The 61,891-nt window shown below is 36.6% G+C and overlaps 2 protein-coding genes, 1 long non-coding RNA gene, 2 other non-coding genes and 1 pseudogene across 6 annotated transcripts; 5 read left to right on the forward strand and 1 right to left on the reverse strand.

Annotated features, from left to right (window-relative positions):
* The first annotated feature begins 6,629 nt into the window (after positions 1–6,629).
* On the forward strand, positions 6,630–14,322 carry Snurf (SNRPN upstream open reading frame). The gene is made up of 3 exons (XM_048329603.1): positions 6,630–6,739; positions 11,859–11,954; positions 14,185–14,322. The coding sequence occupies exons 1-3, from the start codon at positions 6,726–6,728 to the stop codon at positions 14,288–14,290; spliced, it is 216 nt and encodes a 71-aa protein (XP_048185560.1). The 5' UTR covers positions 6,630–6,725; the 3' UTR covers positions 14,291–14,322.
* Positions 14,262–23,091, forward strand: Snrpn (small nuclear ribonucleoprotein polypeptide N). Its single transcript, XM_048329601.1, has 8 exons — positions 14,262–14,334; positions 17,601–17,668; positions 19,424–19,575; positions 20,627–20,738; positions 20,972–21,124; positions 21,740–21,878; positions 22,374–22,499; positions 22,582–23,091. The coding sequence occupies exons 2-8, from the start codon at positions 17,666–17,668 to the stop codon at positions 22,617–22,619; spliced, it is 723 nt and encodes a 240-aa protein (XP_048185558.1). The 5' UTR covers positions 14,262–14,334; positions 17,601–17,665; the 3' UTR covers positions 22,620–23,091.
* A 3,253-nt stretch (positions 23,092–26,344) lies between these two features.
* LOC125339163 lies at positions 26,345–26,417 on the forward strand. Its single transcript, XR_007208451.1, has one exon. It is a non-coding gene; the product is annotated as a small nucleolar RNA SNORD107 (small nucleolar RNA).
* A 2,831-nt stretch (positions 26,418–29,248) lies between these two features.
* Positions 29,249–29,315, forward strand: LOC125339155. Its single transcript, XR_007208443.1, has one exon. It is a non-coding gene; the product is annotated as a small nucleolar RNA SNORD64 (small nucleolar RNA).
* Positions 29,316–30,145: 830 nt separating this feature from the next.
* On the reverse strand, positions 30,146–30,656 carry LOC125368215 (annotated as a pseudogene).
* Positions 30,657–40,111: 9,455 nt separating this feature from the next.
* LOC125368469 lies at positions 40,112–46,647 on the forward strand. 2 transcript variants are annotated; one of them, XR_007214237.1, is made up of 5 exons: positions 40,112–40,216; positions 42,013–42,186; positions 44,340–44,628; positions 45,516–45,628; positions 46,175–46,647. It is a non-coding gene; the product is annotated as an uncharacterized LOC125368469 (long non-coding RNA). The 2 variants fall into 2 exon arrangements; XR_007214236.1 differs by lacking the exon at positions 40,112–40,216 and having other exon boundaries at positions 41,672–42,186.
* Positions 46,648–61,891: the final 15,244 nt, after the last annotated feature.

Consider the following 61,891-nt stretch of genomic DNA (forward strand, 5'->3'; position numbering starts at 1 on the left):
TGGATCCATTCATCTGTGGAGGGGCATCTGGGTTGTTTCCATATTTTGGCTATTGTGAATTGTGCTGCGATAAACATGGAAGTACAAATGACAAGACCTCATTTTCCCTAGAATATCCTACCGGATGTATATACCATCAAACAATCTCAACCTTTATTTTAGGCAGCTGGAAGCTTGCCAGTCTGTCCTGTATGTTAGGAAAATGGAAGAGAACAGAAAAGGAATAGGCTAGACTCAATCATTAACAGGTGAGGATTATTTATTGAGAAACAGAGAGGGGCACAGAACTTCCCTGGGGTTTGGAGTTTGTACGAGGCGGTGACTTTGGTATCAGGCTTATATGGGGTCTGAGCAAGGAGACAGGTTAGTGAAAGTTGGGGCTTTCCCATTTGGACAAAGGAGTGTTTACAGCTGGGCCTAGGTGAATTGCCCTGCCTGCGTCTCAAAGCAAGTTCACAGACACCGGAGGTTTTGCCTGGTGTCTATATGCGCCTGAGGCAAGAGGGTGAGGGTCAGTCTTTCAATACACAGTGCTAGGTGAAGACCCAATATCTTTTGGGTTCACCTCCAGACGAAAGGCAGTCTGGTGAAAGTCTTTCGTCATCTTTAGAGACTTTGGTGTTCCTCTAAGTCTTTCAAGTGAGGCTCTCAGACATTGTGTGCAATCATCTGCTTTATTTAAATCTCATGATTTGTTAATTGTATTTAAAAAAAATAATGGCGTGGCATTATTCAGTTTGGTGTTTGACCAAATAAATATTTACCTTGGTGGACCCAGACTAACACATAAAGTGACTATAGCAGTCAAGTACCAGAAACATTTTAGCAGTGTGGGCAATATGATCTCCTTTTAATTTTTTTTGGTGTCTTATTGTAAAGGTTATATACAGAGGGGTTACAGTTACCTGAGTAAGGAAATGAGTACAGTTCTTGTCACACATTGTTACCCCCCCCCTCATTTTTTCCTGCTTACCCTCCCCCACTCCTTTACTTCTCTCCCTGCCTTGTTGTAAAGTTCTTTCTCAACATAGTGTCATGTGAGTATTGCTGTTGCATTCATTTACCCTTAGTCCTTTGTCTCACCACTTCCCAGTCCCAAGGATATCAAAATCAAAAACAGTAACAGTGGGATAAACCAAAGGAAAAACAGAAAGAAAAAAGAAATAACTGTAAACAAACAGTACACTAAGAAAAGTTTTTTAATTTTTAATTGTTATTATAAAGGTGATGTACAGAGGGCTTACAATTTCATAAGTCAGATAATGAATACATTTCTTTTTGGACAATGTCACCCCTTCCCTCGCTGTCTCTTAGTTTTTTCCTCTAGCCCCCATCCACAAGTTTGATGTCTGTTTTAACATCAACTATAAAGTTATAATTGAACACCATATCTAAACAAATGGCCCTTATCATAAATACTAAAATATGAGTGTCATGAAGCTTTTAGATGTAACAAAATAGGTTTTACATTTTATCTCTTCTCTAACCTTGCTTTTGGGTTATTTATTATTTTGCCAATCCTGGCACCTGAACTCAAGGCCTGAGCACTGTCCCTGGTTTCTTTTTGCTCAAGGCTAGCACCCTACCACTTGAGCCACAGTGTCCCTTCTGACTTTATATATATGTGGTGCTGAGGAACCAAACCCAGGGCTTCATGTATATAAGGCAAGCATTCTACCACTAGGCCATATTCCTAGCCTGCTTTAGGTTTTTTTGTTTTGTTTTGTTTTGTTTTGCCAGTGCTAGGGTTTGAACTCAGGGTCTGAATACTGTCCCTGGCTTCTTTTTGCTCAAGGCTTGCACTCCTACTTGAGACACAGTGCCACTTCTGGCTTTTTCTATATATGTGGTGCTGAGGAATCGAACCCAGGGCTTCAAGTATACCAAGTGAGCACTTTAGCACTAGGCCATATTCCCAGCCCCTTTCGGGTTTTTTAACAGTGTGATTTGAAGCAAAGATACTTATGCAACTGATAAAAGCAATTAAGCTCTTTTTGTTTGCTTCTATTTTAGATCTCATATTTAAGCAATCACTGCTAAATTCAAGATCCCAGAAGTACACATTCTGGATTGGTCTTTTCTGGTTGTTGTTCATGGGGTGTGAACTCACCTTCACTGACCTTTTGTGCTCAAGACTAGCATCCTACCATTTTGAAGCAGAGTTCCACTATCTGTTTTTTCGTGGGTGATTGGAGGTAAGAGTCTTGCATAGACTTTCCTGCCTGGGCTTGCTGTGGACCATCATCCTCAGATCTTAGCCTTCTGAGTGGCTAAGATTACAGTCATTAACCACCACTGACCAGCTTAGATTTCTATTTTATTTTTCCATCTGTGAGTCTTGAACTCAGTGCCTTGAGCTCTCCTTTGGTTTGATCATGGCTAATTATCTACCATTTGAGCCATATCTCCTGTTCAGCCTTTGCTTACTTATTGGGGTAGCATCTTGGACTTTCCAACCTTTGCTGGCTTCAAACTGCCATTCTAAGATCTCAACTGAGTAGAAAAGATTATAGGAGTAAACCATAAGTCCCTGGATTTTCTTTTTTTTTTTTTGCCAGTCCTGGGCCTTGAACTCAGGGCCTGAGCACTGTTGCAGGCTTCTTTTTGCTCAAGGCTAGCACTCTGCCACTTGAGCCACAGTGCCACCTCTGGCCATTATGTATATATGTGGTGCTGAGAAATTGAACCCAGGGCTTTATGTATATGAGGCAAGCACTCTTGCCACTAGGCCATATTCCCATCCCCCTCTATCTTCTTTTAAGGTTTTCTTCTAACATTTCAAACTCCTTAGGTATAATCCATTTTAAATTAAGTTTTGTTAATATCATTCGGGATATTGATAAGTTTCTTTCTGAAAAAAGTTTTTCTTGATCAGTACTATAATTGATATTTAATCCCAGATCTAGTGTCCTATACATTCATATCCTTGAGGTTTTCTTGGCGTGTGTAGGTGGAAAAATTTGGAAGTTTGGGAAGACATTTCAGAGTTTCAAAGCATAGTCACACAACATTTACTGACAAAATCTCCTTTGTTCTCTTTTTCACTCTCCAATTAAGAAACATGCTGAATTCAGTCCTAGTAATGGACAGATGATTGTTCTTAAGAAAAGGGAGCTGGAGGAAGGTTTTCATTGTAATGTATATAAGGCTCCCCAGGATGCCACTGCTATTGAAAGTCTAGGCCTATTTTCTTGTGCTCCTTCCTAACGCAGTATAACAAAGAAGAGATTATGAGGAGAGCAGTCACAGCTAGAAAAGGGAACCAAACACAAAGGTTAGAAGATAGACATATTCATTAGACATATTCATTAAGGTGGAAAACTAAATATAATTTTTTTGTAGTCCTTTTTTTTTAAATGTTGCAAAAGTAAACTCCAAATCACTGGAAACAAGTTTAATGTCGCAGGTTACTTGTGGCTCCTGCCTGTGATCCTGACTATTCAAGTGGCTGAGATTTGAGGATTGTGATTCAAAGCCCAGTTTGGTTAGTGAAGTTCAGGAGACTCTTATCTCCAATTAATCATCAAAAAGCCAGAAGTGGAAATGTGGCACAAGTGAAGAGCAAAAGCTCAGGGAAACATGCAAGCCCTGAGTTCAAGTCTCAGGACAAGCAAAGAAATAAAAATTAGAAAGCACTACTAAACATACTGAAGAAAAAAAAAACCCAATACCCTAAAATAGTCATATCTGTGAATGCCAAGAAGCATAATTGGGACTGTAATGTAGCTCAGTGACACAGTGCTTGCCAACAAATGTCCTGAGTTTGATCCCCAATACCAAAAAGAACAAACAACAACAAAATAGTAAAAACAAACCTACCAACCCACCCCCCCCAAAGAAAATCTTAAACAAAAAAGTCGTTGTTATGATTATGGCATGAAATGTATACTATTATACTTTGAAAATGTTTTGTTGTAACAAACTGAGGAAGTCTGAACAAGACATGTAATTAACAACAAGAAATAATGTACCCAAACTATACTCTCAGATAAATGTCCACTGAAATAACATTGTGTTATTTTAAGAGTCAACAGGAGACAATGCCTGTAGTCTGTTCTAAATATGTGTTAACTTTTTTCATTGTCAGACAATTGTAGGAAGTAAGCAAAACCTCCATCATTTACCAGGTAAGGAAAACTGTACACAATATAGAAAGAAGCCTACCCAAGGTAATATTTCTGTGGAATATCTGAGGTAGAATTTGAATCAAATATCTTAATTTCTAGAGACACAGCAGGTTATGGTATAGATTCTGTCTTAATTTTTTCACTTGCAAATAGATGTATTTAAATGAAGCATCTTTGTGTAGGTAGTTTTCCATTTTTAAAAAATTGTTCTGAAGACTAGTCAACTGTCTATATCACTTTGTACAAATATGTAACAATGGATTTGTAGAAATTATTATTAGTAGTAAATAATCCATGAAATATTGATTTATTTTGCATTTCTAGACATTAAGCCAGAACTTGTGCTAGTCAAGAGTTGTGTTATGGAGCCAAAATACTGACAACTTCTTATACTTTAGCCTAATAGGATATTATTTGTATCAGAAAGGTTATACTTTGGGCTGGGAATGTGGATTAGTGGTAGAACGTTTGCCTAGCATTCATGAAGCCCTGGATTCAATTCCTCAATAACACATAAACAGAAAAGGTCAGAAGTGGCACTGTTGCTCAGTGGTAGGGCATTAACCTTAAGCAAAAGAAGCTCAGGGACAGTGCCCAGGCCGAGTTCAAACTCCAGGACTGGCAAAAAAAAAAAAAAAAAAGTTTATACTTTATTTTTTTTTCTGTGTACCTGGATTAATTTATTTTTGGAGCTTCCGATACCTAGTTTGTTATGTTTAATGTCAGCACTTACATATACTTGCAAACTTGTTTGCACATAGTATTTTATGAAGCTTAGAATGGAGGAGGAAGAGAATTTTAGCTAAGAAATCCACATTGATCTATCACACTCCCAATTCCCTGATGGAAAAGAGAAAAGATAGATTCCTATTTTTAGCACTGGTTTTCCTCACCTATACAAATACCCACAGTTTTGGTTAACAATAAAAACAGCAATAAAGTCTACATCCTGTCCACATGTCGTATGTTATAAGGTTAAACATCATATTTTAGTGGGTTCTTCAATTTCTTTTGCCAGTCCTGGGGCTTGAACACAGCGCCTGAGCACTGTCCCTGGCTTCTTTTTGCTCAAGGCTAGCACTTTACCATTTGAGCCACAGCGCCACTTCCAGCTTTTTTTCTGTACATGTAGGGCTAAGGAATTGAACCCAGGGCTTTATGTTTGCAAGGAAAGCACTCTACCAGTAGAGGTTTAATGTTTTTTGAAAGTGCCCATTTTCGGGCTGGGGATATGGCCTAGTGGCAAAAGTGCTTGCCTCGAAAGTGCCCATTTTCCTTCCCCCAGCTAAGTCTAGTTATTATATATATAAAAATAGTTATTGATTTTATAGATAGCCAAGGTAATTTCTCATGTTTAAATTTTATCTAGGAATCTAAGTTTCTATGTAGAAATTTAAATTCCACCCTCAGTTAGGACAGGTAATTTTCCTAGTTGAATATTGTTCTTTCCAATCACTTTTCCCACTTTTAAATGTGAATTTATATTGTTCATTAATTTTGGGGGGTGGTGGTGTGCTTCTCTTTCTTGGTGCTCTAATAGTTAAAGCAGATATCTAATCTATTGCTAATTGTCCATGGTGACTTCAAACAGACATTTCCACATCTCAGCTCCATAACTAACTTGGATTTAGAGGCATGAGCAACTAGTGCCTGGGTTCAACATAGCATACCTAAGTTGTACAAAAAAAGTTTCATTGTGTTGTTTGAGTATATGTGTAAAACAAGCCCAATTGCATTCCCTGTTAAAGGGTTTAAATATACTATGGTTTGCAGAGAAGTTTTTCATGGGAAGCAGAATTGTAGCTCAAGTGGTAGAGTGCTACCCTTGAGCAAAATAGCTTTGGGACAGTGTCCAGCCCTTTAATTGAAGCATAAGCCCTAAAGAAAAAAAAGGATAACATTCATGGAGTTTGTGATATTTGCATGCACTACAATGTTGGCTGATTTAACTTTTCCTAGGCAGTTTTTTGGGGGGTTATTGTTGGCGGTGGGTGGGTCTTGAATTCAGGGCATAGGTGCTGTCCCCGAGCTCCTTTGCTCAAGGCAAGTGGTCTACCAGTTTGAACCACAGTGCCACTTCCAGTATTTTTGGTGGTAGATTGGAGATGAGAGTGTCACTGGGACTTTTCAACCCGTGCTAGCTTTGAACCGAGATGCCTTGGGAACACTGTAATTAAACCAGCTTTCCATACTGAATATACAAGAGCATATAAGGTGTTAGTAATGCAGGGTTATTTGGCCTATGTGTCCTGCCAGCAGTGTATGTTGGGTATGAAGTATTATTTCCTATTCTCCACATATTTAAAAATAGGTACGTAGTTTTGTTAATCCCGGGTTGACATCTTGCGCTCAGCGCACCATTGGGATGATTACGCAGCGTCTGGTAGCTCGGTCCAAACAGGTCGTGTCGGTCACTGCGCACGCCCCTGGCCCCCCGCAATGCGGCAAATTGCCGCGCATGTGCAGACCGGGGACTGCTCTTGTGCGCACGCGCAGGTGGCAGCGCGCTGTACCAGAGCTGCGGCAGCGGCTCCTGCGCCGGCAGCTTCGGCGTCCGGAGATGCCTGACGCTCGGCTCTGAGCGGCGGCAGCGACGCCATGGAGCGAGCCAGGTTAGCCGGGCCAGGCCCTCTCAGCCTGGAGAATCCTTGTTGTTCCTTGAGGGGTCCTCAGCGGCAGGGCTTGCGATGTGGGTGTAGACCTTGTGGATCCGTGGCCGAGGTCTTTGTTCTGGAGACCCCGGTGGCGCTCGCTCGCGGGGCTTCGGGACGCCGCGGCCGCTTCTGTGAAGCCCGGGCGCGGTGGTGCCGCAAGGCCGCACCGGCTCCCCACGAACCACCTGTTCGGTGGAGGTCGCTGGGCCTTGGGTGCGAGCGGACGCGTGGCGTGGTGGGGCTGTGAGAGGAGCGGCGATGCCGTGGGAGCCGAGATGCTCCCGTTTGCCGTGGATGCCGGGCGGGCGCAGGGTCCCGTGACGACTGCGGAGGACGCAGCGCGGGGGCTGCCCGGCCCGGGGCACGGTGGCGGGGATGGTGGTGGCGCGGCCGAGCGGAAGGGGGAACGATGTGGGGCGGCCAGCGTCTGCGGATAACCGGCCGGAGCGGGCTGCTCTTGAGTGTGGGGGAGGAGGCGGGTCGGGATTAAGGTCGGCCTCGGCGCGGGGTCTCAGAGCCACCGCGCGGGCTTCGGGGTTCTCCTTGGGAAGGGGCTCGGATGTCTCTTTGTGGGGGTCCGCGGATGGCGCGGGGGCCGCTTGCTGTCCGGCCCGAATGACCGCCGTGGTGTGGCCGCGAAGCGTGGGAAGCCCGGAGGCGGCGGCCGCGGGGCAGCCTTCCGACGAACGCGGTTTTGTTTTTCTGTGTTGTGTATTCCAGCTTGTGTATTGTGATGGATGACGAAAACATTTGGTTTTTGCTGTTTTAGTACGATGTGTGGAACTTGAGTTTGTGCATCTTGAGGGACAGATGTACGTGGTAGCACAGGTGTTTACCCCTTTGGTTTTCTTTCATTGTTTTTCTGAAGGAAATCTTTGAAATGTGCCTCAGGGTTTTTGTGGGAGTGGGTTTCATCACTTGTCAACGCCATTGTGAGGTTCCCTTAAGATGGCTGCTACTGCAGAGGTAGCCCTGTGCGCAGGCGCAGCGGGGTAGGGGCAGTTGCCCCCTCCTCACAAAACTGAAGCGATGAGGGCGCGCTCTCTGCGCATGTCTGCGCAGTCTGCCCTTCTGCAGTCTCAGCCACACCCTCTTTCGAATGCAGTGGTGAATACTAGAGCCTCTGGAGGGTGCCCTCCTCCTCATAGCGGTACTGTGCGGAGGGGAACAGCTGCTGTTGCTTGAATTGTGGCAGATAGGGCGTTGGTTGGAGGAATGTGCAGTCTTGGCAGGGAGAGGATGGCAGACATCCCGTGCACCTGCCTGCTACATTTGCTCCTTGCCAATCATTGTGAACTGCCGCACCGGAGATGGGGAGGAGAAGGAGAGTCTAGACTGCCTTATGCAGGCCGTACCTAACTGGCTTGGGAATAGCCCCCGGCCCCACAACGTCCTAAGGAGGGATTGGAATGGAATCACGGAGAAACCAGTGACTCTTCTAATTTCTGTCCTTGTGCTTTGGGAAGACTGATTGGTATCCTAGGGGCGAGGGCGGGGGGGGGGGGTAGTCTGTGCATGAACGTTGTGGTCATCCTTGTGCCTGAATGCTACATCAGGGAGCTTAAGTAGAGATATTAAAACTGTTAACAAAACTATATTTTCTTTTGGTAGATTTCTTATATATACAGTTTGATTTCTACTTTCCAGATGTAATAACTGAACAGATGGATCAACACAAAGAGTCACTTTAATCTCTTCCTATAACATTCTCTGCCTCCTGCAGATGATTTTTAACTGGCAATTTGATCCTAACCAGGGCAGGGTTCTTAATCTTCACTTGGCCTCCTGAGTTGGTTGTAGCTAAACTGTAAGTTGTCTTGAAAGAGGAAATAGAATAAAAAGTACAGAGAATTCTATTCACATTGGTATGTGTATGGTGTCAGAATTACTACTTATGATTACTTAGCCTTATTGGGGTTTTAGATGAAAAGTTTTGGTAGTTCCTGAAAAACTACTGTATCAAATAACTGGCACTCAGTTCCACTATATTAATAGGTTAATATTTTTTAATTTTCAGCAGGGTTTCAGTATGCAGCCCAGGCTGTCCTAAAATCGCTTATTCTCTTATGGTTTTCAAGTCCTGGGATTATAAGCATGTACCCAGTGTCAGTGTTTGGCTTTAAAATATTTTTTATTTCAAAGTGCTTGCTTTTCCTTGTTGCTCCCTTTTTGTGTCTGTTACCTACAATCTGTCGGAGCTTTCTATCTTCTTGGCTTCATTTGTACGTAACAAGCTTTAAAAGGATTTGTTCTGAAATTATCTCTTTAAGTTGTTTTTGGTTTTTTTTGGGGGGTCTGGTTTCATTTTGAAATAGAATGTAGTTAGCTTACTGACATCCCCATGCATTAGACTTCATATGACAGGTAATTTGAAAACTGAAGGATTTAAAAATTTCCTGTGTGATATTTATCATTTACCTTTTTTTTGGCCAGTTCTAGAGTTTGAATTCAGGGCCTGAGCCAGTGTCCCTGGCTTCTTTTTTCTCAAGGCTACCACCCTACCACTTGAGCCACAGTGCCACTTTTTCTATATATGTAGTGCTGAGGGATGGAACCCAGGGCTTCATGTATGCCAGGCAAGCACTCTACTACTAGACCGTATTCCCAACCTTATATACCCAATTTTTACCAGTTTGTACTGAGATATTGCTTCAAGTATGTCTTGGTTTCTCTTTCTCTCTTTTCATACTTGAACTCAGGTCTGGTGCTGCCCATGGATTTTTATTCTCAAGGTTGGTGCTCTACAATTGGAGCCATGAGCCACAGCTACATTTCCAGTTTTTTTGTTTTTGTTTTGTTTTTTTTTTTTTTTTTTTTGGTGCTTGATTGGAGAGAAGAGTATCATGGACTTTCTAAAAGCCTGTTCTGGCTTTGAAGCATTGATTTTTGCTCAAAGCTAGCACTCTGCCCCTTGAGCCACATTGCCACTTCTGGCCATTTTCTATATACATGGTGCTGAGGAATCGAACCTAGGGCTTCATGGATATGAGGCAAGCACTCTTGCCGCTAGGCCTTATTCCCAGCCCCAAACAGATTTTTGAATCAAGAGAATATTTGAGATCATAATATTGGATTAATTGTAATTTGGTTGATACTGTTTTCCTCTTCTTGTTCTTGTTGTTCTTCCTCTTCTCCTTTAAATTAATAGTTAGCTAAATTAATTAATTATTAAATTAATATAATCAATATTAAATGTATTCTGAACCCAGAAATTTTGTAGCATGGATCAGTACATAATTCCTTTTTAGGGATTTTATTCCTTTTTATTTATGTATTTTCCTTTCTATAATTCCTTTTTATTTATACTTCATGCCATACTATATGTTTTGTGAATCACATAATGGAAATTTAAGTGTAAACACTATCTTGAGCAATGCTTCTAGGAACTTTCATGTGCCACCATTTTATTGTCACTCCATCTTGGAGTATAATTGCTAGGTCATTATGTTAATCTCACGGTTAATATTTCGTGAAGTTTCAGAAGCTATAACATTTTACAATCTCAGTTTCTTCACATCCTTCTTAAGTCTGGTATTAAGTGGTATCTATGTTTATTATTTCCATTTCTCAAATGATTATTAATGTAACAAATATATTCATGTGCTAAATGACATTTTTGTATCTTAATTGGAGAACTATTTACTCAGCTTTTGTGTTTTTATAGTTCATTTATAAGAATTTATTTTATTCTTAATACAAGACTTAAAAATAACTTTATTGAGGTATGGTAGAGATAGAAAAGTTTTAGATATTTAACCTATAAAATTAGTGTTGAGATTTTTGAAACATTTTTGAAACCTTGATAATGAGTCCCATAAATTTATCCATCATTTCCAGAAGTCCAAGTTTCTTTTTTCTTGTTTGGTTATGTTTGTGTTTTCTGTAGGATGTTAGATACCCATTAATTATATAATACTTTTGCTTCCTTTCTCTTGGCTATAGTTTTACTTCACTTAGTGTCTTTTGTTAAATTTCAAATTTATGTATTTTGCATGTTTACTTATAATTCAGATGACATTTAAGGGACCATTGCCTAATTCAAGGTCATGAATATTAGCAATATATAAACATTTACTAATTTCAAAGTCTCACATGTGTGTAATGATTTAAAATAATTTCTGTGGCTCTGTTGGAACAATGAATAGTTCTTAAAACAATGAATCTCACTAACGTTTTCATTTTCTTAAGGTTATTTTTGACTATACAGGGGTCATTTCATTGTTAATTTTTCACATTTACTTCGTTAAAATTTTACTTTAAATGTCTGTTCAGACAATTAGCTTTTGAGCTGTGACCTTGAATTCTGCCTTTGAGATATTGCTTGACACAACTTTTGAGTAGGGCCTTTTTCCTACCTTTTCTGGCTTAGCATTTGTATATTGCAGTTATACTGGTCTCTTGAAGTCTCTCTAACATGGTTGTTCCAGGTGGGTGATTTAATTCAATTTCTGAAAGCAGCCATTTTGTGAGGCTTTTTTTTTTCTTTTCTTTTTCTTTTTTTTTGGTTAATAGTGAATTTTCTTCCCATGTTGATAGCTGTATGCTGTATTAGTTTTGTTTGGAAATGTTAAGGAAGCAATGTTTGCATTAGGGTATTTTTTATATTGGTGGTATTTGTGATTTAACTTCGTGCTGTATTTCACTATGTAAAAGGATTACAATGATTGAAAATAGACTTTGCCAAACAAGTTTTACTGATACCGAGCAGTTTTACTAGCTTTTGGTGGAAAAGGTGAGTAGAATAGTGGTAGTGGTATGTCTCTGTGCATGTTTATTTTTGTGTGTTGTCTGTATGTATAATATATAGAAATACAAATGTTCTCATAAATTATGTGAAAATATAGGTTAAAGTGAATTTGTTTTATCTTCCTTCATCTTTTAAAACTAGATTTTTATGATATGAGCTTTAAAAGCACAGATTATGAATGAAGAATAAAAACACTATTTTGTTTTAATTATATTGTAAACACTTTAAAATAGAGTTTTATACTGAATATAGTTTGAATATGGTTCTAAATATAATCTTTAAATTAATGATGGTAGTCATTGTCTAGGAAATAAATTTTTTTTCCTTCAGGGATCGCTTACACCTGAGACGAACTACAGAACAGCACGTGCCAGAGGTGGAAGTCCAAGTCAAACGCAGAAGGACAGCCTCACTGAGCAACCAAGAGTAAGTACAGTGTGGGTTGAGAATCAATTTAGGTCAAAACACTGGTTAGGATTAAAAGTATCATGCATTGAAGGCATTAAAATTAATTTTTCTAATATAGATTTTAAATATTATTTAATATTTACATCGCTTTTTTCCCTTGTAATTTCTTTTTTTAAAGTTTTTATTATAAAACTGATGTACAGAGAGGTTACAGTTTCATACGTTAGGCATTGGATACATTTCTTGTACTGTTTGTTACCTTGTCCCTCATACCCCCCTCCCCCCTCCGCCTTACCCTTTCCCCCCCTGAGGTGTTCAGTTCACTTACACCAAACAGTTTTGCAAGTATTGCTTTTGTAGTTGTTTCTCTTTTTTTTTACCCTGTGTCTCTCAATTTTGGTATTCCCTTTCAATTTCCTAGTTCTAATACCAGTATACACGGTCCCTTTTAATTTCTTTATTGCAACTGAAAAACAACCCTATTTTTTAAAGTCTCTTAACAGTATGACAGAAAGATAAGGGAGGCAGCAAATAACCTAGAGTACATCAAGGAGGCAGCTAGAGATGCCTGAAAGTGGCCTTTGTGCCCTACCCTATACTTCTCTGAATACAGGCTGAACTGGAAGGTGCCATCTGGTGGCTGTATTCTGGAAGGAACACAAAAATTTAGATGTTAATCTGAAAACAAGATCATCTTTAATTGTGACCTAATTTAACTCAGCTCTGATTTTAGTTCACCTTCCTTTCTACAGTTATTTATGAAATTTTATGTTTGTAAGGTTTTGTATTTATCTTTCAATGTATAGATTAATAATTGAATGCTTTAAAAATTTTCTGTGAATGAAACCTGTATATATGTGTGTGCATGTGTGTACCACACACATACATACATATGTATGTATAGATACTGTTTTGAAATATTTATGGAATATTTATGCTTTTATCCATTAAAAGTGCTGTGTTGTAGAAACCTCCTTGTTTACCCCATTTTTATTACATAGTGCGTTAGCGGCCATACTGGTATTAGAAGCTATGGTTGCTACAGCCGATGCAGCCACCCCAGATTCATTGTTATCAATACAGCTGAACATTGGACAAGGTCTGAGAAGGCCTTAGACACATTTTCTCAAGATGAGTTATCTTTTCATACACATCAGTGACTTTCTCTGGACATCAGAGATTTGGATATCCAGAGGGGAATTTTTTTTTTTTTGGGTGGCAGGAAGGAATGTCCCTTTTATAGACAGAATTGATTCAGTCATCAACTATCCAATTTTATTCAGTCTACTCTCCAGCCCCAATTTTCCTTTTAAAACATCAGGCTTCAAACCTTAACCCTTTAATACCTGTTTCATCTTTTGTGGTTTAGCCATCCAAAGTCATCATCTCCTTAGCATGAGCTCAAGTCTCATCCATGTAACTCGCCTAGAACAATAAGTACCTCTTGGTAAATTGTAAGAATTTGGAGATAACCTCCCAGGTGCCAAGGCCAAAGGGACAGTTACATTCTTAATTATAAAACTACATATTGAAAATGACAGAAAATCGTGCATAGTATTAGAATGAATGAATGCTATTTACTCTTTCCTTCTTCTGTCAAATCAGATTATATTAGGTCTTTTATACTATTTGAGTAACGACTCCAGGCTAGTTTTTGTGCTGATTATTTTGGAAATGGTTTCTCAAGTGTTTTCTGCTTGGTCTGTCTTTGAAATCCCCATCCCCTAGATATCAGCCTTTTGAATATCATTAGCTGTCAGTGACCCACCCAGGCCTTTTCTTGTTCCTACATTTCCTTTTTGTTTTGTTGGTCCTGGAGTTTGAACTCTGGCCTGGGCACTGTCCTAGAGCTCTTCAACTCACATCTAGCAATCTATCACTTTGAGCCACAGCTTCACTTCCAGTTTTTGAGTGGTTAATTGGAAATAAGAGTGTCTTGGACTTTCCTTCCTGGGCTCACTTTGAACCATGATTGCCAGATCTCAGCCTCCTGAGTAGCTAGGATTACAGGCGTGAGCCACCAACACCCAGAAAGTTTTTTTATTTTTAATATATCCAAACTGGGTATGTATGCATTGTATTCTTCCCTATTCCTATGTGTACACAAATTCCTATTTTCTTTTATAGCTAATTCATAATGAAGTGGCATACTCTGACATACAGCAAGACTTAAAATGTTTTCCATATTTTATGGCTACATACACAGACGTGTTTCCTATCATTTATATATATTGTCCTCTCATTATAGGTGTCACTTGTACGCCAGGCGTTCTCAGCAGCATCAAATTCCTGTTGTGGATTTCCAGGCAGAACTAAGACAAGCTTTTTTGGCTGAGACACCAAGAGGAGGTTAAAGCAGTACTAGAACATCAAAGTAGCTGATTTCAAGAAAAAACAGGTTAGAGGCAATACTGACATGCTCTGAAAGAAAAAATATAGAGGTTTAATAAATTGATATTATTGAAATAATTTTCCTTAAATTCTATATATTTATTCAGTACCCAGAAAAGATAAATTTACATAATAAACTCATTGAATTCAAAGTAGAAGTATGACCTTAATGTTTTTGCATGACACTTGTCATGTTTCTGTATTCTAGTATTCAGAATGACTTTACTTTTAAATTTTATTCTTTATTTTTCAATTATTTTCAACTTTACATTCATTATAAAGGACTGTTAACTATTTTGCTAAATGGTTTATAATTTGCTTTTCTGAGAAACTTCATTTTATTTGTTTGTAGTTTTCAAGATGTTTTTAGTTTTCAAAACCATAAAAAAATCATGTGCTTGTTGCCTTTTTAATTTCAGTATCATTTATTTAAATTACAATTCAGTGTCCATAGATTATGTTGTAAATACATATCATATTCATTAGCTTTGAGTGTTAAGGAAATTTTCATGTTAATTTACTAATTTTTCATTTTTTGTCTTTTTCCCACTTTTCTGTTCTCATCAATGTATGTCCTTTTTTGTCAGCAAACAATGTAATAAAGTTTTTATCCATAATTTTTCAGTGTGATGTATATTTATTTCTTTTGTCTTTTTGTTGATAGTTTACATTTTATTTCAGGAAAAGTTGTTGAACTTGATTTAGTGCATTCTTATTTTGGAAATTTCTATTCCAATATTAGAATTTTCATCTTCCTGGTGGTTTAGTATGGATTTAAAAAAGAAGAGAAGTGTGGTCCATTGATTAAGTTCTCTTTTAGTTTTTCTCAACCTGAAACAAATAGTACTTTATAGAACTAAATAAATAACTTCCCTGAGAATTTGGTTTCAATTCTTTGTTGTGTAGCATTCTCCAGTAACTTACTTCAGTGGAATATGATATGTTCAGATGCTCCCAAGAATAAAGGCACTTTCCAATGAGTTGGTGTACACATTTTAAAAAGTATTTTTGAGACATGATCTGCCCATGTCTCTTGGTTGGGCATGGATTTGAAATCTTGCCTCAGCTTGTATAAATTCCTGGGATTATTGGCTTACACTACCACACCAGCTTGCAATTGTTGTGGTTCGTTGTTGCGGTGGTGGTATTTTTTTTTTTTTTTGCCAGTACTGAAGATTGAACTGAGAGACTCAAACCTTCTAAAACGTAAACACTGTCAGCTCCCTCTTGCCCCCTATCTTCTAGCTTTAATTTATTTTTCCAATTTTTTGTTTGTTTTTGTTCTGGACTAGTTTTAGACTGATCTCATTTCAGCCTATAATTGATTATTTTACCCTGGAGTTTTATTTTATTTTATTTACTACTACCACCACCACTACTACTACTATTACTACTATCAACGTCATCATCATCATTACTTTTTGCTGATACTCAGGCTTGAGCTTAGGGCCTTGTGTCTTAGCATTTTCACTCAAGGCTGATACTATACCCAGTTGAGCTATAACTCTACTTTTTTAATACTTTGTTGTTTAATTACAGATAAGAGTCTTGGGGAATTTTCTCTCCAAGCTGTCTTTGAACTGCAGTTGTCAGATCTTAGCCTCCTGAGTAGATAGGATTACAGGCATAAGCCACTGGAAACTTGTTAAATTCTTGTACATTTTTAAGTGTAGCATTTAAGTAGTATATTATGATCTATAAGTGGAAATAATCTCTAGCACAGGGAAAATATTAATGAGTTTTCTTTGTCCTTTCCATATTTTTTTGTTTTTGATTTGCTAGTCTTGGGGCTTTAACTCAGGGCCTTGCAGTGTCCCTGAGCTTCTTTTGCTCAAGGCTAGCACTCTACCACTTGAGCCACAGCAAAACTTTTGGCTTTCTGTTTATATGGCACTGAGGAATCGAACCTTCATGCAAGCTAGGCAAGCAGTCTACCAATAAGTCATATTCCCAGCCCCAAATTTTATCTATTATAAATAGGAATGATAGTCTCATTGAAAGGTTTTTTTGCCAGTCCTGGGGCCTGAGCACTGTCTCTGGCTTCTTTTTGCTCAAGGGCTGGCACTCTTCCTCTTGAGCCACAGCATCACTTCTGGCTTTTTCTGTATATGTGGTGCTGAGTAATGGAACCCGTGGCTTCATGTATACAAGGCAAGCACTCTACCACTAGGCCATATTCCCAACCTCTCATTGAAAATTTTTATACTGTTAATATACAGGAATTGAGTGTGGTGATACATTTTGAAATCCCAGTATTCCAGAGGCTGAGTTAGGCTGATTTTAAATTCAGGGTTGTTTAAAAACAACAAAATAATACAGTTATATCAGACACTTTAAAATGCTACTCTGCTACTTGTATTTCTGTATTTTAAAATAATGAAATTTGTTTTAAAACAATGAAATTTTATTTAGGTATCATGGTACTTAGGAGGCTGAGGCAGGAGGATCTTGAATTTCATGCCAACCTAGATTTACAGTGAGACCCAGTCTTAAACAGTAGGAACAATACATGCCCATGGGCACACACACACACACACACACACTCACATATACACATGTAATTTATGATATGTTTTGCAGGTTGTAGGGCCAACAGTTTGAAACCTTGTACAACAGTACCCTGATTTGATTCCATATGCAGTTTATTCAAATTCTAAGCCTACTTGGTTGTTGGTGAGGAAAGGCTACTTAACATTTTTTTTTTACAGGGATTTAGGGAAAATCAAGAACATACAGTTGAAAATTGTTGAGGGTTGAGCCAAAAATAAAATATGCTTACTTATAAGTAACTGATATTGATGTAAATTTCAGGAAGGGAAATTAAGCATATTTGGACCCTTATCTATAATAAACTACCCAGAAAAACCTGAAAGTGAAGCTGTGGTTCAGTAGTAGAACACTAGCCTTGAGCAAAAACAAGTTCAGGGACAGCACCCAGGCCCTGAGTTTAAGCCCTGGGACTGGCACAAAAAAAAGAAAGAGAAAAAGATTTAGTAGACGTAACATACAGTGAATTAGCTATACCAAATAGAAGTTGAAGATGCAGGAATAGTAAGATATGTTGTTTCATGAGTATAGGAAGATGACTTTTTGAATGTGTTGTGTAATTACTGGAGGGGGCATGAATTGTCTTTTTTTTTAAAAAAAAAAAACATTGTAGGTGGCAGTGCAGCTACATCATGCTTTCCTCTGCAGGATCCAGCCACTGTTTATGAAGCTTCTGCCCAGCTTGCATTGTTTCTAGGAGAACCTGCATCATACCTTTATTTATAGCTTTTCCCTAGGTTTAAAGATCCTGAAATTTTACTGCTGACACCGGATTTTGTGGAACTGCAATCATGGTAAGATAAACATGTGGCCGAGGGGTGATAAACTGATGTGTGGGACCCAAATGGTACCTTCCAATTATGTTGTTCTCTGGGTTCTGAAAGTTATAAAAGTCTTAATCTACAGGGAAGATACTCATTCCATTGACTAACACCTACATATCAGTAGTGTCTAGTGTCCTGTTAGTGGTCAATAGGAAATGAAATTCATAACGTGAGGGTAGGGATGGGAGGGAGGGGAAGAGGAGAATGATGAATAGTAATACTGGACAAGAAGCATTGTACTTGTAATCTGATTTATGGAATTGTAATCCGTTTGTACAAGTACTTGATGGTAAAAAAAGTGGAAGGTGTTTGAAAATATGACAGATATTTCATGGTATGATACAATAAAGTAGTAGTTCTTGGTCATGGTTATAATTTTAAGGGATCATCTTGACAGGTGTTTTTAAGTCAGATTTCAGTAGACACTGACTACTTTGTGAATAAGTTTTTGAGTTAATCATTATTTAATCATTATAACAATTTAGTTTGGATGGAGAGAATGCATTCTAACCAGAGTTCTGTGATTCCAATAGTATAAAACATACAGAGAGAAATAGTACATCCCAAAGAGGAGAAAATTAGTTATTGAGGTATGAACAGCCTTTTATTTGTAAAATCTGTAGATTACATTGTCTTGTTGAGGATAAGGCTTCAAAGTAACATATCAGAAGAATTGGTGAATGAAAATTCATAAAAGATGCCATAAAAGGAAGAAAGTAAAAGAAATTTTCATTTTTTGGTCAGTCATGGGAATTGAACTTAGGGCCTGGGCACTGTCTCTAAGCTTTTCCACTCAAGGCTAACGCTCTACCACTTTTTGAGCTCCAGTGCCACTTCTGGTTTTCTGGGGGTTAATTGGAAATAAGTGCCTTACAAATTTTCTTGCCCAGACTGGCTTTAAACCAAAATCCTCAGATCTCAGTCTCCTGGGTAGCTAGGATTATAGGTATGAGCCACCATTCCTGACTCCATTTAAAGATATTTTTTCATAACTGCATTTTTGGGGTCTTTTTTGGTGTTGGGGATCGAACCCAGGATGTTGCACTTGCTACGCAAGCATTTTGCCACCAAGCTGCATCCCAGCTCAACATTTTTTGATAATCAAAAGTGCTTGGGCTGGGGATATAGCCTAGTGGCAAGAGTGCCTGCCTCAGATACACGAGGCCCTAGGTTCAATTCCCCAGCACCACATATATAGAAAACGGCCAGAAGTGGCACTGTGGCTCAAGTGGCAGAGTGCTAGCCTTGAGCAAGAAGAACCCAGGGACAGTGCTCAGGCCCTGAGTCCAAGGCCCAGGACTGGCCAAAAAAAAAAAAAAAAAAGTACTAAATTAGCTTATATATTGAGTTGGTGGGATTTGCAATTTTCTGTATGAATATGTGTAAGAGAAATGATTCACAGGGTTAGGCATCTTACAGGAAGGAGGTTATATAGGAAAGAGATGAAATCTCTAAAACGGGGGAGTAGGGGTGAAGAATCTCAATCTTGGAAGGTAGCTGTGACAACAGCGTTCTGAAAAGTAGAGAGGATCTTAGTGAAAGATTCTGGATCAATATTTGGTCCAGTATATTTAGGAAATGGAGAAATGTTGGAGAAAGCTGTAAAGGAGGATTTATCTAGTTCTGGAAACAAGATTTTTATAAGGAGTGAGGAAGAAATGAGGAAAAGTTGGAAAACTAGGTTACATCAGAAGGCTGATTATGATATTCCTGTATTGCTTGCAGACTGTGGGCAAGAGTAGCAAGATGCTGCAGCACATTGACTATAGAATGAGATGTATCCTGCAAGATGGCCGAATCTTCATTGGCACCTTTAAGGCTTTTGACAAGCATATGAATTTGATCCTCTGCGATTGTGATGAGTTCAGGAAGATCAAGTAAGGCGGATTGCAATAACGTGTGGGAGGCAGAGGCAGTGGCAAGACAAGGAAGGCCTAAGCTTAAGTAGCTTGTAAGGGGTAGCAAGTATTTAGGCAAACTAAAGCACAGCAATTTTCTTGCTTCTTGGCCTCATCTCCAAGTTTGGTCAGAGCCTCAGAACCTTAGAGTCATTAGATTCTAATGAGCGTAACATATGCAATGTGATCAATTAACAGTATGTAGCATGTTGATTGCCCTCTGTAACAATCAGAAGGAAGAAGTCTTTTTTTTTTTTTTTTTGGCCAGTCCTGGGCCTTGGACTCAGGGCCCGAGCACCGTCCCTGGCTTCTTCCCGCTCAAGGCTAGCACTCTGCCACTTGAGCCACAGCGCCGCTTCTGGCCGTTTTTTTTCTGTATATGTGGTGCTGGGGAATCGAACCTAGAGCCTCGTGTATCCGAGGCAGGCACTCTTGCCACTAGGCTATATCCCCAGCCCCAAGGAAGAAGAAGTCTTGACATAGTGAATAATAATTGTCTCTCCTAGATAAGGTCTTGGAGAGTGGTTTATCATTTAATATCTTCAACTGCATCTTGCTATTTCTTTTCCTCAGTTTTGTCATTAATATTTAATTAGTTAAAATGATTTTAACAGAGTTACTTGCCATTTTTACACAGAGATGTAGGCTTTTAACTTACTTGTATTAAAACACATATTTTACAAAAGAAGTTCCTTTGGGATAGTAACCCATTTGGGGAATATTGGACATGAATTCCAGCAAACACAGGGAGAAAAGTTTTAAGGTAATTGAAAAATAGAATAGAGACTGCAACTAAAGGAACATTTCAAATACCAAGGAAACATCCTACAAAAAAAAAAGGCTGAAGGGACATAGAAGAGCTTAATATTTTACAAATGTTAAAAGTTTTAGGGATTGCAGAAATTTGTAACTGTTACACCCGAAAATCTTAGCCTCAGTTTTTGTTTTAATTGGTATTTTAAGGAGTGAGTAACTCAGGTTCACTAACAATTTTTTTTTTTTTTTTTTTTACTAAAATCGTAATATACAGGCCAAAGAATGCAAAACAGCCAGAGCGTGAAGAAAAACGGGTTTTGGGTCTGGTGTTGCTCCGTGGAGAAAACTTGGTTTCCATGACTGTTGAGGGGCCACCCCCTAAAGATGTAAGGAAAATTTTATTATTTGTAAGATTGTATTTAATTGACATATGGAGATCAGAAGTTTACTTGAAGTGAATTTGGCAGATAGCTCCATGGTACATTTGATCATTTATTCCTTTGAATACAGCACTAATGTGAGATAGATGGTATGGGAAAAATAGTAATTTTGAATAAAACTGCTGAAGATATGGGTAAGTAAACCCTGTGTTTTTCCATTTCTTCATGTTTTGTTTCAGACTGGCATAGCTCGTGTACCACTTGCTGGAGCTGCAGGAGGTCCTGGGGTTGGGAGGGCTGCTGGGAGAGGTGTGCCAGCTGGTGTGCCAATTCCCCAGGCTCCTGCTGGATTAGCAGGTCCTGTCCGAGGTGTTGGAGGTCCATCCCAGCAGGTAAGGGTATGAAGGAGACATTTAGATTAATAGAAAAATGTTACTAGAACCTAGGCAGAGCATACATCCCATATTATTTAAGCTACATATGTTCTAGGAAGAACTTGTGGAGAAACCTAACTATATTAAAGTGTTAAAGGAGGAGAGAAATAAAACTGGCTACTTGCCTACTTGACAAGTAAAGAAAATATGGATGACTTTGCTAGAAAAGGAAAAGGCAAAAGACATTATTGGAGGTCAATATGCAAGAGGAAAACATTATTTCATTGTTACTATAATTGTATTATACAGAGGAGTTACAGTTATGTAAGTCAGGTAATGAGTACAATTCTTTATGGCCAATGTCTCCTCTTTTGTTCAGTTTTTGCCTCTTATCCCCACCCACAAGTGGTGTAGTTCATTTTCAACATAATATCCAGTGAGTACCACTGCTGTATTTCCCTGCTTTTGATCCTCAGCAGCATAAAAATAAGAATGAGCCTAACAGATTATAAGAGTAAGATAACTGAACAGCTATTTAGCGTCGAATAGGATATATCCATTGTTTCTTTAATGTGTTTGTAAATGTAAAGATGGACCTCACTGTTCATTGTTGTCTTGGCTGTGCTTTCTCAGGTAATGACTCCACAGGGAAGAGGCACGGTAGCAGCAGCTGCTGTTGCTGCTACTGCCAGTATTGCTGGAGCCCCAACCCAGTACCCACCAGGACGAGGGACTCCACCCCCACCTGTAGGCAGAGCCACCCCACCTCCAGGTAAGAGATTTATTAACAATAATTTGGATGTCTGAGAGATTTTATGTTATCTTGAGGAAGTATTGTTGTAACATACTGACATTAAGATTCATGAATTAAAGCCTACTTTAAGCCAGAATTTAGGCACTGCCCTATTATTTTCAAATGAACAGCTATGGACTTTTGAGTTGAAGATGGTATAAGGAGGGATAGATAATACTTGAAGAAATACTTCATACTCTTTTTTTTTTTTGGCCAGTCCTGGGGCTTGGACTCTGGGCCTGAGCACTGTCCCTGGCTTCTTTTTGCTCAAGGATAGCACTCTGCCACTTGAGCCACAGCGCCACTTCTGGCCATTTTCTGTATATGTGGTGCTGGGGAATCGAACCCGGGGCCTCATGTATATGAGGCAGGCACTCTTGCCACTAGGCCATATCCCCAGCCCCTTCATACTCTTAATTTGATGTGGGCCCCAAGCTGACTCCTGAGGGCTTTATTTATGTCATGTCTTTGTAGGTATTATGGCTCCTCCACCTGGCATGAGACCACCGATGGGCCCACCGATTGGGCTTCCCCCTACTCGAGGGACACCAATAGGCATGCCCCCTCCAGGAATGAGACCCCCTCCACCAGGAATTAGAGGTGAGTGGAGACTAGGAACTCAAAGATGATAGCCAGATCCTTTTACTAACTCACATGGAATAATATTATGTTTCCTTTCTAGGTCCACCTCCCCCCGGAATGCGCCCACCAAGACCCTAGGATGTTCTTGATCCCTATCAGTCACGTTTTTGCCCCTCAGTACATCTTGTGAAATTATGTAGACTGTTTGTGAGCTTTCTGTCCCCTCTTTCTGCATTCCTAGTAGCTAATAATAAATACATAGAGCAACTAAATTGTGAAGTACTGTTGTATATTATTTTTTCTGTTTCTGTTTCTGTTGGTTTTATTGAAGTCAAAGTTGAAATCAGCCTTTACTGGTCTTGAAAATGTTGTCTGTGTTGTGAATCCTGGTAAGCAATTTATTCAATTCAAGTTGGTTTCTCTTTAGGGTTTAAAATGGATATAATTTCTTGTTTCTGCCTTTTAACTTCCACTTTGCTCATTGACTGGTATCAGATAATGTACAGGTAAGGAGTCTCATGGTCTTGGGTATAAGTAGTGGTGATATAAAATTCACACATTCATTTAATTCACATATTCATTTAATATGTTACACTTTCTGAAGCAATGTCATGATTAATCAAAGATTTTTTTTTTTTTGGCCAGTCCTGGGGCTTGGACTCTTGGCCTGAGCACTGTCCCTGGCTTCTTTTTGCTCAAGGCTAGCACTCTGCCACTTGAGCCACAGCCCCACTTCTGGCCATTTTCTGTATATGTGGTGCTGGGGAATCGAACCCAGGGCCTCATGTAGATGAGGCAGGCACTCTTGCCACTAGGCCATATCCCCAACCCCTAATCAAAGATCTTTTAAGGCCACTTGTTTACTAAAGGAAACTTTGAATCTTTTTCTTTAAAATATTTGAAATAGGATTTACTCTTGGTGAGAAGTTTACCTCTGTTGCTCAGTTTTTGCAGTGCTCTGATCTGAAAGACTTCATTCTGGGATGTATATTCCTTATGAGTAAGTATTCATTTATTAAATGCTAAAACAGTTTTAATGCCTGGGTATTGGGAAGCAGTGAGTTACATATTTGAGATAAATTGTGTGACTTACCAATATCTCCAACCACAACACTATTGAGATACAGAACTACAGATGTTGAGAAATGGATGATGCCATTTATTTATTTATTCATTCATTCATTCATTGTGTGGCTTATGCTGAGGGCCTGAGCATGGTCTCTGAGCCTCCTTGTGATCAAAGCTAGTGCTCTAACACTTGAGCCAGTTTTTTTGAGTGGTTAATTGAAGATTAGAGTCTCATGGGGACTTTTCTGCCCCAGCTAGTTTGGAATCATGATCCTCAGGTCTTAGCCTCCAGAGTAGCTAGGATTCGAAGCTGTGAGCCACCAGCACCCAGCTGGATGATGCCTTTTAAATAATTAGGGATTGCCTTCCTATCTAATTCTTTTTTAGATGGTTATGGGTCAAAGGCATCAATCTTGAATGCAGGCACTTGCTAGGCATGTGCTCTGCTATTTGGACCATATCTCCTGTCCTTTTGCTTCTTGTCATCTTGCTAATCGTTTTCTAGGTTGTCCTTAAACCTCTGTGATAGCTGAGATTTTAGATACGTGCCACAATGTCCACTCAAAACTATTTTTTAAAGGGTAAAAGGATAGAAATAATAAGTTCTTAGTTTTTTTCTGTTTTCTTTTTGTCAGTTGTGGGTCTTAAACCCAGTGCCTAAGTGCTGTGTTTTAGCTTTTCTGTTCAAGGCTAGCACTCCACCACTTTGAACCACACCTCTACTTGCAAGGTTCTTAGGGTTTAATGCTGAGGTCTGAACTAGGTAGTAAGTAAGTTGTTTCAGCAGGTTTTCTTATAGATTGTAGACTGATTTTGCTTCCAGGTTTTGTTAGGAATACATCAATCAATATACCATATACCATTCTTTAAAAAAATGTGTGCCTCAACAATGTTCATTGCAGCACAATTTGTCATAGCGAGAATCTGGAACCAGCCCAGATGCCCCTCAGTAGACGAATGGATTAGGAAAATGTGGTACATATACACAATGGAATTTTATGCCTCTATCAGAAAGAATGACATTGTTCCATTTGTAAGGAAATGGAAGGACTTGGAAAAAATTATACTAAGTGAAGTGAGCCAGACCCAAAGAAACATGGACTCTATGGTCTCCCTTATTGGGAATAATTAGTTTAGGCAAGTCATAGCAGAGCATCACAAGGCCCAATAGCTATACCCTTATGAACACATAGGATGATGCTAAGTGAAATGAACTCCATGTTATGGAAACAGTTGTAACTACTTTCAACATCCTATGTGTATCTGTAGCTTCTATTATTGATGATGTTCTTGTATCACCTTCCTGTGGTTGTACCTACACTATCTCTGTAATCTTATCAGAGTACATTGGAAACCGTGTATACTGGTATTGGAAGTAGGAAATTGAAAGGGAATACCAAATTTGAGAGACACAGGGTAAAAAAAGACAAATAACTACAAAAGCAATACTTGCAAAACTATTTGGTGTAAGTGAACTGAACACCTCCGTGGGGGGTGGGGAGGGAAAGGGGTATGAGGGCGGGGGTATGAGGGACAAGGTAACAAACTGTACAAGAAATGTATCCAGTGCCTAACGTATGAAACTGTAACCTTTCTCTACATCAGTTTGATAAGAAAAATTTGAAAAAAAAAAAATCTGTGCCTGCAAATAGTTAGAAATCATCATGGATTCTTTTTTTTTTTTTTTGTCAGTCCTGGGCCTTGAACTCAGGGCCTAAGCACTGTTCCTGGCTTCATTTTGCTCAAGGCTAGCACTCTGCCACTTGAGCCACAGTGCCACTTCTGGCCGTTTTCTATATATGTGATGCTGAGGAATTGAATCCAGGGCTTCCTGTATATGAGGCAAGCACTCTTGCCACTAGGCCATATTCCCAGCCCCCATCATGGATTCATTAATTCACTTAAGTGCATATCTTACCTAAAACAGGCTTTGACAACAACTTTCTGGTTTTAAATGCTTATTGTCTCTGACTCCATAAATATATTTGACATAATGTTTCCATTGTGACTTACAGCACAGTTTCAAATGGAAGTCTGGGGTTTATTAATGCTAGTGTAAAGTAGGTGATACAAATTTTGTGGTAGTGTTCCATGTTGATAGGTTATGAGGACTTCGTATTAAAAATTTTGAATGTCATTTGCAGTTTCCTATATTTTGAAGTCCTTAGGCCTAGTAATTATGCCATGTCAAACTATAGACATCTGAAAACTAATGTAGCACTGGACCTTGGTTTCTTTGAAGATCTTAATTGTAATAAAATAATACAATTAGGACTTTATTTATATATAGTGTGATAATCGTGATTTATGTTAAAAACTTTTATATTCTTATTTCCCAGATTAGGAAAAAATGTGCACATTATATGTTCTCACATAACATCTTTAAAGATATCAACAGGTACTGCTTTATAATCTTTTTTCCAAATGTGTGTTTGGCTGACAATTCTTATCTGTGGATTCCAATTCTACCTATTCACATAATCTCATGAGCACATGAATCTGATGAAATATATCAGTGCACATTACGTTTTGTTTTTATAGTAGAATCGTATCTGAACCTGAGGTGGGATGTTTGTGTGTTCATATTTTTCCAGTTTCATGTGATGCTCTCTTGACAACTTAGTTGATGACTCTGAAGGAGAGAGAACTTATTCAATGAATTTTATGAAGTTCCTATCCAATAGTGTTATAACACAGCAGAAAATTGTATTAGCTGCATTTAGGAGAGAAACATACACCATTCCAGGTAATGTAACCTTGAAAGAAAACTCAGTATATTCCAGAGGCCTTGGCTAGGTTCATGATGACACTGGACCTTGTCTGACTACAATGACTTCAAATTTGAGCTTAAAGGGATATTCTGAAAACCAGTCAGTGTGCCTCAGTAAACACAGTAGCACTTTGATCTCATTATAAAATATTGTCATAATGTGAAATTTTTGTGTATTTAAAACTGGCAGATGAATTATTATACTTTGCCAAATCCTCCCATATCTCTTATTTTCATAAGAGATTTTTCATATTTTGTACTTTGTGTTTTGTTGAAAGATCAAAGGAAGCATACTTGGATCAAAAAAGGCACTGGCATTTTGTGAGATGGAAATATGAAATGGAACAATGAAACTGGCAACTCTTGAAAAAAAATAGACAGCAGAGTTCATATTCATGTCCAGGAGCGAAAGAGAATAAGTATGAAGAATGCATTGTGGAACACAGTGAGTACGTCAAAATGATGTTGGTGTCTCAGGGCAATTGAACTTCTGTATTTTTCTTATTTGGTGTCTGCCTATAGTAGATGTTAGTAAAGAATTATTTAGTGAATGAATGAATCTGCACTACTTTTTGACATAAAAGTTTTAGGTATTTCATGTTTTTTATATTTGCATATATGATATATAAACAGTGTCTACTTGAGTAATATTGAATACCCTCAATTAGCCATTTCTACAATAGAGCATAATTGGATTTTCACCATACCAGCTCTTATTTGTATATAAACTTATCATGATATTTACAATGTATTTTCAAGGATACTTTACTCTCTTTTGTGCCAGTCCCTCAGTTTTTGTGCTCAAGTCTAGTGCTGTACTGCTTGTGCTCTACTTCTAGCTTTTTGGTGGTTAACTGGAGATGAGCCACCCAGGCTGGCTTTGAAACACTGAGATCTCAGTTCCTCAGATCTGAGCCTCCTGAGCAGCTAGGATTAAGGTGTAAGACATTCTTGTTGCCCAGTTTTTATTGTAGCTGTTGTTAGGTGTGGGGCTTGAAAGCAGGGCCTGAGTGCTGTCCCTGAGCTTTTTCACTCAAAGCTGCAATCTACCACTTTGAACCACAGGCCCACTTCTGGTTTTCTGATGATTAATTGGAGATGAAGAGTCTCATGGGACTTTCCTGCCCAGTTTGGCTTTGAACTAAGATCTACAGATCTTAGCCTTCTGAGTAGCTTGGATTACAGGCATGAGCCACTAGCACTGAGCTACTTTTATTTATTTACTTTTTTTTTTTTTTGGCCAGTCCTGGGGCTTGGACTCAGGGCCTGAGCACTGTCCCTGGCTTCTTTTTGCTCAAGGCTAGCACTCTGCCACTTGAGCCACAGGGCCACTTCTGGCTTTTTCTATATATGTGGTGCCAAGGAGTTGAACCCAGGGCTTCATGTATGCGAGGCAAGCACTCTACCACTAGGCCACATTCCCAGCCCAACATCATCACTTTCTTCCTTACCTTGTACTTTACTGCTGTGCTCATTTCATCTTAAAACTCATGAACCAGCCTTGGCTACCTGTAAAGTTTTTCTTGTAGATTCCTCACCCTAAGCTTCACAGGATTTAGGAGAACTAGGACATTTCCCTGTGTGAAGTTTAGGCCCATCAAATGTGGCTGGTTTGATTCAGACCAGTAGAAAAGAAAGAGTAGATGTTGATATATTCTGTGTAATTCAAGATCTCAATATCATTATTCTAGAAGATTGATCTGTGTGTGTGTGTCTGTCTGTCTGTCAGTGTGTCCATCCGTGTGTCCGTCCATGTCCCTGTGTATGTACATGTGAGTGTACTTGCCTGCCAGCCTATGATTTGTGTCTCCTTCCTCCCTCCTTCCCTCCCTCCCTCCCTCCCCCCCCCCCCTCTCTCTTTCTCTTTCTTTCTTTCTTTTTTTTTTTGGTCATGGGTGCTGTCCCTGAGCTCTTCAGCTTAAGGGTAGAATTCTACCACTGGAGCCACAGAGGCACTTCCAGTTTTCTGGCAGTTAATTAGAGATAAGAGTCTCATAGACTTTCCTGTCAGGGCTGGCTTTGAAACATGATAGTCAGATCTCTGCATCCTGAGTAGGTAGGATTACAGGTGAGAGCCACCAGTGCTCAGCTAAGGGTTTTTTGTTGTTGTTGTTGTTGTTGGTTCTGGGTCTGGAACTCAGGACCTGGGTACTGTCCCTGAGGTCTTTTGCTCACGTCTAGTGCTCTACCACATTGAGCCATAACTCCACTTTCAGTTTTCTGGTTGTTAATTAGAAATAAGACTCGCACAGATTTTCTGTGGATGGCTTTGAACGGAGATCTTTAGATCTCAGCCTCCTGAGCAGTTAGGATTACAGGCATGAGCCACCAGTACTGGCTGTGGTTTCTTTCTTGACATTTTTTTTTTCCAGTTGAACAACCTTGTTTCTCTTTTAGATCTATTGCCATATAGAGCTGATAACTCATTCATACATAATTGGATAATATGGGCAGAAATTTACTACTTTACATTTAAATTTGTGTGTATTTGTTTGTTTATTTATTTAGGTACTTAGGAATGAACTGGTTCCCTCCTTAGTCCCATCATCCTTTTTCTTTCCCCAAGTGCCAAGGATCAAATCTAGAACTCGATATAGGCAAGGCAAGTCTTCTGCCATTCTCTTACACTCTAGGTTTTGTTTTTTTGAGAAAAGAAGTCTGTATAGTTCTAAATTTTCTATCCTTTTCTCCCATTTCTTCTATAGTGAGATTAGAGGTGTGCTATTACATACATTTTTGTTGTTGTTATTGATGATGTTTTTTATTTGATTGCTTCTATTTAGACAAGGCATAGCTATGTTACCTTGACTCGCCTTAAGCTCATGATCTTCCTGCCTCAGCCTCCCGAGTGCTGGGATTATAAGCAGGCACCACCATGCCCATCTTACATCCCCTTTTGTTGAGACATACCTTGTGGAAGACCTTGGCTGGATTTATGATGAGCTATATTTACTGAGCGTTATATGGTGAGGCTCAATGTGATTACTCTGAAGTCTAGCCTAAGTGTCAGTGACTAAAGTGGCAATGATTGCAAACGTATTTTCCTACACTCAGTTTCACAAGGTTTTTCTCTTCAATACTTTTCAGACTAAGTAGAATGGAATACGTTTTTTTTTTTTAACCATAATTATGCTAGACTTGAACTCATGGGCCTTATATTTCTTTGTTTGCTCATGACTGGCACTCTTACACTGAACCACACACCCAACCCTTCTGTTTTGCTTGCTAATTGGAAATTGTGTCTTGTGGAGACTTTCTTGACAATTTTCTCTTCAAACCATCTATCCTCCAATGATAGCTTTTTCTAAAACATTGTACTTGCCTTTTGTAAAGAATCAAACTTTACTGTTTTTGTTTGTTTGATTTTAAATGACAAATATATTCCTTTTTATTTTTAAAGTTTTCTCCAATGTATTTCAGTAATACATATTTGATTCTGCTGTTGGTCATAGTTTGAGCCCTACACACACTCTTCCTTTTCATCTCAAATGGGTGCCCCTTGTAGGTGGTCACACACATTATTTGTGTATAGATCAGGCTGGATCTGCTCCCAAATCTTAGGGTTCAGCTCCTTGTCAGGCTCTCCAGGGAAAGCATCAAAAGTAATTCTATCTCCAGGAATAGATCCATTTGGAGGAGCCAAAATTTGTATTTCTGGTGAACTCACACACATCACCATTGCTTGAGATAGTACCTCTCCCACCCTTGCAGGTTTGAGATAACAAGGTAAAATCATCCTCAGATTTTACATCTGTTCAAGGGGAATGCAATTCATCAGCCCACTGACAACTGTTCTTGGGGCTGGTTCTCCAATATCTACCTCTTCTTATACATATAAAGAGTCAGCATCAGGGTGGTTTTTGGCAGTAAGAATGCCAGCAATTCGACGGTCCAGATGGGACACATCTATTGGTTTAGAATCATCACTTCCTGCTAATGTTTACTGTTTTTTTCTCCTCTCCCTTCTTACCAAATATCTCCTTAATCATCTTCTCTTCTCCCTTTCCTTTGACCTGTTTTGTACGACCAGAAGAGATGGTTACTAGTGTAGACAATCACATTTTCAGAAGCTGGAGAATTAGCTTGGAGCAGAACAATAGATGGGAGTGGTATTTGTTTCACTCCATTTTGAGTTTCTGTTTGAATTATCTCTTGTTAAGTTTTTTTCTCTTCTTTCAAAATTGCATGTAAAATTGCTTTCTCCTTAAGAAGAGAATCTTGCTGCTTAAGATATTCAGTGATTTTATCTGCTTCTGCACCCTTCTGCTCCAGTCTTTTCAAAACAGCATCATTAGTTGCCATGTTGCCAAAAAATGGGAGAATATCAGAGAGACCAGGGCCAGTGGCTGGCTGTTTCTTCTTGTTGCTTATGGGACTTGAACTCAGGGCCTGGGAGCTGTCTCTGAGCTTTCTTCTTCTTTTTTCTCAGTGCTACTGTTCTGCTACTTTGAGCCACAGGGCCACTTCTGGTTTGTTTGTTTGTTTGTTTGTTTATTTATTTATTTGGTAAGTTTTAATTGGACCTTGCCCAGGCTGGCTTTGAATCTTGATTTTTAGATCTTAGTCTACTAAGATTACAGGCTTGAGCTCTCCGCACCCAGCTTAATTGTTCTTTTTACCTATTATGAATTTCAATTGATAGAGAGTGGAGACTTGGAAGCTACTAGGCATCCCCCCCTCTACAAATAGCCTCACCCACTTAACAATCTCGTTAAGAGTTTATTAGAATGTTTCTGATCACTGATAATGTTTCTTCATTTAGTTCATAAATGAGAAATTTGTACTTTATTGCTGAGATATTGCTTCAGTCTAAGATATGATGTAATCTATATTTTTATACAAATGCTAAAGTTTCACTCAAAAGTATTACTCTAAGTCCTTATTAGTAATTTTCTGGCAAAGCTGGATTATTAGAAGTTTTGATACAGTTATGGTAATGGATTCACATTTTGTAATTGTTGCTAACTTTGAGAAATGATTTATTAAGTATCATGCTTTTCAGGTTTGGTTCACTTGGGTTTGAACTTAGGGCCTTGTGCTCACTCGGCTTACATGGTTTTCTTTCTCCACTGTAAATCTTCCACTTGAGCCATGCTTCCATTCCTGCTGATTTTGCTGATTACTTTTGAGATGTATTCTCATTTACTTTTTGCCTAGGCTAGCTTTGAATATCAGTCTCCCAGATTTTTAGTCTCCTGAGTAAATTACAGATATAAGCCACTTAGATGGCTTCCCTCACATTCTTTGAATCATGTCTATTATCTCACCATCCTATAGCTTTTGTTCCTGACAGGACTTGCTATCTGTTAGCATTCTATGATTAGATGCTTGTATACTTTATTTCTAAAAATCTGACTTCATTTCATTAGCTCATTTCTAAAATTTGCTTAAAAGAATATGCTATGGACAGTTGTATATATTAAGAATTTACCAACTTTAGATTTTAGTGTCATTTAGTAATTAACAATGTAGGTGTTAGTACTGTATGTGCCCATATGCCAAGTCACTGACTGGTATGTATGTCATGAAACCATTGGGGTTCAAAGAAATCTTGTCTTTTTCTACTTTATTTTTCATTATTTCCTCTTGGAAATGTTAGTATGAAAGGGTCAGGAATATGGCTCAAGTAGTAGAATACCTGCCTAGTACATATGGGCCCTGAGTTCAAAACCTCAGTACTGTAAAAGAACTGTTAACATATTCACATCTTCACAGATTAAAAAAAATGATATACAGACTGATTACAATTTACATGGTCAGGTAATAAGTACATTTCATTTTGCATTTTGCAGTGTCTTCTCTTCCTTTACTCTTTCCCAGTCCCTCCCTCCCGTCTCCTCCTACAAGTTAAATGGTTCACCTTCAACCTTGGCCAGTGAGCTCCACTTCCCAGAGTTTTTTTTTTTGTAGTGTTCAGTCCTCACTAATTGGAATAAATTTTGTTAGTTACTGAATTAGTTTAGAAGAGTAAGAAAGAGAAGGCATGAGTGTTTGGTCTTTTGAGGGGTACTCTTTGTATGGCTTCTTTGACTTTGTGGTGCTTGGTCAGACCTAGATGATCCAGTGATAGTTCATGGTTCAGCTACATTCGAATGACTTGGGCAGAAATTCTTTACATGTGGTTTATTATTATTTTTATTTTTTTGCCAGTCCTGGGCCTTGGACTCAGGGCCTGAGGACTGTCCCTGGCTTCTTTTTGCTCAAGGCTAGCACTCTGCCACTTGAGCCACAGCACCACTTCTGGCCATTTTCTATATATGTGGTTCTGGGGAAATCGATCCCAGGGCTTCATGTATGGGAGGCAAGCACTCTTGCCACTAGGCCATATTCCCAGCCCACATGTGGTTTAAATAACTCTTGTAAATAATAATCACTAGAAGGGATGAGTCTTTTTGTTCTTTCTGGGTATGGAATGATTAGTTTGATGATGATGTGGTTGAAAGAACCTCATGGTGATTTTCATCCCTGGGAAATGAATTCTTTGGTCCATTGATGCTAAGTTATGCTAATGTAGTTTGGTGCAAGTACTCAGAGGAATGAATTAGCAATAAATTGTTGAATGCGTTGAGGAAAGTAAACAATCAAGTTTACGATGTCTTTAATCAATGATAGTGATATCTTACACCTTTTGCGTGTAAGAAAACTTGTATGATTTGTGTTATGGAACAGTGGTGGTGGGTTGGAGGTGAGAATTATCGTTTCCATGCCAATTTTGGCTTTCCTATAGAGATTCGACCATTTTTTTTTGCTTTTGTTTGTTTTTTTTTTCCTCTTGCTGGTCCTGCCTAGGTGCTTGCTGTCCCTCATCTTTTTTGCTCAAGGTTAGCACTCTATGCTTGAGCTATAGCTCCAGTTCAGCTTTTTGGTGGTTAATAGGAGATGAGATTCTCGCTGAGTATCCTCCTCAGGATGGTTTCAAATCGAGATCCTCAAATCTCAGTCTTCTTAGTGGGTAGGCAAGTCTTCTCCCCTTTATCCCAGTTTTTTTTTTTTTTTTGTGGTGCTTGATCTCAGTGCCTGAGCACTATGAGCTTTTTTGCTCAAGGCTAGTGCTCTACCATTTTGAGCCACAGTGAGTGATTAATTGGAGATAAGACTCTCATGTGGTATTTTCTTCCTCGAATAGCTTCAAACCAAGATCCTCAGATCTCAGTAGCTAGGATTACAGGCAAGAGTCACCGGCACCCTGCTCAGGTTTTGTTGTGTTTTTGTTTCTTTTTTTGAAGATAGAACAAGTTTGTTTGAGAATGAAAGGGAGGCTGCAAAGGGGAAATAAAGAGTGGTTCCAACAGGGAGTCCAATGTAACGCTCACAGAGGGTAGTTTTTTCAGTATAGGGCCCTTCCCTATGTCTTTAGGCTTTTCACTGATTTCTTGAGGGCTTGTGTATGTGTGCCCAAGATCTCTTGATTTGTAGAGCACCCATTCCGTTATTGGAAGAAATTCCATGATAGGCCACAAGTTATCTAACACATGTTTTGTCTGCCAGTTTTTATCTCTCTTTACTTAACAGTTTCTTTTTCTTTTCCTTAAGTTCCCCTCTTGGATGGAAACCCTAAGTGCTGTTAGAAAATAGGGGTGATTTCTGCTCTTGCTACTTCCTCCTGACAAGAGGACAAAGTGGGGTAGGGAAGTCTGGGATCCTTTGGCAAGGGCCTTTTGGGAGGATGATGTGCATTCCAGTGTTTCTGTGGTAGCTTCCTTTGCTTATTGTATTGGAGTTGAAACCAGGGTGCCTTATGTTTGCTAGGTAAACACTCTTATCACTTGTACTATTCCCCTAATTTTTCTGTTTGTTTCTGTATCCTATCTTGAGGGTGACAGCTTATAGGTTAAGATTATTGTGATTAGTAAGATTTACTAATTCATTGTTAGTTCTTGTATAGTTATTAGAATGAGAAAAGGGCTATACATTCCTAAGCAACAGTTATATTGGTGGTTCTTAGATTTTTATGTGCATCTGAGTAACCTGGATGGCTTGTTATTACATTTTGCCGAGTCTAAATCTTAGTATAAGACCAATCTCAATGAGGCTTTAGTAGATAGAAATTGCATAGTCTGATAAAGGAAGGAGGACTACTACTTAACATAAATAATATGGGGCTTCCTAGTACATGGTGACAGAGTAGATTTGGACTTGTTATCTTGACAGCTGGGTTTCTTGTTCTACTGCAGTAGTTAAATGGTGGGTGAGAACCTTTGATAACCTATATGCTTCCCCTGAAAGTGGCAGGCTGGATCAAGTGTCTTGATCAGTGATTACTATGATGATAAGTCTACTGGGTGTACAGGAAGCAGTAGTAAAATTATTGACTCCTAGTTCAGCCACAGAAGGTTCAATGAAATTAGTGCTATAGCCTCGCCACTGAGGCTTACAAATGGGACTCTTGAAGTGGGGAGAGTGTGAGCAAATATTGACAAGAGCATTTCCTAATCTCAGGTTCTGATGTCTGCCCTTGATGCATCCCAGGGCAACATTGTTTGCATCCAAGTGAGCTGGGAGTAGTGGAGTGTAGAGGTCACTGTGAGCCTATCATCCCAGTTATAGACTGCAGCTCTCATTAATCTTAGAATGCTTTGGCTTTTTCAGGTATAAAAACATGAAGATGGTTCCAGCTAGGCAGGTACAAACTCCTTTGCTGTACCTCCAGCACTGCAAATGATGACATGATTACATGATTTCATCTTATTTGGTATGAACTACAGGGAATAAAAAACCTTGAGCCTTTAGAGAAACAATATAAGTTAGCATTCTTCTTCAATAAACTCAATCTTGTACCTTGGTAAATATTTTTTGAAGGAAAAAGAATGGGAAAAGCATCTCTTGGATTTTGTTATAACTGTTTTGTCTCACAGGTATGGAGAGTTGATTTTCAAATTGGCCGATGATCTTGTTCCCAGACAGAAGACTTACAGAATAAGAAGTTACTCATATTTAAGAAAGTGGTAATATTGAACTTGCTTTGTATAGGTATGGACAACATAATGAAATGTCTTCCTATATACTCTACTGGTATATATGAATATGACCAGTGAATATTGAAAGTTGTCCTTATTCATGAAGGAAAAAGCTTATTATCATCTAGTAATGAATCAGCTATATCCTAGTTTCAAATTCAACTAAATTTGACTAAATTCTAGTATTATTATTTTCCTAACAGTGAATAAACTACCAATTCCAAATTTAAATTCCACTAAATTTGATAAAATTCAAACAATTTAAATTAAAGTTTAGGTTAAAATGATAAAATTTTCAAAAATCAATAAATTTCTGAGAATTTATTCAAATATACTATGTGCTTGTATTTATTTAATCCATATAATGTTTTCTTTAAAATTTTTCCATTAACAGCTGGACGCTGGTGACTCCTATCTGTAATCCTAGCTACTCAGGAGGCTGAGATGTGAGGATTATGGTTCAAAGCCAGCCTAAGCAGGAAAGTCTGTGAGACTCTTATTTCCAATTTACTACAAAAGGCCAGAAGGGGAGTTGTTGCTCAAGAGATAGAGCATTCACCTTGAGCAAAAGCTCCAGGATAGTCAGTACTTAACCCTGGAGTTGAATCTCAAGGACTGGCACCATTTTTTTTGGTATTAACATTCTTGTTAGTATGTTTTATATACTTAGGGAGTACTTTATGATTAACTTGATACGTGTATAAATAATAATACATGTATGAATATTTAGTTCATCAGGACAATAACATTTCATTATCTAACATTTGTAATGTCTTTATTTTGGAAGACAGGTATACACTAGCCATTGTGCGTACCCCATAGCTGGGATAATAGGTATTTGCCACACCTTTCAGCCACTGGTTGACATAGAGTCTCATAAAGTTTTATGCCCAGACCCATTTCAACTATGATTCTCTGATCTTTATATGCCAAGAAGCTAGGGTTATAGGCTTGAGTCACTGTGCCCAGCTTGTACTTAACGTAGTATACACTGGTTACCTTCATGTGCCACAAATGACAGAGGTTTATGTTTTTGCAATATATTATTGTATGTTTTTATCCTTCAATCTTTCTCAGTATCTTAATCTTTCAGCATCTCAGTTGATCCTGGCTATTTTGAATATTGCTGCAGTAAACATAACTGGGAGTATGGATTTAATGTACTTTATTTTGATTGCCTATGAGTATACTAGTTTCTAAAGGTAATTCTCTGTGGTTATACATTTATTATTTTAAGACTGTACTTACATAGAATCTTTGTGAAATTTGCCTTATAATTAGTAGTTGTCTAGTTATGGAAATGATGAAGGATATTAATATACTCAGGTCAAGTCAATTATTACCTCTAATAGAACAGCTGAAAAAGAAACCCAAGCATCAAATAAAGAGACTGAACACTCAGACTGTTATAGCTCTGCTTCTCCAGCCAAAGGCCTTGTCATCTAAAATGAATTTGTAAACTTTGGACTTGATTCCCTTGCTTGTAGGTTTAGGTTCTTTCACTTATTCTTCTACATATTAACTTATGAGAAGATACTATAACCTTTATCTGGTTTTCTTCATAAATGTGCAATCAGCAAATTTCAAGAATGTGAGATTTCAAGAGGTGAGATGTGTGCCTAGCTATGTGAAACTCTGAATTCAAACCCCATAACACCTAAATCAAAGGAAAGAACAGCAACAGTAAAAACCAGAAGTAGACCATGATGATGTAATGTTTATAGAGTATCTTCTGCAGTATCAAAATCTGGAAAAGCCCACTTTTGGAGACTGCATTCATGTTTTGTTACATCACTTCAGTTTCATCCTTGTGGAAAAAGAAACTGGCAAGGATAATTTTGGTAGTTTTGTAAGTATAACACAGATAAGCTGGAGATACATTTCAAATGACTGCCTCAGCATCAATTTAATTACTAATTCTTTTGGAGATTTCAGAACTATTTAAAATCTGTACTGCTGTGCAAGTATGCACTCACCCCAGGATATAGAGCTCTTACTGAAAGCTGTTGCCACTTCTCTAACTTCGAAGTATTTTCTATTCATTTTCCTGCTCTTCTAAAATGAGAGATACTTTCACTGAAGATTTATCTCAAAAATGCTATTTGAAACATAGCTTGGCAAGTGCATAAAGACTTACTACTGAATTGAAGTTATTTTGATTATGTAAGACTTGAAGTATTTGAGTTAGTCTGCATAAAGTCAAGTGGACAACTGAATTGTAGAAATCTATGTGGACAGAAAGAGAAGGAAAATACTTGTGGTATTTACTTAGAAACCTACTAGCAAAAAGACCATTTGACAAGAAAAGCTTTTCTTTTTTTTTTTAGTCATGGAGCTTGAACTTTTGACCTATTCACTGCCCCTGAGCTCTTCAGCTCAAGGCTAGTGCTCTACCATTTGAGCCACAGCCCCACTTCCGGGTTTCTGGTGGTTAATTGGAGATTGGAGACTCATGGACTTTCCAGCCTCCTGAGTAGTTAGGATTACAGGCATGAGCCACCGGCACACGACACAAAAGCCTTTTTTTTTTCTTTTAGTTGAATACTTATCTTTATAAAATTTACAATGAATTCTCATTTATATGTATTTATTTGGAATAATATGCAACAAATAATTTTATTTTCTTCTGAAAATAGAATTATCTTGGGAAACATCTATAAATCTTGAAATATTGGTAACTTTTGTTGACATGCTTAATTTAAGAAACCTATTTAAATATCTGAGGAAATAGTGTTTTCATAAAGGTGTTCGAAAATTAACATGGGAGTTTTTCATTGAATCTTGGAAGAATCTAAATGAAATAGATACTTTAATTGTATTTTGTTTTCAGTGTCTTAATGTTTCTTGAAATTTTATTGGTAAGAAACAAATGCCTAGGTATTTGACATGCATCTATTATGTTTCTTAAATGGTTGCTAAAATATAAGTGATAGTTTTCTAGAACATTTCTAAAGTGATGCCTAGAGAAAATTGTCTTATATTATAGAAAGCAATTTAATTCTGGTCTTCTTTTGGAGTAGATAAGGGCAGTAGAAAACAATGCAGATATTGCTAATGTTCTATGTTAAGATATGGATGAAGTAGCCAAATACAATTGCTTTTGATTTTTTAATGTGGAAATTGGTAATGATGAGCTTGCTAAATACATAGATGTTTTAATGCATCATTAAGATTAGAAGCCCAGAATCATACATATTAAAAACACTTTCTTGAGATTATTACTATGGGTTTCTTTTCCTGGGGTCCTTTTCTCAATTGTTACTTATGCAGTGGGATTTTTAAGGGTGGTAGTTGTATGTTTGTCATAGATCTTTATGATAGATTTCCATGGTGAAATTATTGAAGACATAATTTATGAACAATAAATAACCTTCAAGATTGAGTGGGCATTTCTATTCTTCATTATATAATGGACCAAAAGAATGTATTATTGATAGATGGCTGATACTTTGCATTCAATGGGTGATTAAATTTCTCAAATGTGATTCTCTGGAATGGCTCAGAGGAATTTCTAACTTGTCCTGTATTAGGCAAAATTAAGCTGTGGACATAGGAAATAACAGGCTAGATTTGGAATACTGGGCCTTGAGGGACTGGTCTCCCAAAGACAATTTTACATGGTTTTACTTATGAGGTTATTGAGGATTTACATATTTCATGTATTATCCAGTGTGAAGGTGGACTGTATTTGCCATTGGGAAATTGAATTGCCACTCAAGGATTCTGCAAGTTATCTCACATAAACTTTTTAATAATGATGGATATATTATATAAAAACACATATGTAATACTTTGCTATAAATATTATGAGGTTAAATATTTTCATATCAAATTTGCTATATATGCAAACACAGTTGTAAATAACTAAAATTGTTAAGATGGAACCACTATAGTTTGCAAATAGAAATGAATGGGAAATTTAGTTTTTTTGGTTAATAGATCAGTGGTCTCACCTTTTATGTTGTGTAGTGTGTGTCATAGGAAATGTTATAAGGAGGAATAGTGTGTTAGTGCTACTCCGACAGATACAATAACATGGAAATGTCATTGGAAAACTTCTGCTGAGATTTCCTATGGCTTTCAGATGTGTTTAAACAAATAGGAGTTTTCTGTAGGATCCTAAAAATCTCCGTGATGTCAATTTGCTCTAGTAAGACACATTTCTATATGTCAGTGATATTTGACTTCAAATGATAATGAATCATTTTTGTTTAGAGGATGTTTGCAGTGGCATGTCAAGCCTATGATCATGGGCTGGTTATTGGGACATTTTATTTGTAGAACCTACTGATTTTAAAGCATAGCTATGATATATTAATTTCTCAAAATAAGCACAGTGAATATTATGTTGGATCCCCAATCTTTTTTAAAGCAACTGTGTGTAAGTAATTGAGTAGCTTATGGGAAATTTTGTTACATGAGTATAAAGTAAGCATAAAGTATAATTGCAGTGCTTTAAAATTTAGGCCTGGATTTATATAGATGGCTTACCTACTTAGCCTATGTATATAGATGTATATGCACTCAAAAATATATCCTGTGTTTACAAAAGATAACATTAATTTATAAGAACATTTTTGAGTTGCTGAAGGCTATTTTATGATTATTTAAGTATATAATAATGCAGGCAAATGTTATTTTCTGATTTATAATATTTGCACACAGATTATTATTTATATCTTAGGAATAACTGATTGAAACGTTAATTTGATGTGCTGGGAATGCTAGATCGTGCTTATTTGGCTGACATGGGAGTATATTACAATATTTGTATGTATAAATTTCATTTTGGAAGATCCTTTGGATTTGCAAATCTTTTCTGTCATATTTTACAGGCAAGGATTCTGTCAATGAAGCTTTCATGTGTCTATTGTCAGTCATATTTTTGGAGATATATTTTCTTGGAATAGTAATGGATAAAAGCAGTGCTTTTCTATGATGTAAGCATCTTAGTGAGTTCGATTTAAAGAGTGGGTTTTGTTAGTTTATTTGCTTCATTTTTGGTTGTGGGGCGGATTGTAAAGTTACTTACCAGAGTACACAGAACACTAAACTAACATATTTGCAAAAAGTGTAAATTTATATTTCTCCAATGTAATGACTATCTTGTCATTGAACATGCTACCTGTGTTTATTCAGTTGTTAAGTGGTTTTCTGTAAATCATATGATGGCTATATGGGTAATAAACAAGTTTCTTATGTAACCAGCTTCCAGGATTTGTAGAAATACTTTCTTGACACACTATTTTAATATTACACTATAGTTAAACTGTCCCTTATGTATAGAAGTATTAACCCCTGTGATTTATTTTTCATTTAAAATGTATGAGGAAGTTAATCTTCTAGTATGACACCTGTACATATACTATCTTTGTATATGTGTGAAAAATTCTGTTTTGTCAATATGTTGAAGAGCATTTCATATGTTTAGAAGCTTTAGAATTGACTAGAATTTTTAGGGTATTTAGTCAATTGATATGTTCTATCTTCCTTACTCAGGGAGAAACTTTGATTTACATATAGTAGTATAAGCATTTGCTTATGTTTTTACATGTGTAAAATATTTTTTGGTGGGGAGGAATGTGGACAAATTGTTAGGTATTTAGCCTTATAGCTTCCATTCATAATCTTCTTGAATCATTTCTGTTTTTGTTTTGTAGAGACGGTGTCTATACATATTTTATTTATTTATTTATTTTATTTTTTTTTTGGCCACTCCTGGGCCTTGGACTCAGGGCCTGAGCACTGTCCCTGGCTTCTTCCCGCTCAAGGCTAGCACTCTGCCACTTGAGCCACAGCGCCGCTTCTGGCCGTTTTCTGTATATGTGGTTCTGGGGAATCGAACCTAGGGCCTCGTGTATCCGAGGCAGGCACTCTTGCCACTAGGCTATATCCCCAGCCCTATACATATTTTATTTAACATCACTTGTTAAATCAGTTGAAACGAGAATGATTTTAAGAGTATAGGTGGGTTGAGCTCACTTTAAGACACATTCGTAGATATTTCTCAGTAGGATCTCACATTTTTAAGTATACCTGGATTGTTTACAAACAGAAGGTTAGAAAAATGTTTTTTTCTCCTACCTTTTTATTTATTAGACTTTTTTAGTTTTTATTTATTAGACCTTCGTGGCTTTATTGCATTGGTGCGATTGTGAAAGATAAAATGCACATTTCACTAACAATTATTTAATTTACATGGCATTTGTATATAAACTTTCATAGTATTAGAGTTGCCGAGTGCTGGTGGCTCTTGCCTGTTATCCTAGCTAATAATGAGGGTAATATCTGAGATTTGTGGTTTGAAACCAGCCCAGCAGAAATAGACTCTCATCTTCAGTTAACCAGTAAAAAGTTAGAAGTGGTTCAAGTGGCAGAGCACTAACCTTGAGCAAAAATCTCATGGACAATGCACATATCCTGAGTTCAAATCCCAGGACTGGCACACAATAAAAGAAACAATAGGTTTGCTATAGTTTAAGTGTAAAGAAATATGTTCGTAAAAGACATGCAATTATATTTCCTTCCTAGACACTAAGACTCATGATATATTTCATTTTTCTTGAAGTATCTACAGTCTCTAAATGTTCTCTAAATCACGTTGTTTTATGTTCATCTATTTCTTGGCAAAAACTAATATAACTTTGTAAATAATGGAATAATTCGTTCTTAAAATTTATACACAAATTTTTGTAAATATATATGTATATTTTTAATATTGTCTTTTGCAATTAAGGTGGCACTTAATACATCATTCATAAGTACGCTCATGAAGCTATACAAAATTTATATTCTGGATGATAGAGAAGAAATCATAAGACAATGAACATTTACCTCATTTCCATATAATAGTTGGCCATTTTACCAAGTAAGAATTGTATACTCAGAAGAAATTAAACTAAAATGACAGGTACATTTATAGAACATTTGGCCTTTATATATTTTCCAACTTTCTAAGATATTTCTTTATTGTCTTCAATACTGTAAGCTTTTAAAATATAAATCATTATGTTATGAGATTTTGTACTACCTCTTTGGAACAATACAAAATTCTGTATGTGTTCCCTTGGTTGCATGACAATATTCAAGACAACTTTGTAAATAATAGTGAAATACAAAAGTTTAAATTTTGACATCTAGTTTTTCTAGATGGTACAGAGTCTCACAGAGTATAATTTTATAAATAACTCATTGTTAAATTTCATTGTTTTGTTGTTTTTTTAAAAAATAAATTACATGTGCTTGTGTGTTCATGCAAATTTATGTATCTTATCTGTTTATTGGATTTTCAGGAAAAGGAACAGTTTTTAAAGGAAGATGTTTTCAAGTTTGCATTCTCGTCCAAAGCAAAGGATTATATTTTAACCATAGCTTAGTGTAGAATACGTTTTATCATATATTTAAAGCCATAATCATGATTTGGTAATTTTATCGATGATATAGTATTATATATATATATAGTCTTATAATCATTGTAGGAAATATTTTTTAAGAAACACTTTGTTCTACCTCTTTGAATTAATATCATATATATTTGCCTGCATGACAACATTCAAGACAAGTTTGTAAATAATACAATATTTTTTTAAAAATTAGTTTTTCCAGATGCATAGAATTTTAAAGCATAAATTCGTAACTTTTCCATTGTCGAAAGTCATAGTTAAGGATGGGTGCTGGTGGTTTACACCTGTAATCCTAGCTTCTCAGAAGGCTTAGATCTGAGGATTGTGGTTTGAAACCACCCCAGGCAGGAAAGACCAGAATTTTATCTCCAGTTAACCACCAAAATTCAGAAGTGGGGTTGTAGCTCAAGTGGTAGAGCACTAGCCTTGAACAAAAAAGTTTAGGGACAGCACTCAGGCCTTGAGTTCAATCTCAGGACTGGCACAAAAAATATACTGAAGATGAATCTTGCAAATGCTTTTTACAAAACAGTAGTAATTAGTGATTTTTGTCTTATCCCTCTGGTGTTTTATGTTGGATTTTGGGGGGAATTTGTTTAGATATGCTATTTGGTTAAATTTCTCATAATAAAAATAACTATTAAAGAACCAAAAGTCATAAAATGTATTTTTATATTTAGAAATAAATAAGCTATGTAAAAGGAGTTACAGAGTTAGAGTTAGATCCCTAAAATATTGTTATTTTTGCTGTGCTTTATTAACTGCTGCTAAAATCATTGTTACTTGAGAATGCTAGAGTTATCCTTTGCACACTTGTTTACCACAATCCTAATACAGATGCCTTCCACATAGCTGGTATTTTAAGTGTATGCCACCATCCATAGCTTGTTCAGTTGATATCTAGTTCATTTAGCTATTTATTTGGAACGGTTTATATTTCATAGAAATACTCTTGATTTTCTTCTCAGAATCTTGAGTAGGTGAGTAGGCTCTACTTTGCCAGCATTTGTGTTTTATTTCTAAGCTTGCAGATATTTAAAGTAGAAAAACTTCTTTAAAAGTTTCTGTCTTGTATTGATCAGTGTATAAAATAAAATATTTAATCAGAAATTTACCTAAGATAATCTAATTGAGAGTATATAATATAAAGTATCCAAAATGTTATAATTGCCTAATAGGGTTTTACCCATTATGGATCTCAAAAGAAGAAAATTTTGTTACTTGGATATAAAAATACGAAAATAACTGAATTACTCACCATTGGTTAGAAGCTGCTTAAAGATTATAGCTTATTTATTTTTGTATGCTCATGAATGTAATTCGTACCTGAAATATTCCAACATGAAAATGCATTCTATAGAATTTTCAATGAGTACAATGAATTGACTTTCTGTTACAGAAATATGAATATTACTTGAGGTTTTCTAAGTGAAATGTTTTGAGTTACAAAGTGTTATACATGAGTAATGACATTTTCATAGTTATATCACTGCTACAACATGGGTCCTTTCATAGTTCCGTTTGAAGTTGTGAACAAATGTGGTAAAAAGTAAAACATTGCATCCTTGTAAATTGTTACATGACAAAATCTAGAAGGAATGAATGGTTTATGTGATAATATTGTTTGGAAAAAATATATGGATTTTTGTGTTTCATGTAGAGATGAGATTAGAAAGACTACTTCTGTCTGCATTTGAATTTTTATAAAAGCACTTACAAATGAACACTTAAACATGGAAATGTGAAAGAGACAATAAGTTTGTGCTTGTTTATATCCTTGCCTGCAACACCGTGGGAACATTTGGTTGTGTTATCCAAATTTATATTCCTAGCAGCTTTTATGAAAGATTTTGTGAAGAGCATTCAACATAGAAACTTGCATCAAAACTTTACAGAGGAGAAAAGAGTGTTGATTACTCCAAGAAAGGAAGGAGATAATGAAATTTCAGGTAGGAGAAAACAGTTGTATTTTTTGTTAGTAAAACATTAATATGTTAAAAAAATCTATGGAAATTTTTAATCTTTATAGTAGCATAGACATATGTGTCTACTAAGTAGACAAGTTGTTGGTAGTATCTTATTTGGGACAAGTTGAAAGTGCTCTATTTTATTTATATCTGTGTGGGTATGGGTTTGTTTGTATGAGTGTGGGAATGTTTTGATCTGTGGATTATACTTAGGACCTTATATATGCTAAAAAACATGCTGTACTACTAGGCTTTATCCCCTGTTCGCTTAAATAATTTGCTAAAGACTAATGCTCTACCACTTGAGCCACAGCCCTGTTTCTGGCTTTTACTGAGTAGTTTATTGGAGATAAGATCCTCACAGGGTTTCCTGCTGGGGCTGACTTCGAACCTGGACTCTCAGATCTCAGCCTCCTGAGTAACTAGAATTACCTGCGGAGCCACCAGTGTCTATCTTGTTTGCTGCCTTTTTTGGCTAAACTTCTGCTTCACAGATTTTAAGTAGTTGTCAAGGATTGTATAAATTAAAAAAAATCAACAGGGAAAATATTTAAATAGATTCAGTGTTTGTGCTGAATATTGTCACCGAAAAATTTTTCAGTGGATTTCAAACAAATTATGGCCTGGGGTTATAACTTGATGACAATGCACTTTGTATAGATGTGTGAGGCCCAGGATGCAATCCTTAATGCATACATATTTTTTAAACCCAAATTAAAAAATAACTGAAAATTTGAAAGTTATATGCACAGTCACATTTGCTGGTTTACCTATCTTGCTGGGACATTTTTATGCCTGACCAACCTAAGGATATCTGAATTTATTTATATTTGGTTTACATCCATCTCCTGCTATATTGTGTTTTTTAGGTGACCATAATGAAAGCCATATTTGAAGGTAACTTGAGTGCAGCTGATAAAATCATCAGGAATACTCCTGTTGAGTACCTTTATAATTTACATGTCTTCACTATCAACCATAGGTAAGATGTTTCTGGGTGTTGGAGGCATGGCCAGTTGGTAGAATGGTAGCCAGTGAGTAAAAGTATCAGGTACTGGGTTCAAATCCTGATCTTGGTCCAAAAATAAGTTTCTCTTCCTGTTTTGGGGTCATACTCAGTAAGAGGAATTTAACGTTGGTGCAAATGTTGATGCAAATGTTGAGTTGGGCCACTTTGAAATTTTCTGGCATACAGAAGAATTAAGTAATGGACTTTTTGAAGTTCTGGGTATAGTACCAAGATCCTCAAATAGAACAATCTTTGCTTTACCACTGAGGTCCTTTTCTTGCCCTGAATTAATCTGCATATAATCTCTGCATATATGAACGCTCTGGAGGGGAGCAATATGAAAATAATGGACAAATTATTCAATAGCAAATATTTGTCAAGAAAGTTGTAAAATTAGGAACACTGCCTGATACCTTTATTGGTAGAAAATTCCAAAACAGATTTTTTAAATAGTATTTCAAATATTATACATTTTACTCATCGGCATTTTTTTTTCTGTTTTCCTTACTTTCTCTTTAGGTAATCACTGAAAGGGAACTTAGGCCATTTTTTTTCTACTAATTGCTTCACCAAAATTTTTTTAAAAGGGTTTTCATAATGCTCAGGGAGTTCTTACTTAATATGTGTGGCAAAGGATGGTCCTTGCTGATCAAAAACCTGGACTCAGAAAGCTCATTTTGGAAAGAGACCTAAAGGATGCCTTTGAAGGAAATACTGTTAGTGATAGTTGTTGTTAAACTAAATCTTAATACCTGGGTTTATGGAGACATTAGTTCACAGATGACTTCAGTGTGGTGGAATCAACAGTGCATATATACGTTTGAAGTAATAAAATGCATGTCTTATAGTTATTGATGAATGATTTTGAAACTGATTTTCAGAATTATTTTTTTAAGAGTTGAAAGGACAGAATTTATTTGAATTTTTATCCCGTTTGTTAACTATGTAGTTGTTCTTAAAAAGACTTAATTTTTTTTTTTATTCTTTTGTGTGTGTTGCTGGGGCTTGAACTCAGGGCTTACGCGCTGTCCCTAAGCTTTTATAGTGCTCTACCATTTGAGCCACATCTCCCCTTGCAGCTTTTTGGTGGCTAATTGGAGATAAATTCTCATGAACTTTCCTGCCAGGGCTGTCCAGGTTGACTTTGAACTGTGATCCTTCCATCTGTACCTCTGGAGTTGAGAAAGTTACAAGCATCAGCCACCAGCCACCAGCTGCCCACTATATTTTTACTTTTTAAGTGCCTTATTTTCAATTTACAATGTTATTTGCAAAGTATTTTCAAAAATCTCGATTTAAGTAAAATTTCCAATACTTGGATTAAGTTCATAAGATGTTTGAATCAGTTCCCAATTCTGAATTGATAACAGTATATTCTTAATTCCTGGTGATAGAATAGTAGTAGATAGTGCTTTGTTTTGTTAATGCTAAGCTAAATTACTCATTGCTTATTAGTCTTTTATGTTACTTTATTTTCTGTTTTCATTTTCCTTGTAGTAATTATCTTTATTACTTAGTCCTAGGAGGTTATTTGTGATTGTGTAATCATTTCTTAAGAATTGCAAATGAAATATGTGTTCTTTTTTTACTTTTGTTTTTTGGTTGCACAATAATTATGTTGAAGTATAGCTATTTTCTGTTTTTATTTTTTACTTGAGTCTCATGTTTTGCATTTATTAATGTGGTTATATTAATGTCATACATGATTCAATTATTTTTATTTTTTATTGAATTTTACTTTTTTTTTTCTTTTTGTGCCTGAACTCTACTTGAGCACTATCCCTGAGCTTCTTTTGCTCAAGGCTAGTGCTTTGCCATTTGAGCCAGAGCTCCATTTCTGGATTCTTGTCATAATCTAGTGGAGGTAAAAGTGTCATAGACTTTCCTGCCCAGGCTTGCTTCAAATCCCTAAATTTGGCTCCTTAGATCTCTTTAAATTGATTCTGTTGTTCTTTCAACATGCCCCTTAGCAGCCATTTTAAATTTCCTCACCTCTGAATATTATTTCTTGCCCAAACCAGCTGGGGAAATATGAAAGCTGAATTTCTCTTTACTTCCTTGATGATATTTAAGAAAGCAAGATATGTATAGTAGCAATGTTTATTTTTCTTATCCTATCATGTGTAATCCCTTCACCCAGAATGGTAAGGTATGTGTGTATGTGACTCAGCATTTGTTCTCATCCCAACTTTTTTTTTTTTTTTTGCCAGTCCTGGGCCTTGGACTCAGGGCCTGAGCACTGCCCCTGGCTTTTGTTTGCTCAAGGCTAGCACTCTGCCACTTGAGTCACAGCGCCACTTCTGGCCATTTTCTATATATGTGGTGCTGGGAAATCGAACCCAGGGCTTCATGTATACGAGTCAAGCACTCTTGCCACTAGGCCATGTTCCCAGCCCCCCAACTTTGTCAAGGAATATGTGTGTACATATGTATGTATACATGCATTTGTATATATATGTATGTATACCTTTTACTGTCTTAAAATTATTTTACCTTTATTATCTTAAGAGTTCCTTTTTCCCCTCAAATTTGCTTTGTTGTTATTATAGAGGTGATATACAGAGGGGTTACATTTACATGAATCAGGCAGTAAGCACATTTCCTTCCATACAGTGTCATCTGATCCCCCACTCTCCCATTCCTCCCATCTCCATCCGTGAGTTACATAGTTCACTTTCATCAATGTTCAGTGAGCTCTTCTGCTGTAGTTTTTCACCCCTTTTCCCTTGAGTTCTGTGCCCTCCACCCACCCTCCCACAGATATGCATGTGAATATTACCATATATAAGTTAAAGAATACAAGATCATAAAAAAAATTTAAAACAGTCTTTTGTTTTCATGTCTTTGGAGTTAAAAATCAGTAGATGAACTATTTTCAGTTCAACCTCTAGATATTTTTTCTTTTAGAAAACTGAAACTATATCCACTAAACACTTTGATACTGTTATAGTGGGTTAATAATAGACATTACATGGTACTAACATGAATATTTACAAGGGATGTTGCCTGGATTTGTTTTCAGATGGCTTCTTTATATGCTTTATTTAGAAATGTTTAACTAGATTCCTGTTAGTTATTATATCCTTGCTTGACTTCTCTTGTGAAGCAACTAGTTTTAGTGCTTTTATTCCCTTTGGGGGATTTTTCATGGTAGTCTTTTAAAAAAAATTGTGGATTTAGTCTTAGTATGTTTCTTTTGAGAGTTTATACTTTGTCTTGTTGAAATAAAATTGACTATAGCCAGGCACTGGTGACTCATGTCCTAGCTACTGAGGAGGCTGAGATCTGTGGATAGTTGTTCCAAGCCAGCTGGGGCAAGAAATTCCATGAGACTCCAATTAGACACTAAAAACCTCGAAGTTGAGTTGTGGCTCAAGTGGTACAGTGCTGTCCTTGAGCAATAATGCTCAGAGACAATAACCCAGGCCCTGGGTTCAAGCCCAGTACCATCATGAAACAAAAAGGACCTTCCCACGCTTCTTTTTTAGGGGGTGTCATTGGGATTGAACATTTAATTTTGGTGTTGGTGTTCATTTGAACATGTTAGATCATTCCAAGATTACAACAGTTTGGGGGCCATTTTTTTTCTCTGCCATTTCTTTTCTTTTTCCTTCCTTCCTACCTTCCTACCTTCCTTTTCTTTCTTTCTTTCTTTCTTTCTTTCTTTCTTTCTTTCTTTCTTTCTTTCTCTCTCTCTCTCCCTCCCTTCCTTCCTTCCTTCCTTCCTTCCTTCCTTCCTTCCTTCCTTCCTTCCTTCCTTCCTTCCTTCCTTCCTTCCTTCCTTCCTTCCTTCCTTCCTTCCTTCCTTTCTTCCTTTCTCTCTCTCTCTCTCTCTCTCTCTCTCTCTCTCTCTCTCTCTCTCTCTCTCTCTCTCTCTCTCTCTCTCTCTCTCTCTCTCTCTTTCTTTCTCACTGTCCCTGGCTTCTTTTTGCTCAAGGCTAGCATCAAGGCTAGCACTCTGCCACTTGAGCCACAGTGCCACGTCTGGCCATTTTCTGAATATGTGGTGCTGGGGAATTCAACCCAGGGCTTCATGTATACAAGACAAGCACTCTTGCCACTAGGCTATATTCTCAGCCCCTGCCATTTCTTAATCTTGAGTATTTATGCCAATTTAATCTCATTTTTTCTTTTAAACTGTTTTGCTATATAATCTGGAGTATTTTAACCTACCTATGTAGCGTAGCCTATAACTTGATTTGAACTTCTCTTCAACCCCTGAATTTCTGATATAAATGAGCCATCATACCTAAGTATTTCTAGTCCCTTAAGATACTAGAATTTGAATTCCTGCTTGACAGACAGGTGTTTTATTTAAGTATTTCTGTAGAAAGAGTCCATTCAAAGCATCAGTTTTTAAGTATAATGCATCTTCCTCAGTGTTATCACTTCCATCAATCTGCAGATGTCTCTCAACCCCACCCATTCCCTCAAGCTACCTGGTTCTGTTTTTACATATGTACATTGAATAAAATGATTGTATTTGCTCACCAATGGGCTTCAGCTTTTTGTCACTCATTTTCTTAAATGTCACATTAGCAGTTTTAGAGGAATTGTACCATGGGAATCCTCCTCTCAGTGCACCATAGTTTAAACTGATTGTTTATGTATGTGTACATTTTAGTATATGTTTATGCTTTAGATCTAAATTACATATGAGAAAAAACACGTGCCCTTTGTCTCTCTGATCTTGACTTACTCCACTTAATATAATTTTTCCTAAGTCCATCCATTTCCCTGCAAATGTCATGATTCCTGATAGATTCCATTGGTATGCATATATGTACACATATACAGTATGCATATGTAACTATGTATTTCTTCCTAAAAATGAGTAAAATTCTATTGTGTGTGTTTGTGTGTGTATGTGTGTGTACATGTGTCATTTTCTTGATAGTCTACTGATCACTTGCAGGGCATTAGTTCTGTTTTCATAAATTGGCTGAGATGCGTAGTGCAGCAGTGGACAAGTATCTCGAAATGCCTTTACTGTGTCCTGGTCTGTAATCTTTTAGATAAATGTTCCATAGTGGTGCCTCTGGATCATAGGGAGGTTCTATGGTTAGTTTTATGAGGCATTTCCAAGCAGCCTTCTACAGTAGTTTCCCTAATTTATGTTCCCCCCAACAGAATAATAGGGTTGTTTCACACCATTTATAGCATTTGTTGTTTGCATTCTCAATGATGGCCAATCTTCCTGGATGAGATGGAATTCCAGTGTTGTTTTGACTTGCAATTCCTTAGTGATATATATTGTACATTTCTAAATGTTGCCATTTTTACTCTTCATTTGAGAAGTCTTGAACTCCTTTGCCAATTTATTAATTAGGTAATTGATTTACAGAGATTGGTCCATTGAATTCCTTATATATTATTATATATTTATATAATATATATGTGGCCATTGATAGACATTAAGCTGACCAAAAAATATCCAATTCTGTAGTCTTCTTTTAGCTCACTAACTATGGTGGCAAATTCATTATTAATGAAATCATAAGCTTTGTGTTTTATTTTCAAGTGTGTAGTAATATATAAATAAACACATAGAAACCAAGTGTAGTGAGTTCACACAGTACTATTTTGGGGAGGGGGGGGGGCTCAATCTTAGGTTTGAACCCAAGGCGTGGGTTTTGCTCAAGGGTTTTGTTTTACCACTTTTAGCCACAGTGTCACTTCTGGTTTTCTTGTGTTTAATTGGAGATGAATCTCAGACTTTCTTGCCTAGGCTGCTTTCAAACCTTGATCCTCATGTGTCATCCTCTGAATTGCACAGGCATGAGCCACTGGTGCCTGCTTCACAAAGTAATTTTATATTTAATAATATAGAAATTTATTGGAGGTTGGTAAATGATCCAAATTCACTTTCTTGTGTATATTCTGGTTATGGCATTTTATATATTTTCTGTGTTTTCCAGGTTATGAAGTAAGGATTTGGGCCAGGTGTGGTACATGCCCTTAAATTACGCATTCTGAAGGTGGAACCAGGAGTATAGCAAGGCCACCCAGAGCTGCATAAGCAAGATGATGTCTCAAAAAAAAAAAAAAAAAGGTAGTCTATATATTTCACTGCCTGACATATCCTTATTAATACAAGTCATTGTCTTTATATTTTAGGCTTTATTCTTTAATAGATTGATAAGAAGGTTTGATAAGTACTAACTCTGTTTGCATATATATATACATATTTGGACTGGTCCTCAGGTTTGAACTCAGGTCCTATGTTGTGTCCCTGAGTCTTTGCACTCAAGGCTAGCTCTCTACCCTTTGAGCTACCAGGTCTTTGGTGGTTAACTGGAGATAAGAGTCTCATTGATTTTCCTGTCCAGGCTGCCTTGAAACCATGATCCTCATATTTCAGACTCCTGATTAGCTAGGATTACAGGTATGAACCACCAGAGACAGCTGTTTGGATATTTTTGTGCAATGTAATATAACTATTGGCTCATAATATTTAAAAATCCAATATATTCTATATTAATTTTAGAAACAATATTGTCACATTATGGAGTGATAATAATTTAGATATAGTAGAAGAAGTTAGAATGATCCTTTATTTTGATGTAGAGCTTCAATAAACATTATGTATTTTGACTTATTTTATCCCCTCTTATTACAAAAGTGTGATGTTAGCCAAGTACTATGGTACATCATTGTATTCCCAGCTATTCAGAACCCTAAGGAGAAGGATTAAAATTTCAAGGCTAGTGATAGCCCATTTCAAAAAGAAAATAATAGTGTGATATCATCTGAAGATAGCCTGTAATTCCTTTTGGTCTGAATACTTAAGTTAACTTAAAAAATTTCTAGTTGATAATGACTTTTGAAATGTGCCATTGGAAAAAGGATAGTAGAAAACAATAATATAGGCAATGTGAGAAATAATGAGAGGCAAAAGCAAAGTCAATATCAAATAGGCCTTCTGCATATAATGTATTCATTAATGAAAGTACAAATTTGAAGTTAGGATATTGCTAAATGTTATTTATCATTTAGATATTTTTTTTATTTAATTAATTTATTTATTTTTGGCCAGTCCTGGGGCTTGGACTCAGGGCCTGAGCACTGTCCCTGGCTTCTTTTTGCTCAAGGCTAGCACTCTGCCACTTGAGCCACAGCGCCACTTCTGTATATGTGGTGCTGGGGAATCGAACCCAGGGCCTCATGTATATGAGGCAGGCACTCTTGCCACTAGGCCATATCCCCAGCCCCTCATTTAGATATTTTTAGTACTAATGTTATCATTAGGTATTTTTAGTACTAATGGATGGCCAATATGAGCAGACAGGAGCTAAGGAATATTTCAGTATTGGAGAGATAAAAGGTCTTAAAATTTTTTATTGTAAGAACTAAACCAAGATTCTTTAAATATTTTAAATATTCCTTCTTTTTCTTTCACAAGCCTCTTTGCAAAGGACCAAAGACACTTTTCCTACAGGTAACTTCATTAACGACTATATTCTTACTTTAGGATATTCTTTTGGCCATGTTGATTATAAAGCAGATTCTTGTGTTATTTGTTCAAAGTTATGTTATATAGATCTTCAGACCTTTTTTGGGGGGTGGGGGGGCAGTCAAAAGGCTTGAACTCAGGCCCTGGGTGCTCTTCTTGCTAAGGCTGGTACTCTTTCTGGGGGTTCACTGAAGGTAAGAGTCTCAGGATCTCTGTTCCCTGAGTAGCTAGAATTATAGTCATAAGCCACCAGGACCTGACTCGTTGGGTAACCACCCCAGAAGTGGAGCTGTGACTCAAGTGATAGAACACTAGTCTTGAGAATAAAGGCTCAGGGACAGTGTCCAGGCCCCAGGATGTATACACACAAAAAATGTTACTATTCCAAGTAATACACAGTGTTTAATGAAATTGATAGTTGAAATAAAAGGTATCCGTTTTTACTACTAGAATTTGTAAAGGAACATCCATGCAAACATATAGAATAGATATTTGGATCTTATAAAAATTGGATTTTTTTCTGGAATGGAAGTCTATGAATAGCATGGAATACACAGTATGTTATTACTAATTCCTTACACAGTTAGGAATTGTAGCTTCTAAAGTTGTATGTAAATTACCACTAAGAAGCGATTAAATGCTGGCTGTAAGAATGAATAATAGGTGTTTACATGGCATGATAATATACTCAAATCACAACCCAGTGGCAAAGGAGATAAACATGGAGATAACATGACAGTTTCAACATTTTCATCAAGTCTGTTTATGTTCCTTATGTTCTTTTTTTTTTTTTTGTGCCAGTAGATGCTCAACTATGATATCCATTTGTTAAAAGCGTGGGTTCATTTGCAATCTCCTCTTTTGTACTCTCCCAGGTGGAGGCTTTTTGGACAAGTTCATCACATATATCTTCTGCTGTGGTTTAATTCACATCACTCAAGTATTGCCATTATTTATCTTTTCTGGAATCTTGCTGCATTTGTGTATCTCACACCTTTTACAGAAGACTGCCTAGAAATAGAATGTGGCCTGCTTTTTGGCAAGTAATTGCCTAGAATTTTGAATACTTAACAAATGTTCTCATTATATTTTGTGCTTCCTTCTATTGTCCTGTATTTCTATTGTATTTTATTCACATTTTGCTCTGTAAATGTAAAAGTGATTTTTCTGTTAGCTGCGTAATTAGTGAAATTCTTTGTTGACCTTTGTTATACTGCAGATGATAATAACGCATTTGATGTAGGTGAGTGATTACTCTGTGCCAGTTTTGTAAGATACTTTCCTCTTCATTTGAGTCAGGAAGTCCACAATTTTAGGCAGAGCTTTATTAAGATCACTTTAACCATTTCCTATCTGGTGTATACCCTCTCGTTTACCCTTTTGTTGAATATAATGGGTCTCATTCTTGGTCAGAAGTAGACTGACTGTGCTTTGCCTCTTTTCCAATGCTCAGACCTAAGATTAAGATGTCATCACAACTTTGAATGTTTAATAGAGAGCCAGATCTTTATATTGAAATTTATAGCCATGGTGATGTCATCTTATAGAAATTGTTGTCCCATCAATTTCTTGGAAGTGATCTCCTCTTTGGGTTGGAATAAAATTCTCAGTACCAAAGTTTGTTCCACATCATCTCAATTTTAATTTGGTTTCTCCTTAACATAAGTGAGGTTAATATAAAGTACTATTTTGTACATCAGGGTACTATTGGCTGCATTATCCAACCTATTTAAGAGGCAAGTTTATACAAGGATAACATTCACTAACATTCCCTCCTATTTTAGTCCTAGCAATGAGCAATTGCTAGGATTTTAAGACTGTAATACTCTTATTCTTTTACAGTCTCCAAGTTTTATTTATCCAGAGAAGATTTAATTATTTAATTTCTTAAATATATGCTACTATCCATTCCACCTTTCTCATTATTGACTCATTTCTTTCAACTAGATTCTGAAGTATGATCTGTGTTCTTTATACAATAACCATTGACATTATATACAGTGAAATTTTCTGTTATAAGGTCAGTATTCTAACCAGATATCTGTATATTACTTAAATATTATTTTTTTGTGTTAGGGATAACCAAACTTTGTTTTTAAGGAATGAGGCCTTACAAGACCATACAGGTGCAAATAGTCAACTCTTCCATTAAAGTGTGAAATCAGCTATGACTGATTCATAAACATATATATATATATAACTGTGTTCTAGTGAAATTTATAGTTTTCTTGGACTTAGACTATGGCATAGGTTTCATTTTATCATAAGCAAGTCAGGTAGATACAAAATCAAAAGGGAGAAAAACAATTTCTTTTTGTGTTTTCTGAATTCTCAACATTGTAAAATATGGAGTTAAATTAATAATGGAAGAAATATATTTTAGGCCATTTTCTTGGCTCCTAAATCTTAGTTTTCCATATATTTCTCCCACTTACCCACCTTTGCACTTAGGCTAATACTACATTAGAAAATGGCCATAAAAATTAATGAAGAGTTCAATGATAGAAATCACTCTTTGACCCTTATTGTTCTTCATCTTCCAAGTGTGACACATACAAAAGGTAATCTTTTATCTTACATATTTAGTGGTCAACAAATTTTCTAAGGTTCTATGAATTTATGTGAAATTTATTTACAAATGAGTGATTGTTATGGTTTAAATGTTATCTTGTAAGATTTTCTTTAATATGTCATGACATGTTTCCAGTTCAATAAATATAGCTTACCTTTAATTGGAAGTAAAGTCTACATGATGATGTATTGAGATTTTTTTTGGGAAATGTAGGTTCACTTAAAATACTTGTTTTGATCTTATACAAATTGTTACATATTTAGAATTTTATCAATTCTAATGAATTTTGGGTTCCTAATTCTATATAATAGAATTCTAGTTATTGTTGAAGCCTTAGTTATATATGCTTTTGGTTGCAGTTGACATTTTGATATTGCCAAAAGCTTTATGAGCATCATAGAACAATGGTGTAAAAGCAGTGCTAATTTTCATAAAATTGTGTCTGATGTGTATTAATAGCCTTTACATTTTTAGATAACTTATATCTGAAGGCTATTAATAACCTTTACAATTTCAGCCAATCTAATAGGTGAAATGATATTTTAGAGCATTAAGTCTAATTTAAATGAAACATGGCTATGGATTTAGAAATCTAAATATTCTCGGATATTTAATAACAAAATTAATACTCTCCTGTCTTTCAATCTCAAGGAATATCCAGATTTTCAGAGCTAGAAGCCTTGAAAAATTTCCAAATTCAGCACTTCTTCCTAAACTCTAAGTATGCCAATCACAGTGGACCTTTTCCTTTTTCAACTAATTTTGTGTTTGGAGTTGCAAGATAAATCCTTACATATTCCTCATTTAGATTGACTTGCTCTCTGCTTTGTTCTTTCTCACTCTTTCCCTTTCCCTTACTTTCTCCATTCCTCTTTTTTTTCTCTTCACTATCATCTACAGTGTTATTAGTCTGTGAACTGTATCTAGTTGTAGTTATTATGTCGCCCTAAGACAAAAAATTTCAGCATTTGCTTTCTGATTACTCTGATCATTCTCATTAAATGAATTATAGTTTAAATCTATAACATAGTACAGTATGATATTCATATTTTATCAGTTGTCATGGTAATGTTTTTATGACATTTCTTTCCTCATGTATAACCATACATTCTGAAGCAGTGTCTGTTTTTATGAGAGAACAGTAGTGGAAATTGACTGTATTCTTGATAGGCAAGCACTTTACCATTTGAGCCATGCCCCTTAGTGTTTGTAGTTTGTTTTACATATAGTATCCAAGCACTTTTGTCTACTCAAGCCCTGTTCACGTTGTGGGTCTCCTCTTTCTCCAATGTGATCTGGATTCCAGGCATGCATCACTATGCCTGGTACAGATGCCATGTCTTTTCATTCTTTTTTGGTTGTGGGGCTTGAACTTGGCCTGAGCACTGTCTTTGAGCTCCATAGCTCAAGGCTAGTGCTCTACTACTTGAGTCAAAATGCCACTCTTGGTTTTCTGGTGGTTAATTGCAGATAAGAGTATCATGGGCTTTCCTGCCCAGGCTGGCTTTGAACCTCCATCCTCAGATCTCAGCCTTCTGAATAGCTAGGATTACAGGCGTGATCCACCACAGTTGGCTTCTTTCTTTTTTGAATAGGCCAATTAATATTGTGTACTTTATAGTCTCACATTAAAGCTGTACCTTCTATTGGAAACAGAAAGGGATGAAAAACTTAAAAACAAAATTATAATTCTCACAGTTTATTTAAGTACATTAAGTTAATTCCATGGCAAAACTACATAATTTATTTTAAAATGCCAGTCCCATATTTGATAGCTTCAAAGATGTTCAGCATTTACTTTGTTACAAGGTCCATCATTTATCTACAGTTTTTAAGTTTTCCTCAAGAAAATCTTATTATAAATTGATAATTTTTTCATTAAGAATTAAAAGTTCTGAAAGTAGGTTTTTTTCCCATAACTTTACATTCATCTTTTTGAAAGGTTGCTTTTACTTATTCAGAAGCTTTAGACAAATATTTCCTTGTATGAGTTATGTTTCATTTACAACTAAAATAACATCTGCATTATTAAGGTTTTTAAAAGATCTTTATATTCTCTTTTGTACACTACTTACTTTTCTACAAACATGCAATGTCTCTCTCTGTCTATATTTTTGTAGACAGGTTTATCCTTTGTAACCAACATTGACCTCAGTCATGTAATCTTCCTGTGTCGTTGTCTTGAATTGATATTATGGTTATGTGCCACAATGTCTGAATCCAATTTCCTGTGCTTTCATATGCTCAAACAAGTTAAGTCAGACCAAGATTACTATGGATATAAACACTGATAATAAAGCAAAAGTGGGATTGAAGCAAGTTTGTGGACATTTCACCGTTATTAAATTTGTTCTTTGTTGGCTTACACAGATCTATGGAAAAATATTTTAAATGTCTTTAAAAAGTATTGCTAATCTGGTCTGATAAAACATTCAGTGTTACCAGGTGAATTTGTATTTAAATAGTTATCTTAAGATTTAGACTTCAAAAGCTGAGTAAATAACTAGACATTTTGGAACACACCTGCAATTCTAGCACTCGAGTCCTAGGAAAGAGAATGCTAGTTTAAGGCCAGCGTGGGCTATATTGAGACCATGTATGTCTCAATAAATACCATATAAAACAAAACGAAAATAATGTCTGAGTAAATGATGACCACATTTAATATTACTGTGTTGGGAAGTTTGATTTTTCTCAAAGTCCTTGTTAAGGAAAGACTTTGTGTTTTTTTAAATTTATTTAATATACATATATATATATTTTGTTGTTGTTGTTGGTCATGTGGTTGGCACTCTGGATCTGGGCACTGTCACTGAGCTCTTCAGCCTAAGGGTAGTGTCCTACTACTTGAGCCACAGCAGCATTTCCAATTTTCTGGTAGTTAATTGGAGATAAGCATCTTATAGACATTGCTGTCCGGGCTGGTTTTGAAACACTATCTTCAAATCTCAGCCTACTGAGTACCTAGATCATAGATTTAAGCCCAGCACCCAGCAAGAGTCGTGTTTCCATAGTAAATCTTTCGGTAATACTTTTTTTTAAGTTGAAAATAGGCAATTTAGAGACTCGGTGTATTTAAGAGATAGACATTATTTGGATTAAATGATGTATGACTTCTTAATAGATATGCTTCAACATGAGATCTAGAGGCAACATAAGTGATAGTGGCAGTACATTTCTTTTAGATATTCTAGCTTGAAAGAGTTGAAAAACATGTTGAGAATTCTCAATCAGGAGCATAAAGTTTTATTAAATGAAAAGCCAGAGAATATGCAGTCACTGAAAATAAAAGATTCAAATTAAAAAAATATATGAGGTATGTATTGGATTTTGTATGGCAATTAAAAACACATTTGAGTGTGCAAATACAATGAACATCATTATTTACATACAGATGCAGGGAAAGATGATGAAGTAATGGTTTTAATAATGTCAGTACTGAATCAGAGGACTTTCCTTTGAATTGATAGAGTGTCCATTAATGATGCTAGCAGTTTCAGTACAGTGCTGGTACCCATATTTTGTGAGTGGTTTGTATTAATCAGCATATTAATATAAGAAAGGTGGATCACGCTTGTGCAATTTGGGATTTTCCTCTAGCATTTTACATTGTTTGTATATAGGATAGCACCAATATATTTCTAACAACATAGATTCCAAATGGCAAAACTTGTATACCTTTATGATTTGACTTCCCACTTGTATTGTTTTTATCTAATCTTGCATATATTATCACCAAGACCCTACCTCAGCCGTCTCTGATAAACCAAATCCCCTCAAGTCATTCCTGATGTCCTTTGAGGTAATGAATGACGACCTCTTTCAAAATGAAGACCTTGGGGGCTGGGAATATGGCCTAGTGGTAGAGTGCTTGCCTCATATACATGAAGCCCTGGGTTTGATTCCTCAGCACCACATATATAGAAAAAAACAGAAGTGGCGCTGTGGCTCAAGTGGTAGACTGCTAGCCTTGAGCAAAAAGAAGTCAGGGATAGTGCTCAGGCCCTGAGTTAAAGCCCCAGGACTGGGGGGAAAAAAAGCAATGTGTGAAAGGCACAAGTGAGAGAAATATTAGCAGCATAATGATAAATAATTGAAGGACAAAATAAGAATGGTGCTAAAAATAGAGAAACAAGATAGAATTTGAAGGGACGAGTAGAAGGGATGTCAACACGTTCGGTAGTTCTAGAACTGAGTAAATGGTAGTTATTCCAGTCAGGGAGAAGATACCAATGACTTTTACCAGTTGAGTCAGGGGAAGAAGTTGATATCATCAGAAATGTATTGCACCTTGTCAGTTCTTATCTGATGGCTCGTTTTTAAATGTGTAGAAAATTTCTAACCTATCTATATTATTACCATTTGATTAATATGTAATTTTTTCTGCCTCTGAAATGTTAGTTTCTTTTTTACATTTAATAAGCTATAAATAACGAGCTCCTATTGACAGGGATCTTTTTTCCTATTCATTCTTAACTTTCCATTAGCTTACAAAGCCTAGCAATATAGTATGACTGTGTGTTGACTTAAGTAGACCATAAATGTGAAATTTTGATGAATGAGTTCCAGTCATTTCAAAAGGGAAGAAAGGCTGTGTGATAGTGTGATTTTTTGGGGAACATGATGCCATCCTTGAGGAAATCATAGACTTGGATTGTGCAAATATAAATAATGGTATTGGCGAAGTGAGCTTCAGATAGGTTAGATAATTTGGTGGTCAAAGTTGAAGATTGGTTAAAATGCTCATTCATAATTATGAAGTAATAGAACATATTACATGTTTTCATTCCTGCATTTATGATATATGTCAGTGGTATTGTTTTCATGTGTTCTTACAAACAAAAGACAATCCAGAAAGGAAAACTTGAGTGTGGTAGCTATTGTAATTAGAGGAAAATAGTGCTCTTTATATATGCTATCTAGTCTGCAGGGAAGGATTTATTCTATCCCTATTATGTGATCTTCTATTTGAAAATTCTCCTTTACAGGCTTTGAACAGGTTAATGATAAGAAATTACGTTTCAGAATGTGTTCACTGACAACTGACTTTTATTAACCCTCAGAGGAAATTGCATAGAAAATCCTGTATTGGCTCACTTCAGTGAGATCATTCAGTGTTTCTATAATCCATACATATATTGTCTTTTACCTTCCTAATTCAAAGAATACTACTTAAGGTATTGAAATAGCATCCCACCATGCTAAATAGCATAAGTGTTTCTTAAAAGTATTTCATCTTCATTGAGTTTACTTAGTTCAGTCATTTAGTATTAGAAGTGAAGGCATGCTGAAGAACTGTACTGGTTAATGATGAGAAACAATAACGAAACAGTAATTAGGAAAGAGGAAATTGGATGGGCCTTTCATATTACTGAATCCAGAAGAGAAATAATAGTTATGCTTTGGATGACTATGTTAAGAGATGTGGAGTGGGGAATATGTTGTTATTGCAGATTTCTAGAAGTAAGGTTAAAACATAAGTAGGCTATGTTCGTTCTTGTCTTGTTTTCCTTATGACTTTTCAGCAGCTGTTTTGAGTAAGATTAAGCCTTTCTCTGACTTTTTATTGCTTTGGAAAATTTCAGCATTATCAAGTTCACAGTAACCTTAATGTCCTGTTGACTCTTGATTTTTCAATGATAATATGATATGGCATTAACACCACATTAACCATGTATTTTAGTGGGGCCATGTACTAAGAGGGAGAGCACATATGACTGCTTCATGTTGAAATGGCAATTTGGTTGAGAATATTAAATGGCAGAGAGACTTGAAGTATCATAAATTTTTATAAATATGCCTTAATGTAAATAACTATACTAGTCTCTTTTGTGTGGACTTTCCATTTCCAACTCTAAAAAATTGTGTTTATAAAGTTTTAAATATGTATGGATACAAATTTTGATTCGTTTCATGCATGTCTAATGTTTTGTCTTCTTTCCCAAAGTAAACTTAATGAGCTCCTACTTGACAGGGATCTTTTCCTTTTCATTGTCTTATGGTACAGTTTCATAAATTTAGGAGGCTTACTCATTTTTTTAAAAAGTAAACATGTGACAGAGTTAAAGGAGGTTATGAATAAGAGTGCAAATAAAAGAAAAGGAATGATGTTGTGGTAGATATACAATGTTATTTGAACTATGTAGAATTTTTCCATGATTTCCCACATTGCAAAGAGAAATACATGAAATTTATGAATTTTTGAACCTCT

The sequence above is a fragment of the Perognathus longimembris genome, chromosome 20 (assembly GCF_023159225.1).
Source record: "Perognathus longimembris pacificus isolate PPM17 chromosome 20, ASM2315922v1, whole genome shotgun sequence".
In the NCBI taxonomy this organism is placed as follows: domain Eukaryota; kingdom Metazoa; phylum Chordata; class Mammalia; order Rodentia; family Heteromyidae; genus Perognathus; species Perognathus longimembris.

Coding starts and splice junctions, on each gene's coding strand:
- Snurf (XM_048329603.1), top strand. Junction 11,955..14,184: donor GCCTCACTGAGCAACCAAGA/GTAAGTACAGTG, acceptor CTCTCATTATAG/GTGTCACTTGTACGCCAGGC.
- Snrpn (XM_048329601.1), top strand. Junction 21,125..21,739: donor TTGGAGGTCCATCCCAGCAG/GTAAGGGTATGA, acceptor GTGCTTTCTCAG/GTAATGACTCCACAGGGAAG. Junction 22,500..22,581: donor CCCTCCACCAGGAATTAGAG/GTGAGTGGAGAC, acceptor TTTCCTTTCTAG/GTCCACCTCCCCCCGGAATG.